This window comes from Pongo abelii, chromosome 17, assembly GCF_028885655.2.
Source record: "Pongo abelii isolate AG06213 chromosome 17, NHGRI_mPonAbe1-v2.0_pri, whole genome shotgun sequence".
NCBI lineage: Eukaryota > Metazoa > Chordata > Mammalia > Primates > Hominidae > Pongo > Pongo abelii.
The window spans coordinates 22,699,255-22,771,343 of NC_072002.2; the positions used below are offsets into that span (position 1 = coordinate 22,699,255).

The following is a 72,089-nucleotide window of genomic DNA, read 5'->3' on the forward strand; positions in this document are numbered from 1 at the left end:
AAAAACCCTAGAAGAAAACCTAGGCAATACCATTCAGGACATAGGCATGGACAAGGACTTCATGACTAAAACACCAAAAGCAAGGCAACAAAAGCCAAAATTGACAAATGGGATCTAATTAAACTAAAGAGCTTCTGCACAGCAAAAGAAATCACCATCAGAATGAACAGACAACCTACAGAATGGGAGAAAATTTTTGCAATCTACTCATCTGACAAAGGGCTAATATCCAGAATCTACAAAGAACTCAAACAAATTTACAAGAAAAAAACAAACAACCCCATCAAAAAGTGGGCGAAGGATATGAACAGACACTTCTTAAAAGAAGACATTTATGCAGCCAAAAAACACATGAAAAAATGCTCATCATCACTGGCCATCAGAGAAATGCATATCAAAACCACAGTGAGATACCATCTCACGCCACTTAGAATGGCGATCATTAAAAAGTCAGGAAACAACAGGTGCTGGAGAGGATGTGGAGAAATAGGAACACTTTTATACTGTTGGTGGGACTGTGAACTAGTTCAACCATTGTGGAAGTCAGTGTGGCGATTCCTCAGGGATCTAGAACTAGAAATACCATTTGACCCAGCCATCCCATTACTGGGTATATACCCAAAGGATTATAAATCATGCTGCTATAAAGACACATGCACACGTATGTTTATTGCGGCACTATTCACAATAGCAAAGACTTGGAACAAACCCAAATGTCCAACAATGATAGACTGGATTAAGAAAATGTGGCACATATACACCAGAGAATACTATGCAGCCATAAAAAAGGATGAATTCATGTCCTTTGTAGGGACATGGATGAAGTTGGAAACCATCATTCTCAGCAAACTATCGCGAGGACAAAAAACCAAACACCGCATGTTCTCACTCATAGGTGGGAATTGAACAATGAGAACACTTGGACACAGGAAGGGGAACATCACACACTGGGGCCTGTTGTGGGGTGGGGGTAGGGGGGAGGGATAGCATTAGGAAATATACCTAATGTAAATGACGAGTTAATGGGTGCAGCACACCAACATGGCGCATGTATACATATGTAACAAACCTGCACATTGTGCACATGTATCCTAAAACTTAAAGTATAATAATAAAAAAAAAGGAAAAACAGATGAGAAAGGCAGGGACTATAGTTATGTCAACAGGGACAAACACTGCAGTTTTAGTCAAATACGTGCCATCTTGGTAGTAGATTTTGACAGGTAAATTCTAAATTATTTTCTTCTTGATAAGTAAATGTGATGCTTAATGACATGGCAGCTGTTAGTATCTTACGCCATTTATTAAAGGTCTACTAAATCCTTTCAAGGCATGTGAACCAGTGCTCCTGAGGAAAGCAGTGACATACATGCTTTCTCCTGATGTCTCCAAGTATGTAAAATTCATTAAAGCTATTCCTGAACAATATAAAGGAAGTTCCCTCAGTAAGATAAATCTTCCCAATCTTTTGCCCAGGAGAGAATGTGGATTACAGAAAAATAGTGGGTGTGAGTAAAGTGGGAAATTATTTGGGTAATGAGAATATATTTTTTTCTTTGGGGCAAGAAAGCAAATCATGAAAACAAGACTGGAATACAGAAATATGGTACTAATATATATGGTAAATTCTTGAGAAAAGAGGCTGATAAAACAAAATTTTAAAACACAGAAACAATAAAGAATACAAGATTTAGAACAAAGTTTATGAAAAAAGTGTAAAAAAAACCCATTCTTGTTCAGAATATATAAAGAACTCTTACAAATCAACAACAAAAAGGCAATCAATTAAAACATGGTCAAAGGATAACGACCAGGTTTTTCATCTAAGAACATAGACAATGGCCAGTAACCACATGAAAGGATGGTCAAAATCAAAGGGAAAGGCAAATCAAAACCACAATGAGGTACCACTTCACACCACTAGAATGCCTATAATAAAAAAGATGAAAAATAAATACTGGAAAAGATGTGGACAAATTGGAACCCTCATACACTGCTGGTGGAAATGTAAAATTGTACAGCTGTGTTGAATAACAGCCTGACAGTTCCTTGAGATTAAACACAGTTACCATTTGACCTCGATTCCCACTTGAGTATTTACCAAGAGGAACATATGTCCACATATGTGTCCACAGTACATTATTCGTAACAGTTAAAACCTGGAAACAATCCAAATGTCCATCAACTGTTAAATAAAATGTGGTATTTCTCTGCAATAGAAAATTAATTGCAAATAAGAGGAAATAAACTACTGATACATGCTGTACGATATAGATGAGCCTTGAAAACATTATGCTAAGTGAAATAACCCAGACACAAAAAGCCGATGTTTTATGATTTCACTTATATAACATACCCAGCATAGGTAAATTCATAGAGACAGAAAGTAGAATACAGGTTACTAGGGATGAAGGAAGGATTATGGGAAGATATTTAATGGGTACAGAGTTTCTATTAGGGATGGTGAAAAAATTCTAGAAATGGATAATACTGATTGTTGTATGACATTGTGAATGTATTTAATGCCACTGAACTATGGAGTTAAAAATTGTTAAAATGCTAAATTTTATGTTATGTATATTTCACCAGAACTTTCAAAAAGAATTGACAAAGTTTAGAGCATTTTAAACAGAATACAAGATTTGAACTAAAAAATTCAAGAAAAAACTACATTTAAAAATTATTTTAAATTAAATATCAACTTAACCTTCTCCCCCAAATCAATTAATCTTATAATTATATTAACAACATAAAAACCATATGATTATGTATTAGATGCAGAAAAAGCATTTGAGAAAACTGAACATTTTTCATTAAAGAAAAAATCTCAGCAAACTGGAGATAAAAGAGAATTTCCTCGACATGTCAAAGGGCATCTTTAAAAAACCTAATGCTAACATTCTATGTAATGATGAAAGACTGAATACTTTCCCCTAAGATCGAGAAGGCATGTCAGCTCTTACCACTTCTATTCAACACTGTACTGCAAATTCGAGCCACTGTAATCACTTTTTAAAAGGGAGTTGGGAGAGGGAAGAAAGGAAGGAAGGAAGGAAGAAAAAAAGGAAGAAAGAAGGGAGGAAGGAAGAAATGGAGGAAAACAAAAGGCATCTAGACTGAAAAGAAATAGGTAAAACTATCTTTATTCACAGACATAATCATCTATGTGGAAAACCAAGTGAAACCAATTATGTTACTGGCACCAATGATCAATATATAAAACATAACAATTATGTTACTGGCACCAATGATCAATATCCTGATTGCAGGATACATGATCAATATATAAAAATCAATTGTAATTCTATATGTTAGAAATAAACTGCTAGGAATTGAAATTTTAAAAATAATACTATTTATAACAGCATTAAAATATAAAATTCTTGGGAATATATCTGACACTATGCAAAATATCTGTACGATGATAACTAAAAAGTATCATTTGAGAAAAATCAAAGAAGATCTAAGAAAATACCTTATTCACGAGTTGAGAGACTCATCATTGTTAAGATGTTCATTCTTTCTCATGACATAACGCAATCACAGTCCAAATCCAAGCAGGTATTTTGTAGAAATTGACAATTGACTTTAAGACTTTCATGGCATGTAGATGACACAGAAATGCTCAGTAACTCTGAAAAAAACAAAAGAATAAATTTAGAGGAAAAATAAACCCAGTTTGAAGAATTATTACAAAGCTACAAAAATCGTAACAGTGTGATTTTGGCATAAAGATAAAGAGATCAATAGAACAGAACAGAGTCCAGAAACCAAGTATACATAAAACACATATACACACACACACGTGCGTGCACACACACACACACACACTCTCTCTCTCTCTCTTAAAATGACTGGTCAAGTGACTGCTTATGAACTGTAACTGCTTGATACATGAGTCTAGCATCTCTTGGCCTTAAATCACTACCATAACCTTGAGAAGTTGATGATACCTTTGTTTTCTGAGAACAGTTTCAGTGGGCAAGCTGACAGTTCCATAGAGAGGAAACAAGTGTAGAGCCAGAAAAAAAGGGGATACATACAGACTTCTTAAGACTTTTTTTAAAGCTATGGAAGATGATAAACTAATGAGGCATAAATACACTTTTCGTTATGTTTACGTTTTCACATCTTTCAGTAATGTGTATAAGAAAACGTATTTAATGTGGTATTTGTTAACCAAGCAACCCATTCACTATTTATATTTATTTCAGAAATCCATGATTTAAATTTAATTCATAATTTTTGGCAACATACCTTCATCTACTTCTGCAGTTATGTTTCCTTGTATACCTGCTGCATCTGAAACAGTCAAATATTATTAATAATGTTTAAGTTAAACAAGAGACATTATCATGTAGCCCTATAGTATGTCAAGGAGGGTTGATCAACACTAACTTGAAAATCTGAAATCCAAAATGCTGTACAATTTGAAACTTTTTGAGCACACGCATGATACCACAACGGGAAAGGTCCACACCTGACCTCATGTGACAGGCTGTGGTGGAAACAGTTAAAACTTTGTTACATGCAAAACATTTTTGTAAAACACTGTACAGGCCAGATGTGACGACTCACGCCTGTAACCCCAGCACTTTGGGAGGCTGAGGCAAGTGGGTCGCCTGAGGTCAGGAGTTCAAGACCAGCCTGGCCAACATGGTGAAACCATCTCTACTAAAAATACAAAAATTAGCCTGGTGTGGCTGCACGCACCCGTAGTCCCAGCTACTTTGGAGGCTGGGGCAGGAGGATTGCTTGAACCTGGGAGGCAGAGGTTGCAGTGAGCTGAGATCACACCACTTCACTCCAGTCTGGGCGACAGATCAAGACTCTGTGCCCCACTGCACCCCCCAACCTCGGGCAAAAAAAAAAAAAAAGTAAAACATTGTGTAGAATTATCTTCAGGCTATATGCATAAGGTATATATGAAACACAAATGTATTTCATGTTTACTCTTGGGTACCATCCCTAAGGTATTTCATTAGGTGTATACAAATATTCCAAAATCTGAAAAAATCCACTTTTGGTCCTCCCAAACATTTTGGACAAGGGATATTCTAGAAAAATAAAATTCCTTTTCAGTGTGACAGAAAATAAGAGATTGACTTATTGAACTTGAACTTACCAAAATTTTCTGAAGCTGCTCAATTTTGTCCACTCGGTTTTTCATTCTAATTTTTAACATGGCATTTCCTATTTTAAGCCTAAAATATATATTTTAAAATAATTATTCTCAGACATAATTTTTTTTAAATCATATAAATTCTGAACAAACACCTGAAGGAATAATTATATAAATTCTGAGACATTTGAAAAGTAGAAAACTGAGAAACTGTTGTTATTTTTCTACCTTTGTTTTGTGGATGACGTGTAAAATTAAAAATAATGTGGAAAATTTATGCATTTCAAAATAGCCTAAAGCTGAAATTTTTCCTTGGCTTCACATAGACATCCTTATTATCTTAACGGATGCAATTCTCCTACTACACTACTCATTTGCTTTATAAATACTCAAGATATTTTGTATGTTGCTTTAAATTGTACTTTTGCATGTGGTCTGGCATCTCCTCAGCACATCTTAGAGTCTCTGTGTGTTGATCCCGCATTTCTTGCAACTAAAACAAAGAATTAAAAACAACCTTTAGGTGTGGAAATAACCCAAATGCCCATCAATAGGTGAATGAATGAACAAAATATGGTTATATATAAAATACTGTTTTTAGACTATCACAATCTATTTTATTAAAAAATGATAATCTAGGACAAATCGACCTATTACCTTTTTTTTTTTGAGACAGAGTCTCGCTCTGTCACCCAGGCTGGAGTGCAGTGGCACCATCTCGGCTCACTGCAAGCTCCGCCTCCCGGGTTCACACCATTCTGCCTCAGCCTCCCGAGTAGCTGGGACTACAGGCGCCTGCCACCACGCCTGGCTAATTTTTTGTGTTTTTAGTAGAGACGGGGTTTCACCGTGTTAGCCAGGATGATCTCGATCTCCTGACCTCATGATCCGCCCATCTCGGCCTCCCAAAGTGTTGGGATTACAGGCGTGAGCCACCGCGCCCGGCCCCTATTACCTGTTTTTTAACTAAATTTTACTGGAATGCAGCCACACCCCTTCAGTCTGCATGCTGTTTACGGCTACTTTTGTGCTGTAACTGTAGTGTTGAGTTGTTGCAACAGGGATCTTATGGCTCACAAAGTCTCAAATAATACTACTTGGCCCTTTACAGAAAAGTTTACTGCCTATGCTCTAGGATTAAAACACAATATTTTTCTTTTTTAATTTATATTTTATCAGATACTCAAATTTACAAAATTGGTAAAATGGGGAAACATAGGAAATTATAGTAAGCATTTATATTTTTCAATTCCAAACACCACTATATCAACTATAATTTCATTTCTTTTTTGTCTGTATGCATTTAATTTTTGTTGTAGCAAGAAAACTTGCACTTTTTTTTTTTACTTTTTTTTTTGAGACGGAGTCTTGCTCTATGGCCCAGGCTGGAGTGCAATGGCACGATCTCGGCTCACTGCAACCTCCGCCTCCCGGGTTCAAGGGATTCTCCTGTCTCAGCCTCCTGAGTAGCTTGGGATTACAGGCGCCCGCCAACACACCCGGCTAATTTTTGTATTTTTAGTAGAGATGGGGTTTCACCATGTTGGTCAGGCTGGTCTCGAACTCCTGACCTCGTGATCCACCCGCCTCGGCCTCCCAAAGTGCTGGGATTACAGGCGTGAGCCATTGCGCCCGGCCGCACTTTTTTTTTTAAGACGGAGTCTTGCTCAGCCACCCAGGCTGGAGTGCAGTGGCACCATCTTGGCTCACTGCAACCTCCACCCCCGAGGTTCAAGCGATTCTCCTGCCTCAGCCTCCTGAGTAGCTGGGACTACAGGCGTGCACCACCACCATGCCCAGCTAATTTTTGTATCTTTTTTAGTACAGATGGGGTTTCACCATGTTGGCCAGGATGGTCTCAAACTCCTGACCTCAGGTGATCCACCCGCTTCAGCCTCCCAAAGTGCTTGGATTACAGGCGTGAGCCACCGCGCCCGACCCATTTTTAACATTTAAAACTAAGCATCATCTTTCCTTTCCAGGGAAACCACAAGAAAATTTTAAAATAAACAGAAAAATAATTAAAATAGATAGATTATCCTATTGAGTGGCAGGGCTCGTGTCATCATTAGGAGAGAATTTATTTAAAAGTGTCATCTTAAAATGCAGAGATGTCCATTGACATGCCAAAGGAGAAGCCACGTTGTCAAAATGCCCACTTGACCCACCCAAACATCTCAAACCTACCCTTTGCTGACCTTCTATAACCCCATTTGTAAAGTTTTTTGTTTTTGTTTTAAACAAGAGAAAGTAGACACATACATGTTGGCAAATGCTAACTGTCCATAGTCACATGACTATGACTATAGCCCGATATAAAGTCAGAGTAAGGATTTTCCTCAAAATACTAATTTATTCTGCAGAATGGCCTTTCTGTACCAGTTAACCAGAAACCCATGAAATAAGTAAGCACAAGTCTTTATTCGCACAGAAAAGTAGAGATTAAAAAAAGAAAATTTTCTGAAACATTCCATTAGACATTATCCTCTGAATTAATCTGGCTTGTCTCCACGTGCCAATGAAAGAAATCACTAAAAATATACTGTAAAAAGAAAAAAGAATTCTCTAATCTTCTGTGAGAAATGATGTGTAATTCTCAACTTTCATAAGGGGAAATAATGTAAGAAAAATATTTATAATTATAAAACATGGCAGAGATTGAGAAATGGGTGTATTATAAAGATAATCAAATTTTAATAAAATTAATTATAATGAAAATACAAAAGAAAGCTCTCCACTGAAACTAGTGTCCTGAAACACTTGATATTATTTAACCAGCTACAGAGTAACTGTTGACATGCTAAGTTTCATACATACTTGACTTCTGATCTGGCCTAATTTCTTCTTTGAACTTCGCGTCTCATCTTCTAAATTAACACGACTTTGTGATGAAATCTCTAGCATAGCTTCTGACAGCAATTGTTTGTTCAGGGCATCATCCACTTCTCGTTGAAGCTGTCTCACAACTACCTGGTAAGATGTTATTTTTGTTACTGATTTTACATATCACCTTATTATTAAATTTTGTTAATAATATTTAACTCTAATATATACACTTTGAAAAATACCACCACACACTGATTCTTCTTCTCCTCCTCATGTGAACACACTCCTGTTTATTACTGAATCCAGTTAAGGATAAAGAAGGTGTTATCTTTGTCCCAAACTGGTGCTGTGTTACTCATACAACACATTCAGCGCACTGATGAATGTGCAATGCTTAAAAACCTTCTGAGGTCTCAAAAAATACAGGTATGTGGGTGGGACTGGTGGCAGTGAATTTTACACTGCAATGTTTTCCCTCTTTTTTATAAGCAGCAGCTCAAAGCAACCTCAGAGTTCCTCACATATTCAGTCACCAGCTCAAATCCTTCCAATAGATTTCCATCTCAGAAGAAAACTAACATTCCAATGGCCTTAGAGGCTCTAGTTAACCTGGCTTCCACTTCCCTCACTGACCCCAGCTGCTATGTCTCTCTTCCCTACTCCCACCGTTCCTACCACCCCTCATTAGTCTAAAATGAGGATCCAATGTGAAACTAACAAATCACAGACAGCTAAGCTGATCTTTGTACTGGACAACCTTATATCCAAATGAGAGTCATTGAGCCTTGAAATAAAAATTATGACCATATTTTTGACTGAAAAATTGAAAGTAAGTTATAAATGCCAGAGGGAAGATTAAATCAAATATGGTTGGGCTAACATTTACCACATTTTCCCCATATTATAATGTAAGAAAGATGTCTTTAAAGAATGGAACGGTTGTATCAATATATAATTTGAGACTGACTTATTTTCAGATTTAAGTCAAATTGACGTGAATAAAAATAAAATTATACCAACGAAGATACTTTAAAAGCTATTGAGGAAGAATAATTATAAAATAGGAAATACACTTTAGTTCATCTGGGAAATCTGGAATTAACTGTCAAAGTATTCTAATTAATTGAATCTATTTCAAAATAACACTTTAGGTATGAATATTTCTTTGTATCTGCTTTATCATAATCCTAAAATGTGGCAACATACAGACATTAAAATTATTTCAGCAGTGTAAGACTACATTATAAATGTTAGTCTATATTAACATTTTGTAACTGAAACGTTTAAAATTTCCTAAGTGTCACATTGTCTTTACTCAAAGGAAAGCATCTCCTAGCTCTAACTTTTATTTGCTGGAAACAAATTCCGTTCTAAGGTGATATAGCAGAACTGTTTATCATGTATATATTTTGATATTCAACTAGATTCAGTGTTTAGCCATAACCAAATATACTTTAAATTTTACTTCAGGAAGTTTGAAAAATACTTATTTTTCTTGATACTTACTTCTCTTTCTTCTTTCTCTTTTTCATATTGGCATTGTCTTTCTTTTAAAAGAGTGCATTCCTTCATCAACACCTTATTGTTCTCTTCTAGCTTTCTACACTCAGCTTGAAGTTTTTCTATAGTATCTTCACATTTGACTTGGATATTAATTATTGTTTTTTCCTGATTGTCAGCTTTCTTGTGAGCATCATTACATTGCTGTTGATACAACAGATTTTGGCTTTGTAGTTGAAATAGTCCATCTTCTACAGATTGCTGCTTTCTCACGTATTTTTCCAAAATAGGTTGGTCATTTTGGTACATGTGTTCAATGTCCTTCAATCGACACTGTGTTCGGCTTAGGACTCCTTGCATGTGTTCTATATCCAACGTCTTTTCTTTGAGAGCCTCTCTTTCATAACGGAGCTCAGTTTCTAGGCCACTGGATGTACTCTCAGCTTCAGAAAGTTGCTGAGAAAGAATCTGAATGTGAGAATTAGTATTTTCTTGTAAATGACACCATTCATTCACTGTGCTCTGGAAACCAAGCTGTAGGTCTCTTTTTGATGACTGACATTGATCATGATCACATAGGGCTGCAGCCAGTCTACAACGGTATGATTCCATTTCTGTTTCCAGTCTTGGTGTGCTTTGTTTTTCCTTCTCTAGCTCAAAATTGAGCTTTGTATTCTCATCCATCAGAACATTAAGCTCTTTACTATACCGGGTTATCGTTTTTGTTAATGTTTCCTCATTCAACTTTAGAGTCTTTTCAAGGTCTTCATTGTTTTCCTTTATAATTTCAATATCTTTGAAATATTTATTTTCAGTTTCCTGGTTCTGATGTTTTATTGTGTCTATTTCCAGCCTGAGTCTGGCAATTTCATCCCGCATCAAGTGATTTTCCTGCCACGGGTCTCTTTCTTTTTCATGAGTATGAGAATTCTAAATAAAACAAAGAAAACTTTCAACTAGCAACCAATAAAATGACATATTATGATTTCTTCTGAAACTAAATAAGTAATAACCTGTACATTTATACAATGAAAGAGTTGCTATCTGGATATCCAACTGGAAAAAAAAAGTTGAATCAAAACCTCAAACCTTTTAGAGCATAAATTCTCAAAAGTTCAAAAACGTATTTGAAGACAATGAATCTATGAAAGCAAAAAAAAAAAGAAACCACTAGAAATTCTTTAAGAATCTGATTTTTTTTAAAAAAAGGCTTTTACTGAATTTCAACAAACCCAAAAACATAAATGATTAATAACTATGATTACATTTAGAAACTGGGTTTACACACTAACATCTAACCTTTACTTTCCCTATAGTAAGAGCCTTAGCTCTGCAGATATCTGGACAGATAAAATTTTCCAAATTCCTTAAGTTTCTTTTTCCTGTGAATATTTTATAGATAATTCTACTTTTCTTACATTTTTAGAGTCAGTTTTAACAATGACATGTATTGATAAATGACAGATCTAGGCATTGTACTAAGCACTTTTGTATGCATACATCAATAAATTCATTTAGTTATCACAATTCTGCAGGGAAAGGTTAAAAATAGAAGCAAGCTGCTGGATTTTTCCTAGGTCCTCTAACTCTGCTTCTAGTGCTCCTCCACCAGATCACAGTTACTTCCATGGGGGTAGATATACAAATACAATAGAAACCTTTTCTTTCAAAACACCAAAGAAGATAAAATTTATAAAGCTCTTCTTAGGAAATCTTGAGATTATATACTATTATGATAACTTTTATTTCCTTTTCACAATGTTTGAAACCATAATTAATGCAAAATAGGGAAAACTACACTGAACTATGTAACTAGGAACAAATTACTTACCAACAAAATATCACTAAGTATATATATTATGGGATATCATTGTTTTCCAAAGGTCTTTGAGCTGAAATAAAATATAACTTTGAGGCCAAGATTTATAATAAATAATTGTAGCTATAAGTATCATTTATTTTTAAGATGAAATAAAATTTGTGGTTTGCTTTAGAACTAAGTCAAAGGGATATTCTAAGTAATATTAATTAAATAAAATTAGAAATGTAAAATTTTACCAAACATTAATTTACCTGATTTGAGTTACTTCTTACAGTCTTCAATGCCACTTCCAATGATTTGAGAGTCAGTTTAAGTTGTTTTTTCACTTCAGTTTGTGTCCTATACTGCTCTTCCATTATTTTTAACTCTTCTGTATCCTTTTCATACAACTCTTCAGCCTTTATTCTTTCTTCTTCTTGTTGTTGTAAGATGAATCTGTAGTTAAATATACTTATCTTAAAATCCTTTAAAAACAAAACACTCATATGCTGGTTTATTATCCTAATAAAGTGCCCATGTTCTTGAATATTTTTTCTTTCTAGTTTTCATGTTAATTTCTCACTTCGATGTCTTCCAAAGAAGACATATAAACTGAAAGGTAGTAAGGAATGAACATCCTGCTAATTGATTAGCTTCTGTTACTAGTAATTCTAGTAAATATTATGGAAAAGGATGTTGAAAATTATTAGGTAAAGTTACAAGTTAAAAATTACCTTTTCTTCACACAGTAATAATTACTCCTCAGTCAGGATGAATCATTTAGAGTTAGCTAATTTAAAAAAAAGTTATTTTTTATAAACAAGTTGATACCTTCACCAGAAATAAATTTTCATCTTCATAAAATACTGCAGGTATCCCTAAAGATGATTTACATTGTAAGATAGCACCTTCAGATGCCTTCTTGCAATGTGTATCTCCAGATGACAATAATCCAAGACTAAGCTAAGGAATCTAAGATGTTACCCCATACCTTTTATGTTTCTTTTTCTGCTAACACTTTTGACTTATTCTGTTGATTACTATGTATTTTACAAACAATTTTAAAATCCATTCTCAAACAAGACAAGATCTAATATCTAAACAATAAAGAATAATATCTGCCTTCTGCATAGAAGTTTGAATTAATTTAAACTCTGTAGCAGAGACAGATGTTCACTAAGCTAATCAGTAATCACTTTCCATTTTACTTTTCATTCGCTGCATATTAAGAGTAAAATTGGGCCAGGCGCGGTTGCTCACACTGTAATCCCAGAACTTTGGGAGGCCAAAGCCAGCAGATAACTTGTGGTCAGGAGTTTGAGACCAGTCTGGCCAAAATGGCAAAGCCTCATCTCTACTTAAAAAAAAAAGAAATTAGAAAGGCATGGTGACGTGTGCCTGTAATCCCAGCTACTTGGGAGGCTGAGGCACAAGAATCGCTTGAAGCCGGAAGCAGAGGCTGCAGTGAGCCGAGATTTCGCTGCTGCACTCCAACCTGGGTGACAGCGCAAGACTGTCTCGAAAGGACAAAAAAAAAAACTGGTTAATTTTAAAAATAATTACTCTGGGTGGAGAAAAGTATACATTTCATACTCAAATTATAAATTATAAACTTTCGTAAGAACAACTTAGTAATAGTAATCAAAGATCTCTTTTAAAAAGCTCCTATACTCTAATCAGATAGCTCTATTTTGAAAAATTTATCCGAAGTAAAGAAATAGAAATGTAGAAAACTATGGATATGTAAGATGTTTCTTACAGCATTAATACAAAAAATTAAAAACCCCAATTTCAATTTATTAAATAATGAAATTTCCATAGGGTGGAATTCTATATAGCCATTAAAATAATGATTTAAAGGAATATGTAATTAATTATTAGAGAAGTATTCACAATTAACTTGTGATTTTTTATCCAAAAATTTCACATTCCACAATTTTAAGAGGTTTTCTTCTCTATTAAACCCTACAAGGTAAGTCAGCTATTACAAAAATTATCCTACATATCCTTAGTATAAATAGTTCAAATATTTCTTTAAAACTAGAATGTGATACCTCAAATTACAGAGCTTTTTTTTCCTTTCAAGATTCTGATGCTCTAACTGTGATTTGGTTTTGTTTGTTTCAGATAGTACCTTTTGTAGTATGCTAATATTATTTTTCATTTTTTGAAATTTTACTTTAAGTTGTTCACAGTAACATTTTTTATCCTCTATTGATCCTTCACATGCAGCTGTTGCATTCTTGATTTTCAATAGGCTAACAAAATCTGTAAGCGGGAGAAGACAAAACAGAGATAAAATACATGAGTAGGTTTTTAAATATAAAGGACTATGCATTTCAACATGGCACTCATTCATACACTGAATGAATATGTACATATTAAGTGCTTGCAATGTGGAAAATATTTTAGAAAGCTCTTCAGATAAAACAGAAAACACATCTGATCTTGTTTAGCTTCAAGTGTAGTAAAGAACACAGACAAAAATGTGACAATTACAAATTCAGAGAGATGCTATAAGAACACATAGTTGTCTTAGTCACGTAAGAGAATCTGACCTATACTTGGCTCAGGGGAGATTTCCCTGAGGAAGAGAAGGATACACTGAGAAATAAAAAATGAGAAGGAAGCGGTTGAGCAAAGGAGGAAGCAAAGCACTCTGGCTAGTCTGCTGCACGTGCTGGAGCTCTGCGGCAATCTGCTTACAGCCAAGAGGGAGCAACGGGTGCTGATTTTCCTCCTTACCTGAAACAACCAAAAACAACACAGACAAAATATATTCAACAATGATTTTCAACACAGTGGACTTCAGATAATGAAGATGGTCATCACTAAAAGACAGGAAACAAATGTAGGCCTTTTTGTTGACAGAGCTTCTTTTGTTGACAGAGCTCCCAGGCCATGACAAAGCGAGAAAATCTGACATAGATTCCCTGAGCTGGGGCGGTGACCCTAAGAATCCGGTAAAACAAAAGCAGAGAGAAATCACATGACAGAACACTGGAGAGGAGAAAGCAGCAGAGGAAACAAACCCTGGAGATCTGCAGAGGTCCCCTCTGAAGTATTTAGTGGAATAATGAAAAAAATGGATGTGTGCTAGGAAACTTCCTAAGACCAAGGGGTGGCGAGCGGTGGGGGGACACGCTAGAGAAAGATGAGGAGAAACCAAGCCTGTTGTTCACAAAGCGCCCAGAAGAGGGTCCAATCCCAAGAGCCAGGCCCAAAACACTCATACTTCACAGGACAATAAATAATCCGAAAACTCTTGCCTCAGGAGTGGCAAATTACTCAAAATCTAAAAGCAAGAACAAAAAGAATTCTGTTTATAAGTAAATCACTGTACCCCAAACAAAGCTCAAGACAATAAGTGGAGGCATGAAAGGTATTTCTTTAAAAATCAAACCACACTTGCAGAAATGTAAATTACAATGTCAGAGGTAAAAACTACAGTGGAGGAAAAGAAACACAGATCACAATTGTAAATCTGTCATGATGAACTATGAGAAACCTTCAAGCAACTAATATATAAATCCCCAAATAGAAAGGAACAAAGACAGAAAAGAAAATTGAAAAATAATTGGCCAAAAACATTCTAAACTTGGCAAAATCCATATTCCCACAGATTCAGGAAGGAACTGTCTGGGACAAAATAATTAAATAAAAGTGTACCATTCTCATTTTCTTATACCATCTATGATGTGGTATGACATTACTTGAAGGTAGACTATGATAGGTTAAAATTACATACTATAAATCCTAAATAAACCATTGAGATAGCAAAGAGTTATATATAAAAAACCAAAAAAGAAATATGAAATTAAATCATAGAAAATAGCTGATTAATCTAAACGAAAGCAGAAAAAGAAGGGGAACAAATAATAGCGAGACTAACAGCAATCAAACAGCACAATGACAGACAAACTTAACTATATTGAATATCACATTATAAATGAAACTGGTCTACAAGCCTCAATTAAAAAGCAGACTGACAGATTCGATAAGAAAGCAATACCCAATTACATGCTGTCTATAAGAAATGTACATTAAATGTAAAGACATAAATCGGCTGCAAGAATAGAAAAAGGTATGTGCTAATACTTGACAGAAGACTACTGAGAAGAAATGGTTCAATTAATATCAACGTAGATTTCATAGCAAAACAATTTCCAGCAATAAATAAGGTCATGTCACAATGATACAAGTTTCAGTTAATCAAGAAGATATAATAGTCCTAAATGTTTATGCCCCTAATAACATGAATAAATTCAAAATACATGAGGCCAGAGTAGACAGAACTATAAAAAGAAATAGACAATTTCTAGGTAATCTGAGGTTTCAATACCCTTTACTCAGGAAGTGATAGAACAAGGAGGCAGAAAATTAGCAAGAATAGAGCAGACTTAAACAACACCATGCCTTTCTTTTTTTTATTTTTTATTTTATTTTATTTATTATTATTATTATTATTATTATTATACTTTAAGTTTTAGGGTACATGTGCACAAGGTGCAGGTTAGTTACATATGTATACATGTTCCATGCTGGTGTGCTGCACCCATTAACTCGTCATTTAGCATTAGGTATATCTCCTAATGTTATCCCTCCCCCTTACCCCCACCCCACAACAGTCCCCAGAGTGTGATGTTCCCCTTCCTGTGTCCATGTGTTCTCATTGTTCAATTCCCACCTATGAGTGAGAACATGCGGTGTTTGGTTTTTTGTCCTTGTGATAGTTTACTGAGAATGATGATTTCCAATTTCATCCATGTTCCTACAAAGGACATGAACTCATCATTTTTTATGGCCGCATAGTATTCCATGGTGTATATGTGCCACATTTTCTTAATCCAGTCTATCATTGTTGGACATTTGGGTTTGTTCCAAGTCTTTGCTATTGTGAATAGTGCCGCAATAAACATACGTGTGCATGTGTCTTTATAGCAGCATGATTTATAGTCCTTTGGGTATACACCCAGTAATGGGATGGCTGGGTCAAATGGTATTTCTAGTTCTAGATCCCTGAGGAATCGCCACACAAAGTACCTATGGAACACTTACCAAAATAGACAATATTTTAGGCCATACAATAAATCTCATTAAAAAGATTAAGTAAAAAGAATGTAAGCCATACAAAGTACATATCCTAACCACAAATCAATGATATTAGAAACCAATAACAAAAATAATGCTAAGAAATACTCAAATACATGAAAACCAAGAAACACACATCTAAATAACCCTGGTTCAAAGAGATGATGAAAAAAGAAAATATTTTGAACTGAATAAAAATGAAAAAATAACATATCGGGGTTGGTAGAATGCAGCAAGAGCTGCACTTAAATACAAATTTTAGCACTAAATGTCAATATTAGAAGAGTCTCAAATCAATAACCCTGACTTCTACCTTAAGAAAATGAAAATAAATAAATAAATAAATAATAGAATAAAATCAGAGAATTAAACCCAAAGCAAGCAGAAGGATAAAAAACAAAACCACCTGCTGTGGTCTGAATGTTTGTGTTCTCAAAAGTTTATATGCTGAAACCTAATCAACAAGGGCGGATTTTTAGAGGTAGTCATATCATGAGAGCCAAGCCCTCATGAATGGGATTAGTGTTCTTACACAACACACCCCAGAGAGCTCCTCCGCCCCTTCTGCCATGTGAGGACACAGAGAAAAAGAACACATCTATGATCCGGGAAGGTTCCTTACCACACAGCAAATTTGACAGCACCTTGACCTTGGACTCTGCAGACTCCAGAACTGTAAGAAATCATTTTCTCCTGTTTAGAAGCTACCCAGTCTATGGTATTTTGTTATACTATTGGTTTCAGAACAACAACAAAAAAAGGAAGATCAGCAACACCAAACACTTTGGGAGACTGATAAATGTGAGAAATCTCTATTTACCCTGGCTGATCAGGAAGAAGAGAAGATACAAATTACTCATTTCAGAAATGAGTAAATGTCACATGATTACAGACCGTACAGATACAAACAAAAAAACAAGGTGACATTATAATTTTTATGTGTAAACATAACAAAATAGATAAAATTAACAAATTCCTTAAAAGGGGAAATTACTAAACCTTAACCAAGAAGCAATAAATAACCTGAATTGCCCTAAATATAAAAAATAAACTTCAGTCATAGCTGAGGACCGTCCTAGCAAAAGAAATTCAAACTCAGCTAGCTATGGCAGTGAACTCCACTAAACATTTTCAGAAGAAATAATACAACTCAACACTAACTCTCCAAAAAGAAACAAAAAAGAGTACACCCCAATTCACTCTTTAATGTTAGCATTACCCTGAACCAAAACCAGACAATGATATTACCAATAAAAACTCCCTCATGAGCATGAATGTAAAAATTGAACCAATCTGTGAAACAACCAAGACATCCTCCGATACGTGAATGAATACACTGTGGTTAAACAGCCAAACAATGGCATATTACTCCATGCTAAAAAGATATGACAAATCAAACCATGAAAATACATGAAGGAACCATACATGCATATTACCAAGTCAAACAAGCCAACCTAAAAAGGTTACTTTCTTTTTTTTTTTTTTTTTTTTTTTTTTTTTTTAAGACAGAGCCTTACTCTGTCTCCCAGACTGGAGTGCGATGACGCAAGCTTGGCTCACTGCAACCTCTGCCTCCCAGCTTCAAGCGACTCTCCTGCTTCAGCCTCCTGAGTAACTGGGATTAGAGGCGCCCGCCACCACACCCGGCTACTTTTTGTATTTTTAGTAGAGACAGGGTTTCGCCATGTTGGCCAGGCTGGTCTTGAACTCCTGACCTCAGGTGATCCACCCATCTTGGCCTCCCAAAAGTGCTGGGATTACAGGCGTGAGCCACCGTGCCCGGCCTAAAAAGGCTACTTTCTGTATGATTCCAACTATATGACTTTCTGGAAAATGTAAAACTATGGATATGGTAAAAACATCAGTGGCTGCCAGAGGATGAGGGACACCAGGAAAGGATACACAGGCAGAGTACTGAGGATTTTTAGGGAGGTGAAAACAATGTATATGACACACATACATGTCAGTGTACCTTAAGACCAAACCCATACGATGTACAGCACCAGTGTACAATGCACACTACGGGCTGCAGGTGATTCTGATGTGCCAATGTAGGCTCATCCATTATAGCAACTGCACCACTATGGGGAGAGCTACTGATAAGGACGGAGGCTACATATGTGTGCAGGTAGAAGGTATTTGAAAAATCTCTGTACCTTCCTCACAATTTTGCTGTGAACATAAAACTGGTCTGATAAATAAAGTCTTTATAATAAACCAATAAAGACTTTATCATAACTTCTTTAGCAAATTGAATCCAACAGTATAATAAAAGGACAGTACATCACAAACAAATGGGGTTTTTTCCCAGGACTGCAGGGTTGGCTTAACATTCAAACATCGTTGTTATTTGCCAGATTAACGGAAAACAGTAGATCCACAGAATCATCTCGACAGATACAGGCATTTGATACAATTAAACACTCATTTCTGATTTTGTAAAAATGAAAAAGTCTTAGCAAAATAAGAATCCAGGGACCTTCTTCAGCATGATAAAGAACATCTATGATGAACCTACAGCTAACATGTATGATGGTGAAAAACTGAATATGTTCTCCAGAAGATGAAGAACAACACAGGAATGTCTGCTTTCACTGCTTTTATGCAGCATTGTTCTGAAGATTCTAGCTAGTGCAGTCAAGCAAGAAAAAGAAATAAAAGTCATCCCAGTTGAAAAAATAAATGAAACCGTCTTTGTACACAACCATGACCACACAATAGGTTTGGGTAAACTCTAACCTGTGGGCCAGCTTCTTGTCTTCGTCAATGAGCACAGCTGTGTTCATTAATTATACAGGTTGTCTATGGCTGCTCTCATATTACAATGGCAGAGTCTATCAGCTACAACAGAGACCCCTTTTGCCACAAGTCTTTAATAAGAGGGTACTTTGAAAAAGAAAAGGTTCGAAAATCTTTGGTCTATGTAGAAAATCTGATCAAATCTACCAAGAATTAATAAGTGAGTATTATTAGTACCAGGACTAATAAGTGAGTTCAGTAAGATTGAAGTATGCAAAACCAACATACAAAAATCAACTGTATTTCCATACACTCGTGATAAACAGACTAAATTTTTAAGCATATGATTTACAACTACATCAAAAACTGAAACAGATAAATCTGATAAACTACAGAAAGACATACACTAAAAACTACAAAATATTACTGAGAAAATTAAATATGACATATAAATGCAGACATCCATTTTTTTTAAAGAGTACAAGGATTCATTATTGTTAAGAAGTCCATTCTCCATAAATTAATCTATAAATGCAACACAATTCTAACCTAATGTCCAACAAGCCAGCACTTGCTGGACATTTTTAAATGACGAGGTGATTCTAAATTTTTTTAAATTGACAAGCTGATTCTAAAGTTCATGTGGAAATGCAAAATCTAGCATAAGCAAAACACAACAAAGAACAGAAAAATCAACTTCAACAATTATTATACATCAACAGTAACCAAAACAGTTGGCCACTGGTACAGGATGAATATCCCTTATTAAAAATGCTTGGGACCAGAAGTGTTTCAGGTTTTGGATTTTGGAATACTTGCATCTACATAATGAGATATCTTGGCGATAGGACCCAAGTCTAAACACAAAATACTATTTCACAAAGACAGATGGTAATTAAAAAAATTCTTTTAATAATTTTGTACATGAAACAAAGTTTGGGTATATGAGGTGAACATGTTTAGTCATTAGGATCATGCATATTAACCACACCCATAAGAATGGCTACAAATAAATACCGCAATACTTAGTGTGACAACACAGTAACCGCAACTGTCCTGTTGTGCTGATCAGATGGAAATGGTACACTTTTTTTGAAAACAATTTGGCAGCTTTTTCTAAAAAGGGAACATAAAGCAGCATAGGACACTTTTGTGGATTATGGATAACTATCTTGATTATGGTGACACTTTCACACGTGTATGTATCTGTCAAAACTTATCAAACTATACACTTTACATATGTGAACTTTAACATGTATCAGTTATACCTCACTGAAGCTAATGACTGTAGGAGCAAACACCTGGGGCACTGGCTGTGACACACAGAGAAACAAGGGTATGAAATGAAGCAGTATAAAGCTAGAGCATTGTCATCTTTACCTTATAGCAATGACAAGTGGCAGTTGGGTGTTAAGCAAGCAGGTAACATGATCAGATGTGAATTTTAAAAATGTATATAATTATGATTGCAGAATAGACCATGGCTTTGGAAGGTGGGGCAGTAGGGAAAAGAGTTGTAAGGTTATCACAGTATTCCAGGTACAAGATAATGACAACCTGACCCTGGGTAAAGGCATAGAAGAGAAGCAGAGTCAACAAATAGATTGGGAGTGTCATTCACACTGAGAAAGGTACAGTGGAATGATCACAGCTCTTTGGCTAAGAGTCTACAAGATAGAGTAGGTCTCATTCTATGTTCACAAGAAGCATATTTCCGAGATGAACATCCCTATTAACACATCAGTGTTCTATGGTACAGTGCTAAGCAATATGTGCATAAATTACTATAGGATAGGGAAAGAGTCTTATATTTATGCATTGGTCCTACCTTTACACTCCTTTTCACTTTGTTCAATGAGTAACATAAAATTCTTATCATCAGAGTTAGGCAACTCATCATCCTCTGAGGTTTTTTCAGATGACCCAGTTATGTCATTAAGATCATCCCTGAAATATATTTGGCTTTTAACCTATAAAATAAATAACACTGCTTCAAAACGCCCTCAACATATTTATAGCATATACTAAATATACACCAGCGGGAATTATTCATCTTTTTACATGAGCAAAAACACAGGTACTTCTTAAAATAACTGACTTTGGTTAAAAGGGTGCTTTTATGAATGGTTACCACTGCTTTATCAAAGTCAATGTCTTTACAGCAAAAGATTTTCTGTTTTTTACCGTGATCTTTTTTAAGGTATGTTCAACAGCATTCTTGACAATTTACTTTTATAATACCTTGCTCTTTTCATTAGAGGTTTTCCTTGCAAGCCTAAAAAAAAAAAAACAAAAAATTCCAATCAGGCAAATAGTAAATATGTAAAATACAAAGAATACCTAAAACTTTTTTATATAAAACCTCTGTGTTTGTAGTTTCTCTCTCTTATTTATAATGTTTACAGGTAATGCTTTTACAGGTGATGCAAAATACAATTTTTTTTTTACAAGGGGAAAAACTATAAATGGAAAGGGTAGCACTACAGGACAAATGAAATATACTAATATCAAAAAATTAAGTTTAAATCAAGCTTTCTGATCATCAAAGACAGAAAAAAACATGTTATTTGCAGTATTTGATGGAAAAATATGTATCCTGGGGTTTTCTCTCATCGCCCTTTTCAATACAAACAAAGTTTTACTGGTACTAAGACCTATTTGATAAATATTACTTACGTAACCAAATCCCTTTTTTAATGATAACATTAGCTAGGCTTTTCGGGACATACTGTCCAAGTACTGTGCACTATTCTAAACACTGTACACGTATTTAAGTCATTTAAATCCTCCCAGCAATTCTGTAAAGTAGGTAACATACTAGATATTTTATAAAGAAAGAAACTAGGCACAGAAAGGCCACATAACTTGCCCAAACACATAAAACTGTTCAATAGCAGACTAAGCATTCAAACCCAAGAACTCTGGCTCCAAAACATGTGTTTCACAATATGCTATGAAAGTAATATTTACTTTCAAGTAATATGATAGCAGATGAATTCATATTATCTTTCCATTTCTGAATATAAGTAATAATTTCTGAATCTTGCAATATTTTAAAAATAAGATTTTAACCTTGGCATTTTTTTTAAGTTCAGTGGTACAACTGCAGGTTTGTTATGTATGTAAACGTGTGTCACGGGGGTTTGTTGCAGATTATTTCATCACACACGTATAAAGCCTAGTACTCATTATTCTTCCTGATGCTTTCCCTCCACTCATCCTCCACTCTCCACCTTCCAAAAGGTGCCAGTGTGTTTTGCTCCTATCAATGTGTCTATGTGTTCTCACCATTTGGCTCCCATTTTTGAGAGAGAACATGTGGTATTTGGTTTTCTTTTACTGTGTTAAATTGCTAAGGATAATGGCCACCAGCTCCATCCATGTTCCAGCAAATGACATGATCTCATTTTTTATGGCTACCTAATATTTCCTGGTATATATGTACCACATTTTCTATATCCAGTCTATGAGCGATAGGCATTTACTTTGATTCCAGGTCTTTGCTATTGTGAATAGTACTGCAACGAACATATGCATGTGTCTTTATAACAGAATAATTTATATTCCTTTGGGTATATACCCAGTAATAAGATTGCTAGGTTGAATGGTACTTCTGTCTTTGAGGAAATGCCACACTGTTTTCCACAATGGCTGAACTAATAATATACAGTCCCACCAACAGCGTATACGCATTCCTTTTTCTGTACAACCTCACCAGCATCTGTTATTTTTGTACTTTTTTTTTTGAGATGGAGTCTCAGTCTGTCACCCAGGCTGGAGTGCAGTAGCATGATCTTGGCTCACTGCAACCTCCGCCTCCCAGGTGCAGGCAATTCTCCTGCCTTAGCCTCCTCTGTAGCAGGGATTATAGGTGAGTGCCACCACGTCAGGTTAATTTTTGTATTTTTAGTAGAGACGATGTTTCACCATATTGGTCAGGCTGGTCTCAAACTCCTGACCTCGTGATTCATCTGCCTCGGCCTCCCAAAGTGGTGGGATTACAGGCGTGAGCCACCATGCCCAGCCTGGACTTTTTAATAATAGCCATTCTTACTGGTGTTACATGGCATGTTAATAGGGGTTATGATTTGCATTTCTCTAACGATTAGTGAAGTTGAGCTTTTTTTCCATGTTTGTTGATCTTGTGTATGTCTTCTTTTGAAAAGTATCTGTTCTTGGCCTGGAGCAGCGGCTGACATCTGTAATCCCAGCACTTTGGGAGGCCAAGGTGGGCAGATTACCTGAGGTCAGGAGTTCGAGACCAGCCTGACCAACATGGCAAAAACCCATCTCTGCTAAAAATACAAAAATTAGCAGGGTGTGGTAGGGCATGCCTGTAGTCCCAGTTACTCGGCAGGCTGAGGCATGAGAATCACTTAGCCTGGGATGGGGAGGTTGCAGTGAGCGGAGATCACGGCACAGCACTCCAGCCTGGGAGACAAAGCCAGACAAAAGAAAAAGAAAAAAAGAAAAGTATCTGTTCATGTCGTTTGCCCACTTTTTATGGGGTTTTCTCTTGTATTTAAGTTTCTTACAGATGTTAGATATCAAACCTTTGCCAGATGCATAGTTTGCAAAAACGTCTTCCCTTGTGGAGGTCGTCTGTTCAGTTTGATGACAGTTTCTTTTGCTGTGCAGAAGCTCCTTAGTTTAATTAGATTCCATTTGTCAATTTTTGCTTTTGTTGCAATTGCTTTGGCATCTTCATAATGAAATCTTTGCCGGTGCCTATGTCCAGAATGGTATTGCCTAGATTGTCTTCCTGGGTTTTTATAGTTTTTGGTTTTACAGTTAAATCTTTAATCCATCTTGAGGTAATTTTTGTTTATGGTGTAAGGAAAGGGTGAAGTTTCAATCCTCTGCATATGGCTAGCCAGTTATCCCAGCACCATTTATTAAATACGGTCCTGTCTTTGTTGCTTTTTGTCAGGTTTGTTGAAGATCAGAGAGTTGCAGGCATGTGTTCATATTTCTATTCTGTTCAACTGGTCCATGTGTCTGTTTTTGAACCAGTGCCATGTTGTTTGGTTTCTGTAACTCTGTAGTATAGTTTGAAGTCAGGTAGTGTGATTCCTCCAGCTTTGTTCTTTTTGCTGAGGACTGCCTTGGCTATTCACACCCTTTTCTGGTTCCCTATGAATTTTAAAATAGTTTCTTGTAGTTCTGTAAAGAATGTCAATGGTAGTTTAATAGGAAGAGCATTGAGTCTACGAAATGCTTTGGGCAGTATGACTTTTTTTTTTTTTTTTTTTTTTTTGAGATGGAGTCTTGCTGTTGTCGGTCTGGGCTGAAGTGCAATGGCATGATCTCTGCTCACTGCAACCTCCGCCCCTGGGTTCCAGCAACTCTCTTGCCTCAGCCTCCCGAGTAACTGAGATTACAGGTGACTGCCACCACGCCCGGCAGATTTTTGTATTTTTAGTAGAGGTGGGGTTTCACCATGTTGGCCAGGCTGGTCTCAAACTCTATGTCTGAGCAGTGTTTTGTAGTTCTCCTTGTAGAGATCTTTCCCCTCTCTACTTAGCTGTATTCCTAGGTTTTTATGTTGTTGTTTTGATGGCAATTGTGAGTAAGAGTTCGTTCTTGGTTTGGCTCTTCACTATTGTTGGTCTATGGGAATGGTACTAATTTTTGCACATTGATTTTGTATCCTGAGACTTTCCTCAAGTTCTGTCAGCTTAAGTAGATTTTGGGCTCACACTATGTGGTTTTCTAGGTATAGGATCACGTCATCTTCAAACTAAGATAGTTTGACTTCCTCTCTTCCTATTTGGATGCCTATTATTTCTTTCTCTCGATGGATTACCCTGGCCAGAACTTACAATACTATGTTGAAAAGAAGCGATGAGAGAGGGTATCCTTGTCTAGTGCCACTTTTCAAGGGGACCGCTTCCAGCTTTTGCTCATTCAGTATGACATTTGCTATGGGTTTGTCATATATGGCTCTTATTATTTTGAGGTATGTTCCTTCAATAACTAGTTGAGAGTTTTTAACATAAATGTTGAATTTCATCAAAAGACATTTCTGAATCTATTGAGATGTGATTATCTCAATAATAAACAGAATAATTCTGTTTATTTGATTAATTACATTAATTGATTTTTTTTTTTTTTTTTGAGACGGAGTCTCGCTCTATCACCAAGGCTGGAGTGCAGTGGTGCAATCTTGGCTCACTGAAACCTCTGCCTCCCGGGTTCAAGCGATTCTCCTGCCTCAGCCTCCTGAGTAGCTGAGACTTCAGGTGTGCGCCACCACGTACAGCTAATTTTTTGTATTTTTAGTAGAGACAGGGTTTCATCATGTTAGTCAGGATGGTCTCAATCTCCTGACCTCATGATCCGTCCACCTCAGCCTCCCAAAGTGCTGGGATTACAGGCATGAGCCACTGTGCCTGGCCTATTGATTTGCACATGTTGAAACAACCTTGCATCACGGGGATGAAGCTAAATGCTCACATCAAAAAGAAAGATCTTAAGTTAACAACCTAATGTCACAACTAAAACAACTAGAAAGGCAGGAGGAAAATCTAGGTGAGTGACTGACATTCTGAAAGCCAAGTGAACAAAGTGATATGGTGGAGAAAGTTCTCCATGGGGTCAAATATTGCTGATAGGTTAAATAAAATGAGATTACAGTGAAAAAATGACAAGCTTGAGAATAACAATTTTGGAGGAGCGGTGAGAGTGAAAATTACGGCAGTGAGTTCAAGAGTGAATGGAAGGGAAGTTGAGTCAATGAGTACAGATGGTTCAATTTCAAGGATATCATACCTAAGTGGCATTATCGTGGATGACCTAATTTTCTTCTTGTTCAGCTGTATTTCCCAATCCTTTTATAATGATTAATTAGCTAGTATGTTTTAACACCTTAAGCATTTTAAAAATTATACACATATGGCATTTTTATAAGCCAGACCACGGTATAAATGAATAAAGCCATAAAATTATAGAACTAGAAGTCCCCTTGAGCATTTCTAGATTATATAAAAGTGATTATCATTTTGCTCATGCTTATAAAGACCACAGAAAGACTAATGATTTCAAGGACAGTATTTCTTACTTGAGAAAACTCACCCAACTCTGAGACATTTTATACTCATCAAATACACAAAGCAATTAGTCATACTAAAATACTCAATTCTGTTAACAGGAATAAAAAGCGACAATGCAAAAATATCTTATTTTGTAAACTTAATTTTTGTAATTTGTACAATATGAAGTCACTATTGAAAAATATTGTGTGGTGCATACTTTTCAAAGGAAGAGTAATGACATGCATTGAGAGTGCCTCTAAACAGGAAATACACTGCATTGGCAGCACCTTGGTTTTAAGCACACAGGTCAGCAAATTAATAGTGTGTGCCAAATTCAGCCTACTACCTGTTTGTGTTTTTCTTTTTTTTGTAACAGTGAAACCTATTCTTTTACTGAACGACAACAAAACCTATTCATTTATTGAATGACAGTAATTCATTTATCGAGTGACAGAGTGACACCTATTCATTTATTGTCTATGGAAGATGTTGGACTACAACAACACAGACCCTCTGGTCCATAAAGCCTAAAATTGTTACTATCTGGTTCTTTACATAAAAAGTTGGCCAACTCCTGGCTTGGTAGATCAAAGGTCCTTTGATATACTTCAATAACGTTTAGCAATATTGTAAATATTTATATAAAATATGGATCCCCATGTGCAATCCCTTGGCAATATTCAGATTATTATAAAGGTCCAATATTTGAGCACTTTTGCATTGAGAAAAACAATTTTATAACTAACGATTATGTTGGTAACAAAGTGAAGTGCCAAAGTAGCATGTAGCTTCCTTTTCTAACTCAGTAAACACTATAAGCATTAAGATCATACAGTATTGTATTCCGACAAAATTTGCTTAAGAGAACTGGTACTTGCAGAGTGGGGTACTGCTATAAAGATAACCTGAAAATGTGGAAGAGACTGCAACTGGGTAACGTACAGAGGTTAGAACAGTTTTGAGGGCTCAGAAGATGACAGGAAGATGGAAAAGTTGGGAATTTCCTAGCGACTTGCTGAATGGTTTTGACCAAAATGCTGATAGTGATACGGACAATGAGGTCCAGGCTGACATGGTCTCGGATGAAGATGAGGAAGTTATTGATAACTAAAGTAAAGGTCACTCATACTATACTCTAGCAAAGAGACTGGTGGCATTTTGCCCCTGCCCTAGAGATCTGTAGAACTTTAAACTTGAGAGAGATGATTTAAGTATCTGGCAAAAGAGATTTCTAAGCAGAAAAGCATTCAAGATGTAACCTAGCTTATTCTGAAAAGCATTCATGTGGTCACAAAGATGGTTTGGAATTGGAACTTATGTTTAAAGGGAAAGCAACCACAAATGTTTGGAAACTTTGACGCCTGACTATGTGGTAGAAGAGAAAAACCTGTTTTCTGGGGGAGAAATTCAAGCCTCCTGCAGAAACTTTCATAAGTAACAAGGAGCTGAGTATAGCCAAGACAATGGGGAAAATGTCTCCAGGGCACGTCAAAAATCTTCCCAGAAGTCCCTCCCATCACAGGCGCAGAGGCCTTAGAGGAAAAAATGGTTTCTTGAGTTGGGAACAGGGCCCTGCTGCTCTGTGCAGACCTGGGACATGGCACCCTGCATCCCAGCTGGTCCAGCTCCAGCCATGATAAAAAGGGCCAAGGCAGAGCTCAGGCTGTTGCTTCAGAGAGTGAATACTCCATACCTTGGCAGCATCCACGTGGTGTTGGGCCTACAGGTGCACAGAACACAAGAGGTGAGGTTTGGGAACCTTTGCCTAGATTTCAGAGGATGTATGGAAATGCCTACATGTCCAAGCAAAAGTCTGCTGCAGGGGCAGAGCCCTCATGAAGAACCTCTGCTAGGGCAGTGCAAAAGGGAAATGTGGAGTTGGAGCCCCCACAAAGAGTTGCCAATGGGGCACTGCTTTGAAGAGCTGTGAGAAGACAGCGACCATCTTCCAGACCCCAAAAAGCTAGATCCACTGATAGCTCATACTGTGCACCTGGAAAAGCTGCAGGCACTCAACATCAGACCATGAAAGCAGCCACAAGGGCTGAACCCTGCAGAGCCACAGAGGCAGAGCTGCCCAAGGCCATGGGAGCCCACATTTCGCATCAGTGTGCCCTGGATGTGAGGCATGGAGTAAAAGGAGATGATTTAGGAGCTTTAAGATTTAATGACTGCCAAGTAGAGTTTCAGACTTGCATGGGGCCCATGGCACCTTTGTTTTGACTAATTTCTCCCATTTGGAATGGGAACATTTACCCAATGCATGTACCCCCACTGTATCTTAGAACTAACTAATTTTTGATTTCACAGGCTCACATCCTTGTCTCGGATGAGACATTGAACTTGGACTTTTGGGTGAATGCTTGACTGAGTTAAGACGTTGGGGGCACTGTTGGGAAGGCAGTATTGGTTTTGAAATGTGAAAAGGACATGAGATTTGAAAGGGGCCAGGGGTGGAATAATATGGTTTGGTGCTGTGTCCCCACCAAAATCTCATCTCAAATCGTAATCCCTCCCTGTCAGAAGAGAGACCTGGTGGGAGGTGACTTGATCATGGAGGCTGTTTCCCCCATGCTGTTCTTGTGATAGTGAGTGAGTTCTCACAAGAGCTAATGTTTTTAAAGTGTGGTACTTCCTTGCTCTCACTCTCTCCTACTGCCTTGTGAAGAAGGTGCTTGCTTCTCCTTTGCCTTCTGCCATGATTGTATATTTCCTGAGGCTTCCCCAGCCAGGAGGAACTGTGAGTCAATTAAACTTTTATTTATAAATTACCCAGTGTCAGGTAGTGTCTTTATAGCAGTATGAAAATAGATTAATACAAGATGTGTTATCAAACCAAATGCTTTAAAGATACTTTACTGGTGAAATAATCACTACACTATAAATGCAACTTCATTTTTATAAGAGGGTTGCATAGTACATTATTTAATGGGTATGACTATTTCCTTTAATATACTTTTACACAATCTCAAACATTTTGATATGACAATGCTATAATGAAAGTTCTTACCATATATATGTATGCATGCAACAATTTCATATAAAGAAATAACTATATACACACACACATATATATGTTGGCCTATTGCACGTTATATATACGATATACAAGGTATCTTGTATATCATATATATAATAAATATATAATTAATGACCTTAAACTGCTTGTGTGTATGTGTAAACTCATGTTTTCCTGTAGAATCTAGTCCCAGAAGTAAAGCTGTCAGGTTAACGAAATGACATATTTAAAATTTTGATGCATGCTACTGACTACCCTTCAATAAAGATTTACCAATTTCATTTAGCAACAGTGTATGAGAGCATGTCTTTCTTCACATTTGTCTAGTTATTTTTTAAATAAAACATCAATATGATTGGAAAGACTGTATCTCCTTGCTTGTTAATTTGCATTTTATGATTACCAGGCAAGGCAGAATATTCCTCATGAAAGTATAAAATTTGTTAATCGTACATATTAACCTAAATTAGAATTCATTTTATAGTACAATTAACAATGATCTGCTGTTAAATCGCTACAGGATTACCTATCAAACTTGTCATTCTCCTTCCTGGGAAATTGATGACTATCAGGTTTTCTGTTCTTTATTTTGTGAATTAATTCATCAACATCATCATTATAACTGTCACTGTCATCAGCATGTACGTTTCTTGACACTTCCATTTTCTTATTTCTGCATTTCTTCATTTTTTCTTCAACCTTCAATGAAAGTTTCATACTTAGAATAATTGTCATTATTTTATCCAATAGAAAGCACTTTTCTGTGTTCATTCATCACTTGACTCAGTCTGTCATATTAGTCATGACATGATAAAATACCTTGTGCTTACTTTTTCATTATATATAATTATATGTTGTATTATAATTTTTATTGAAATTCATATAAAGTCTGATTTATTTCTGTTTGAGCGAATAAAATTTTCAAAACTTTCAAAATGGGCCCATTCCAAATTTGTGCTTTTATTCCCATTGCTGTCTAATATACATTTTCACCCCCTGGTGCCCTTGTGACGAGCAGAAATAGAGAAATAAAAAGACAAAGCCATCAAATCTGTCCTCTTCTATCTTTACCTCCTGGAGTTTACACTAAAAGGCCAGATTTAGACGATGTGACATTGTGGGGCTTCAAGAATAGAAAGGAAGCTTTCCCGTTTCTGCGGTAAGCTGTCTTTTCCCACTGTCTTTTATTTTACTTTTTCCCGTTGGATCCTAGGATATCGAAAATGTGAAGGTGCTTGCTGAAGTACAAGAACCAAAATTTGACACCACAAAAGAAGCGGAGTGAAACTGCTGAGATGCTACTTTAGAGTTCCGGAAAATGAGATGCTTCCCAAATTTCACATTCAGTAACCATGACATTTTATAGCTGGAGGATATACAGTGTAAGCAATTATCTACTTTGGCCCCATTATCAAAAAAGATTAAATGATTCATCTAAAGTGCCTGGCATTTTCTAGCATTTTATTGCACAAAACCTGATAATACTGTTTCATAATGCTGAATCAGATAAATTACCGATAAATTCATCAAATTAATCAAAAGAATTAAAAGTGTAACTCTGGGAAAGTAACGTAATGCCTCAGAAGGGGCTGAGAGGCCTCATCTACTTTTACTTTTTAAGGTGAACGTCACCAGATTTTTATCTATCTTTAAAACTCGACGTACCGAAATCAGGTTTCTACTTTGGAGTCAAATACTAAATTTTTGGCTGACAATCCATGGTACTGACATAATAAAGTTATACATGCTAAAACTTATGCTCTATTAAACAAAATCACATTAAGATCTGCTTTGACAGAAACATGTGTAAGTTGTGATTAAAAAATAGATGGAGATATCTATATACATTTGTTTTCAAACATACTTAAGGTTGTCATGATGAAATTATAAGCCTTAACATTGAGTTAAATGGATCAACTTGCACACCTGAAAGCATAACATACAGCTTCCTTTGCCCATGAATATTTGTTTCAACTCTCAAGGACAGATACATTTTTATAGCACTTCTCAGTCATTGCTTCTTTCCCATTGATTTCCCACTTTAAGTAAGTGCAATTCATCTTTAAGTCAATAGGGAAAAATTAAACCCTAGAGCTTATTAAATTTTTAAGCAATTTCCTATAGGCTAACCCTAGTTTACAAGTGTCTATATCCATGATAAAGGAATAGATTAGTTTTTTCCCAGTCCCTATTGCCACTTGTAAAATGGACAGACAGACTTGGGTTGATTAAGTAATGAAGATTATAGAATGTTTTCCTGAACTCCTATCATTTAAATTGAGAAATAATCTATTTCTACACACAATTATGTATATAGATGACCCGATTTTATATAAGTGCTTTTCATAAGTAAAAAAATTAGAATGCACCAAATACTTGGTCAAGAGAAAAAAAGCAAGTAGCAGCAAGTGACCCTATAAATCTTTCTGAACTTTTCTTTTTTCTTTCTAAGAAGAGCTGTGAGAAGAGAGCAACCATCTTCCAGACCCCAAAAAGGTAGATCCACCGACAGCTCATACTGTGCACCTGGAAAAGCTGCAGGCACTCAACATCAGACCATGAAAGCAGCCACAAGGGCTGGAACTCTAGTTGTAATATGCGTGCCTCATTCTTAAGTCTTTGTATATTGTGCTGTAGCTATTCTTCTAGATGTACTTGTGATGCTCTGTCACTGTGTGGTGGAGAAGAATGAACATTTTCTAATCCAAGTTCTATTCTTTTATAGTTATTTGTACTGTAATTACGATATAATGGTTTCTGGAACAAGTCCTGTATTGGTTTTGTATTCTTATTAAGTGTCTGTAACAACAGAAACACTATGGTTTTTTTTTCTCACATACTTAATTTCTCTGGAGCAGGTAAGCCACAAATCTAAAAGGTTTGTTGGATCACTAAACTGAGGCACACTTCTGATGTCCAATTTGCAATTAATGTTATGTTGGTGATTTTTTCATCATGTACCTATAACACTCTTGGTCTTCTTTTATTTCAACGGTAACTACTTCTGAGTTCCTTGCTTTTGTACTTTTTGTGTCATTATAAAATTCTCCTGGTCTATGTTAAAAGCATGTTCTGTGTCTGGTTTGTTACTATTTTCACAGTATACTTTATTTTCATTTAAATAAAAATCAGAAGATGACTGGCAAGCAAATTCTGGAAACCAAGAGTATAAATGAGATCAAAAGACATTTATGAGGCTGCACTATTTTTAAACAGGAAATATTAGGAATACATATTAGATGACCACTCCAGATACAACTTTTCCTGACAATCAGGTGCATTATTTGTCAAATTTGAGGGCATTTTCTTTGAGTTTGCTATTCCTGTAGAGTTATCATGGAGTGGCTCTTCCTAAAAACAAGGCAGCAGTTTTGTATTCTTCACAAATTTCACCCTAATTCTGCTTTAATTCAATTTTGATGAGTTTTAAAGTTTTTTTCCACCTGATTTGTCTTGTTTGATCCACATTTTCCTCATACTTTTGCACATAAGGGAATCTTGTATATACAGATATATGCTATTACAATACTTGTTCATTTCTGTTTGTTGAGACATTTTTTGCAGATGTGAAAGTGGTAGATTATGAGTTTTGTTTGTCAGATGTCTTTTCTGTCAGGGTATATGTTTTAAGGATAACTTTGTCTTTAAATAATGAAGTATGAAAAAATGAAAATTTAACTGTTATATTTCTTAATCTATGTTTACCTAATCCCAAATTACTGTCTTGTAACCAAAAAGTGAAAAATAGTTTGCATAAGCCTAAAATATAAGAAAAACAGAAACTATCAAACTTTACTTTGACAGTGTTTGGAGTAACATTAATTCATTGTGTGATAGATTTACCGAAAATGAAAATAAGAGATTTTTAGTAGTACAAAGCCATCTTCACTTAGCAAGATTTTACCTCACTGCACTGGAAATAATGATACCCAATAGTGCACATTTGAGTGTTTTTTCCAAAGATTACTAACTGGTGAGTAGGCAAACTTTAAATTATTAGGAGTCAAAATCAACACCAATCAAAAGAAAAGCAAATTCTTACATTTTAATTCAAATTATATACCGTAATATGATAGTGTTATATAGCTATATAAACTAGAGGCTTAAATCAAGTTCTAATAAATTTTCAGGTCCACAAATGACAGTTGATTTTAAAAATTTAACAATATTTGCAGATTTCCTATGATGAAATAAATTGGGAACATTTTTGCTCGAACCCAAACACCAAAAGTGCCATTTTGCAAGGTCTGATTCTCTTGATAGGTAGAGTTGGGTTGATTTTATGACCCCATTCTGCCCTGAACATAGATATTGAAATTAGTAAGAGATCACAATGGAGAATACGTTTTTAATATTGGTATTAGTCACCAGTAATATAAAACTGCAAATTTTGGACCACTGGCAATGATTACTTCTTTAACAAGAATCCAACTCAGCATAATTTTTATTGCTTAAAATTATAATTCAATATTTGATATTACCTTCTTTATTATATTAGGTTATAAAAATGGAACAGCAAACAATACTCAGGAACTTTTTGCCTCAGTTCCGAGGTTAATATTAGCTGTAAATCACTGTAGATTCTTAGAACGCTTTAAGTTTTATAAACAGTTAAAATGTTATTAAAATTAACTATTAAATTATATTCAATTGATTCTAAAAGGCTAGTCCAAAAGTAATTTCATTTGGATTATGCTACATTACCAAAGAAAACCAGAAATTTGAAATTAAATTTTTACATACCTGGGGCTGGCTACTTTCACATCCTTCAAGCCTTTCTTGCTCTCCCTCTGATGTCATTTCTAAGTCTTGTTCTGCTCACAAATCCATATATTTAGTTAAAATGAACTACTTAGAATAATTAGATAAAAACTTTAGTCTTTATAAAAATAGAAAATAACATACATTTTTCTTCTATAAATTGAGAATTTTAATGAAGCTTAATCTTTAGCAATATATCTACTTCTTAAGAATTACTTCTAGTTCTCCAAAACTTCAACAAACTACTTGGCAAGACACAAAATGTCACCAGATTCAAGCCATAGACCAACATCTCAAAGATTCACTCACAAATGAATCCACCCAATATAAATGAACAAAACCATCAGAAAAACAAAATTTGAAAATCCAGTATTAACAGATAAACTAACACTATATATTGTTCTTTGCTTCCTAATATTACCTTTATAATAACACACTAAATCTGCTTCTCATTATGAGTAACTTCCAATATGACTGTTACTGCTTATACCTTCATCCATATACACCCTGTTCATTATATCTGAAATGTTTTCCTCTACTATTCTGACAAATTTCATTTTTCAACAGCTGTGTAAACTCTTCTTTGATTCTGGCTCTTTCAGCCCAGATAAACAGTTTTATACAATACAGGTTTCATAAAACATGCAGTTAAGGTTTCAAAAGTGAGTTTATGTTTTGACTGACTATAACTAATATAGAAAGTGGGGGTTGGTGGATGTCCTTGAGTTTTCAGGAATGAGATGGCGGTTCTCTGGAGACTGAGTACCCTTTGCGGTGCCCAAGGAGGCCAAACTCTGTTGCTGCGAACCCCAGTGGTCAGACCTGCTCATATCTCAGCATTACTTCAGAACCGACCTACCCCAGAATGGTGTGGAGTGCAGTACATTGGCTTGTCACCGAGCCACCATTCTGGTTCCCAGGTTGCGTCTCTCCACTGGACTAGTGAGAGGGTTGTCAGTGTTTTGCTCCTGGGCCTGCTTCCAGCTGCTTATTTGAATCCTTGGCTCTGTGATGGACTCTACTCCTGGCTGCAACCCTCACTCTTCATAGTTACTGGGGCCTTGAACAAGTTGTTACTATGTTCATGCGGATGACTTGCAGAAAGCTCCCAAGGCAGAGCTTCTGGCACTTTCAGCTTTAACCTTTGCTGGGCTTTGCTATTTCAACTATCACGATGTGGGCATCTGCAAAGCTGTTGCCATGCTGTGGAAGCTCTGACCTTTCTGACTTAATACTTTGAAGAACTGATGTATGCCTCTTTGCCTCTGCTTTGTCATGCCATTCAACTCACAATAAGGAAGAAATAACAGGGTAAATCCATTGGTGGACAGCCTTCTTCTCTTAATCACAAGATTGTTTTCCAAATTTAATATTTGAGGAAAAGGTTTGAGAGGAATTATGACTAAGAAATCTTGACACTGAGTTTTGCATTGCGGTGAGTTAATGGGGTTGCCTCGCAGCTTCTCATTAAGAGTCACAGTATAACTAAACATGATACGAGCTTTTGCCTTTTATCAATCTCTTAAAGAGAATTCAGCTTTATTACTATTAATATATGATCAAACTTCTGTTTTTGCCCTGGGAATAATGGACAAAGGGAAATACTGTTAATTCATGAATAAAAACGTTGCAGAGTGTTCAGTTTTTGAAACCTTCCCTCTCTATTCAGTAGATACCACCAACTGATGGTTACATATACTAGGGAAATTTTAAAATTAGGAAATGCTGATATCTCACACTATGAATTTCTAAATCTTAGGAAGAAAAGCTTGGAGTGCTTCTGAATACATAGAAGTTCCATTTAACGGCAAGGTTCCCCTGTAGACATATCATCAACATATTACAAATTCTAAACTGAGACTCAATTCTCAAAAGTGTTTTACTTGTTCTGAAACAATCTGTCCATGAATATGAAACTGTAAGTAATACATTGTTATTTTCCCACTATGGGAATCTCTAATGTGAAAATGTATTCTATGAATTGTTTTTAAATAAAATGTTGTATAATTTTAAAAAAAAAGAAAAGTACACATATTCCAAAATGAACCTAACGGCTTGCAAAAAAAAAGTGTTTTTCAGTAAGAATAGCAAATCATGATCCTGAGGGGATAAATGTCAAAGCTTATGGGAGAGTGCTGTGGCATATCTTTAATGCAACACATCATACTTAAATATACCATTATCCTACATGTATTTTTAAGTTGTGGGGCTATGTGGCAGAGCATGTGTCCTACCTCGAAGAGGCAGCCCCTGGTCTGTTCTGGTAATGGTTGCTGTACTTTTACTACAATGTGCTGAGCCTAGAGTTGGGCTATTCGATTATTTTTATAATAATCTTTTAGCTAATGGTAACAGAGTGTCTTCTAACAAAATTGATGTTATCATGACAATTAACTAGCAGATAGAACAAATCTCACCCTAACGAAGTAAATATATCTCATTTTATTTCCACTTGGGGGGAATTAAGTCAATACTAGTGAGACATTCTTGGTATGAGAATATGTAACATGGCCTGTGCTTCTCAATAAGGAATTTGTTTTCTGACTTCTCTACACAGTAGGTATCTTTAAAAAATAACATCCTGTTAGTATTGGTACAGTTCTTATTGATGTTTATTCATGGTACCAGAAAGGTCTCATTGAAATTCTTATTTTAAAGACAGTTACTTTTTGAGTGACACAAATCACTATGTCAGAGTTGATCTCTCAACAACACAGGTTTGAACTGCAAGGGTCCATTATCTGCAGACTTTCTTCTGCCTTTGCCACCTGAGATGGCAAGATCAATCTCCCTCTACCTCCTCCTCAGCCTAGTCAACTTGAAGACTCTGAGGATGAAGAGCTTTATGATGATCCACTTTCCACTGAATAAAAATATATTTTCTTCATTGAGTTTCTTTGTAAGTTTCTTTTCCTCTAGCTTACTTTATTGTAGTAACAATACAGTATATAATACATATAATATGTCTTAATTAACTGTATAATCAATAAGGTTTCTAGTCAACAGTAAGCCATGAGTAGTTAAGTTTTAGGGGGGAGTCCAAAGTTATACACAGATTTCAAACTGAATGGGGGACTGGTACCCCTAAATCCCACACTGCTCAAGGCTCAGCTGTAATATGTATTTACTAAATGCAAAGCATTTACTTTATAAATTAAAATATCCAATTTTATAACAAGTCCAATTCATCATATGGTGACTATAAAGAAAACATACCACATACTAACTTAATGTTTTTTCTTATTTACACAAAAATATCATCTAGAATTTCAGAAACTACGATAATGAATTTTTTTCAGATAATACTGCTTGAGATTATAAATTGCCTACAAGTAACTTTTTAAATAATTCTGAAATCTAGATTACTAAGAAAGTAATTAAAAAATATACATTCAATTTACAGTGGCTTTTTTAAACTGCTGTTTTGTGATCAAAACTTCCTTCCTCTTACTTTTTTATCTATGACAGGACCATCGAGAGGAATTCACTATCAGAAGTCATACCTGGATCACTATTTTGAAGACTTTTACGTCTCTTGTTTGCTTTATATTCAGAAATTAGTCCACGAATGCTATGTATCAAAATGCAGTAAATACAATTACTATTTTAATACTGATAAGAAAAACTTTACCAAATACATTAAATTCTTAAGAGTGTATCAAACAATATCAGAACTTTAATTACACACTTTTAGTTTGTAAGCTCTACAAAACTCTTATTAAGCTTCTAATTAAAGAAAAAAAGTATTTATGAAGTGAGGACAGTATAACTCAGTAAATTAACTCATGTAAAGTTGACATAATGGAAAATGATCTGACTCATAATAGGACCAACGGGTATTTGTTCTTGATCAAGTCGCTTCTCTTAGGCTCAATGTCTTCTTCTAAAGAATGAAGGTTTTACTACCTTATTCACTAGGTTATTATAAACGTTTAATGAAACCACATTTTAATGTGCTAAGAGAAGATAGTAGAGCAATGGAATAATTTGTTCTTGAACTTTTTTGCTGAAATTATTTTGGAATCCCAAATGAAACCCAATGTGTATTTTCCCATATGTTCTAATATTAAAATGTTATGATCTTTTGAAAATGTTAAGTCCTAATTTTGCTTGTTACTTGTTCTATTATTTGTAGCTTATGATTCAGGACATCTCAACTATTTCACAGTTTGTAACTAAATTGATAAATAGATTGTCTCATTAAAATAGATAACATGATTATCCATTGTTACTTATGTCATCAATCACACCAAAGGAAGAAAGCTAACAGACGTCAAGACCTGGCTTGGACTACTACTATTTTTCCTCTATAGACTCTAACTCGGAACCAGTAGATCTTTGTTAGAATGATGCTTCCCCTCCACAGTCATCTCCTACTGACATGGAAGACAAAAACCCTCATATTTTTGAAGTGTCATGAAGGAGACGTAAGTGGTTATTTTCTCATTTCTGAGATATATACTAACAATATATTTGCACACAACACACCACGAGTTACTCAGCTCCATTCTCATTTCATAGATTACCTTACCCCAACGTTTTTGTAATGAAAATGTGTAATTTCATTATTGGCTAGCACCTGTTTTGCTTTGACTCACACTGTTTTCTGGGAACTTGTCAGCAAACTAGTCAAATGGCCTTCTTCTAACTGTGTAAAATATGGACTGCTTCACAGATTAGTGTGTCAAGCTTATGCAGGGGCCATGCTAATTTTCTCTGTATTGGTCCAACTTTAGCATATGTGCCGTGAAGCAAGCACAAAGCCCTACTTTTATAAATGATGCTGATCAGTCATGGATGAAGCTTGGCTCTGTTCACTCCAACTCACCTACTTAAGACTGAGATAATTCTGACTAACGTCTTCCTATGAGGTAATATTTGAAGATATTTTAAAAACTTCAGGTAGAGAAGCAAGTGGGCTGGGAGATTTTTATTATTATAGAAAACAGATCACTCGAGGGGCCAACCACAAGTTGGTGCCCACTGCGGATAACATGGGACCTTCCTCTATCTAATAAAAGCTGCTACATAAGATACAAATGGGCCTGGGGTAAAAATCTGGTAACAAAGAAGAAAAAACTTTGGTATCTTCCTGCAACACTATCTGAACGTCTCTAACAGCTTAGAACTATCCCAACTAGTATTTGCTAGAGAGAAGACAAACAAGGGACTCACAGAATAACTTACCACGAAGGTCTAGGATTCCAGGCTAAGATGTGGGCTCCACATGAGGTTTTGAGTATAGGGGGAAGGGTCAATTTGCTCACTATGTGTGTGGGTAAAGCTAGGATGTCCAGCAGCCAGAGCAGGGTACTAGTGCTCTGGAAACAACGGCTGGGCATATAAGCATATTTAGGTGAACTGTAAGTTGTGACTTGGAAGCCCATGTATAGATTACTATAAAGACTGAGGATCTGAATCAGAAGGGGCATCCTGGTGGCAAAGGTCAATCTTTACCAGACTGCAGGAGCAGTTTCAATGGCAAAAAGCAGTAACAGATTCCATAGACAGAACAGAATAATTAGAATGCCCTTTCCTCCCGCCACCGCCCCCGACTGACTTGTAAAACATGATTGTCTTCTTCAGACTTAGGGAACCTCTTAGGTTCTTGAAAAATTCAAGGTGGAGGGTATAGGAGATAGCTCCCAGGAGATAGTCCAACATTTTCTGATACACTGGACATTTCAAGACTCATAAGTAATTATAAAAATCATTTTATCCCATGCGTACGGGTTATACTTGGAATGAAATGGAAAACATTAGGATCCCTAAGCATAAAAGTCTGAAGAGTCTTGAGTTAAAGAGTCCTAGACTCATTGCTACTTCTAACTTGTCTAGTCTTATGCTTGATTTCTGGCTGATGAAGTGGACTAACTCACTGCCACTCCAAAACTACCTGAACCAAACTATGAAATCTCACGCGATGTATAAGATGCAATGGTTACAATTACTTTAAATCTCAATGTAGTGTTCACTAGCCTTTTAAACACTTACGCTTGAAACTTAGAAGCAGCAGCGTAGTCTTCTGCAGTCCATCCAGATATATCTTGGCAAAAGACGTCAATATTGTGCTGAAGAAGCTGGTAGACTACACTTGTTGATCCGTTACGAGCAGCAAGTATGAGGGCTGTTCTAAAATAAGAGAGATAATTTCATGCTTAAGAACTTTAGCAAAGTTATGTTAAAAGCTAAATTTATAAACTTTACCAATTTAATATGCCTGTCCATGTAGAATTAACCAATTATATGTACTAATAAACACAAACATCTTGGGTGCTCAAGGGTTCATCTTTGTAAATTGCCACCAAAGCCAAACAGAAGGAACAACAAGGAAGCCTCTTGTCCCACTGGGAAATGACACAGCAGAAGTTGCTAAAATAAAGTCCTTTGATGGGCAGAATACTATGCTCAGGTCACTTATCTAAAGTAGCTAAAAATTTAAGTGAAAAATTATCCATTTCTTCCCTAGTCTGATATAATATATTGTAATTCAAAATGAGCATGGGGTCAATAACAGCTATCTGCAGATTTAAAACAATAATAATAATGCTAATAATAACCACAGTAGTTTCAGTTAATAATGCTGATAATCATATGCGAGGCACTGGATTAAATGCCATATATACATATATTACTTACACACAACCAGCCTTGAAGGATATATTATTATCCTCTTTTTTCATAAAAGAAAACATAGCTGGTGATAAGTAATGTTCTCAAGGTCACACATCTAGCAAGCAGAAAAGCTAAGAATTAAACCCAGTCTTGTGTGAATCTACAGCCTATCTCTTTTTTCTCATTGTCACCCATGGCTTGTAGTCATTAAAAGAAAAGTTTACCCAGTTGAAGCTATCCTTTTTCCCTCTGCCCATACTAATTAAAAATAACATCAAAATACACTAGAAGTAAAAAGAAGAAAAAACCCAATGAACCCACAGTATCTGGCAATAGCAATTAATAGTCACTTAGGAATAACCTAACATTAATATTCTTGAAAGAAAGCAACCTGAAGCAGAGTCATCCGAAAGACAAAATGATTTTCAACTCTAATTTATCTTTAACATAGTATTTTTAAAGGAAAAGCATGTAAGAAGCAGAGATTGAAACTACTATAAAAGAGTTAAGCAATTTCAATATTGAGTCACAAAGTAAACTAAAAGTTGAAGTCTACACTTTTAAAACAAGTAAAACCAATATGAAATCCCTTTAGTTAATATAAGACCATATGACTCAAAGTATCACCTCATCCATCAACAAACATCAGTCAATATAATAAGAGAAGACAAATCCTGCAATACACTATTTTTTATGTTGCCCAGTCCAAATAATTGTTTTTCTACCTGATGACTTGTGTTGGTATTTCTCTCTATCCCAATAATAATAAGTTAATCTTATCAATTTAATATTTCTGACAAGTGACTGTTACCACTCTAGAACACGACTCAGGTTTAAAAATGAACAAAAAAAGAACTATTGTACCTTCCAAAATTATCTATTGCAGTTAAATCTGGTTTTTTCTTCAACAAAAATGCCACCATTTCCTCTTTTTTCCTATTTACAGCGAGTAAAAGTGATGTATGTCCACCCTGCAAAACAGCAAAAACAATTTATAATTCACAAAATTACACACTTCCCAACTGAACTGAAAACCTTATATTAAGATCCTATAAACTTAAACATGAAGCAGAAAGTAAATAAAAAGCAATCCCTTCCTTCTCACTCCACTGTACTTGCCCACATGCTGCTCCTTCCCTTTCAGATAACCCTCGTGGGGTGTCTGGAACGCACAGTAGCAGACTGGAGCACATATGCCTCACATAAAGGGATAACCGCTGCACAGCATACTCAACAGTGATATGAGCTCAAGGGAATCCAGATGTGATCCTTTAAGAGAAGCCTGAAATCTAGACATGTGTATGAGTTTCCTAAATTTTACATGTTGGCACAACTTATGGAGGTAAACTAAACTAAATCTATGGGACACATTTAGACTACAGACCTCGTGTTTTCATATTTGTTATGAATGTGTTTTTAAATAGTTGTATGTAAAGCAAATATTTGCATGTAATATATTTCCTTCTAGTTTCAGATGTTTTACTAAAAAAAATCATATGTCAACGGTAAAACAAATATACTTGAAATACTTTGAAAAGAACATTGGTTGATCATACCTGGCTTCTTGCTTCAATATCTGCACCATATGCAAGCAGTTTTCCTGCCATTGATATATTCTCATTATCAATGGCATAGTGCAGAGCCGTGTTGCCATACATATCTCTAACATTTGGGTCGGCGCCATGTTCCAGCAGGATGGATGCACAAACTGCTTCTTGACATTGTACAGCCTGTCAGTATTAGACCAAGAAATAGACTGTAAATTCTAGGAAATCTTCCACAGGATTCACCAACTAGTTATATTTCAGTGAGGTGAATTAATTTTATTCTGTGAATTTAAATTAAATCCATCCCATGCTGAAAGAGTTGGCTACCATATACCTTGATCAGAGCTGTCCTGTTTTCACTGTCAGTGAGGTTAAGCCGGCATTTTCTGGCCACCAAGTCAGCTACCACTCCCGGACGGCCATGGGCACACGCCAAATGTAGAGCAGTCCTATGAGAATGAGAGGTCGTTTTCGGCAATTGTAGTGCACAGTCCCAAAACATACAACGACACATGTAATTGTAAACATCAAATAGTATGTTATCCCTCTGCCTTCAGAACAAATAGTTACTTTTCTTGTGAAAAAAGGCAAGGTTTCCACATCCCAGGTGCTGCTGAGCCTGCCAGGGTAGAAAGCCCAGTGCCCTTGGTGACAACACTCACCCCACCCCCACCCCCACCCTTGCATCGTACCCACATCCTACCCAACTCTATCCCCCACCAGTTCCCTCACTCCATCCAACCCCCACCCCATCCAACCCTCACTCCACTCGACTCCCCACCACAGTCCCTCACCCAACTCTACCCCCCACGACAGTCCCCCATCCCACCCACCCCCACACCAGTCCTGCACTCCATCCAATCCCCACCCAACTCCACTTCCCACCAGTCCCCCAACCAACTCTACCCCCACCACAGTCCCCCCAACATCCAATGCCCCCAGCCATTCCCAACCACAGTCCCCCACCCCATCCCACCCCCCACCAGTCCTCCACCCCATCCAACCCCCACCCAACTCCACTTCCTAACAGTCCCCCACTGAACTCTACCCCCACCACAGTCCCCCACCCCATCCCACCCCCCACCAGTCCTCCACCCCATCCAACCCTCACTCCACTCCCCACCACAGTCCCCCACCCCATCCCACCCCCCACCAGTCCTCCACCCCATCCAACCCCCACCCAACTCCACTTCCTAACACAGTCCCCCACCCCATCCCACTCCCACCAGTCCTCCACCCAACTCTACCCCCACCACAGTCCCCCCAACATCCAACGCCCCCAGCCACTCCCCACCACAGTCCCCCACCCCACCCACCCCCACACCAGTCCTGCACTCCATCCAACCCCCACCCAACTCCACTTCCCACCAGTCCCCCACTCAACTCTACCCCCACCACAGTCCCCCACCCCACCCCACTCCTTACCAGTCCTCCACCCCATCCAACCCTCACTCCACTCCCCACCACAGTCCCTCACCCAACTCTACCCCCAACCACAGTCCCCCACCCCACCCCCACACCAGTCCTCCACCCCATCCAACCCCCACCCAACTCCACTTCCCACCAACACCCCCACCCAACTCTACCCCCACCACAGTCCCCCATCACATCCAACAACCCCTGCCCCAGCTAGTCCCCACCAGTCCCCCACCCCACCCATGCCTTCACCCCGCACTGTATCTCCCCCACCCCGAAACCAGGAACAGGGGCTTCTCCCATATCCCCAGGCCTCCTTCCGCAGCCCCCAGCCCCGGCTTCCTGTTCCCCTTACCTGTTCTTCTTGTCCCTGTCATTCACGTCATTCAGCCCGAGCAAGATGCTCTCCAGCAGCTTGTTCACATCACCGGCGATGGCAGCTTTGTGGATCATGCCCAGATCCTTCTGCCGGACTCGGTACCCGGAATTTGAGAAGCCATCCTTGTCACGATTCTTCCTCCAGGTAGCCATGCGTCTCCTACAGGCCGCCAGGAACGACCCCCTGACCCCCATCCTGAAGCCACAGATCTTCTCCCAGGCTGAGGAACCGGCTTCAAGACACCTCAGCTCCCACTCGCTTTCTGCCGCTCTGGAGCACAGCACCAGCACGTAACCAGGTCCAGCCGCAACCTCCGTCAGAGACACTCCAGTCTCCAGCCGCCCGGAGGAGCACCTAGCCCAGCAGAGCCTTTAGGCAACAGCGCGCATGCGCACCTCAGCCGGCCCACGAGGCCATCCGCGGAGAAGAGCGCCACCTGCTGGCGGAACCCCCAACCCGAACCGTTAGGAACCAGGGCGCATGCACACCTCAGCCGGCCCACGAGGCCATCCGCGGAGACTCCCGCGGGCTCCACCTGCTGGCGGCACCCCCGACCCGAACCGTTAGGCACCAGGGCACATGCGCACTTCAGCCGGTCCATTTTATGTATAAAATGCTGATATGCGACAAATATTTCTTACTTCCTATGTTTTCAGTAAAACTTTAACATTAGTAACAACTTAAAATTTTAACATATAATTCTGTATATAAAATGTGCCAAATATGTAATTTTTTATATATTTTGTTTATATAAATATATATGATGTGTTTTAATGAGACAAAATAAAGAAAGCACACAAATGTGTCCTTGTGTCCTTTATCAAGAGAAAACCTTTCTCTAACCAGAAGTTTTTTTTTTTTCTGGTAATAGAGTACCTTTGTAGTTATCTTTGCCGCAAGGATGAACTCTCAAGCAAAACAGTTATTTATGACAAGTATACCGTTCACTGCAAACCCACAATAATGATAATTTCAAAGAATTTTTAGTATTTAGAGAATATTTAGTATTTAGAGAAATTTGGAATTTTTAGTATTCCAAAAGCATTTGCATAAACGCTTGAAATTTTTCAAAATGGAAAAAGTTTTTTCTCTCTAGTACTACAGGATTGTTGTAAAATATGTTATAAAGATATAGAAAATGTAAATGTTCCTCCATAATTCCACCCTCCTGGATCTAATACCGTTAACATCTTGGTATGTATCCTTTTAGATTTTACAAATGTCCATATAAACATGTAGAAGAATCTTTTACATAAATAAGGCCATATTATATACATAGTTATATAACTGCTTCTTTTTCCCTTACTTAGAAATGTATTTGAAGCTCTTTCTCTGACAATGTATAAGCAGTCATCATTCTATCAGATCCTTATAAATGTCTGCCTGGCACACTATCTTATGAATATTTATAATTTAATCAATTCCCAATTGATGGACTTTTCGGTTATTTTCCATTTTTTATTATTATAAACAATAATTAAGACCATAATTTTCTTAAGCCAGAGGGCACTGACTCAAATATTTAAGCATAGACATAGCAGTTCATTTATAATGTAATTAAGACAAACCCACTAAGATTCAGAGATATATGTTTTAAAATAGCTTTTTAATAGCCTGAGCGCTAGTATTTTATGAAAGTATACCTTGTAGGCTTCCCTTAGGTTAAATTTCTGTTGAATGGAAAAAAAAAACTCACAAAATATAAAATTGTACTTATGCACATAGGCAAGGTCTGGAAAGTAACATGGAACACTTATACAAGCAGGTTTGTTAAGTGTGAGATTACAGGTACATTTTCTTATGTTATTACTATATGTGTTTTACACAATAAACTTACATTCTTTCTCATTTATACTGACTTTCAATATATTTCAAAATCCAAATTTTTCATAATGTAGCCATCAACCATTTTCCTGCTTAAAAGTGAGCCTCACAACACTGCTGCACCTCTAATACTTTAACAATATGCATTTGTTGAAATGTTCTCTAAGCTAAGGACTTGTAAAAGTAGTGACATTTCAAAGCCTCCTCAAAACAATCTCAATTTATTTCAGTATTTTAGTTCAGAGAAACAATGAAAAACCTGAGTTTTCCACACGTTGGAAACTACACATAAATTCCTGTAAATTTAATAGACAGGAGACTAGTCATCATGATACTCTATTAAAGAAAACTTTACTCAACTTACTTCCAGGTTATTAGGCACACTGGGGTAACTACCCATAAATGGGACATGTTGGCCAGGACTGTGAATGGGGCTCTACTGTGGCACCCTTCCTCTAAAGAGCTGTCATAACCATGAAAACCTTATAAGCCAAAACAAAACAAAACGAAACAAAAAACCTCACCGTTCCCACAGACCCTTACCAGACCTGAAGTCCAGCCTTCCTAGCTCAGCCCATTTACAAGTTCATTACGTAACTTCTCTGTGCCGGGACCCTGTGCTAGGTGCTGAGGATATAACAGTACTAGGAAAAGTGCCTGCCTTCATTGAACTTATTTGCAGGAATGGATTAGAGATTTTTTTCCCCCAAAACAGAGATCACCATGTGTTATGCCAGCATCACCTATCATCATTCATCTGCCTACTCCATTTTTACAATTAGAAAAATTCTCTAACATACGTTAGATACCAAGGTTTGTTAGAAAAATAAAATAAGGCCTGTAATCCCAGTACTTTAGGCAGCTGAGACAGGAGAATTGCTTGAGGCTAGGAGTTCAAGACCAGCCTGGGCAACATAGTGAGACCCTGGGTGTGGTGAGAAGCACTTGTAGTCCCAGCTACTTGGGAGGCTGAGGCAGGAGGATTACTGGAATCCAAGAGTTGGAGGCTGCAGTGAACTATGATGGCACCACTGCACTCTAGCCTGGGCGACAGAGAAAAACCCTTTCTAAGAAAATAAAAAATAAAACAAAATAAGACAATATATACTATAATTATTTAGCCTTTTAGTATGATCTTCACCTGAATTTTCATAAATTTTAAAATAAAAGGAATAAAGTTCTCTTTACATATATTTACATACACATATACTCCTAAATCTTACCCCTTATTATTCCTGGTTATTAAACCAATGTGTTAAATACAAAACTGAACTTCAAAGACCATTTTAAATTACAAGTGTAACTTCAAAAACAAACACAAATTAAATGGCCTTTCTTGTGCTAGAAGAAGCATTTTAAAAAGGGAATCTTGGCATTTCATAACTACATCAACTTTACAATATTGATCTGACAAAGTGACACTGGACAAAGGTTCTCTTTCAGCTTCAAAAGATGAAAAGCTCGTCCTGTCAGTTGATAATAGTTGCTGAGAATAAAACAATCCACTATAGGTTGGTGCAAAAGTAATTGCAGTTTTTGCAATTAAAAGTAATGTCAAAAACCGCAACTGCTTTTGCACCAAACTAATAGCTACTACCTAGCCCCTCGTCCTGTTATCACCAAAAAAACTAGATGGTCCCTAATGGACAGGAAGAGACTCTTGGCTACAGTAAATCAAAAAGGTACTACTCCCTGTTATTGAAATAAACACTCTTAAGATGAACAGTGATATGACCGAATGTAACAGCAAGTAGATTTTTTTTAATCCTTCATAAAATGTTGCAATTTCAAGGACAGCTGCTATCATATTCATGTATCAGTTATCACCATCAAAAAGTTTTCAGTTGCCCTGTTTCTCTACAGAAAATTTTTATCTCCCTCCTATTACAAGTTTAGGAGGAGATAATGAGAAGTTAAAAGGAAGGGGTAATGACGTGCAAAGAGGTGAATATGAGGCTAGTTGTCAATGTTGAAAGAATATATCATAACACTTCTGAATATCTAAGCTGGAAGGAAATGAGGACTGGAGTGGGATTCAATTAATAGCCCACAGGGGATATTATAATCTACTTGTTTAATTATATGAACTGTGCCCTATGCGTGGCCTATTGCCAAACACAATCTCTCTCTTCCTTGGAACTAATTAAATGAGAAAGGATATAGGAAAGTCATGGAAACAAAAGAATAGAACTGCCAAACTGTACTAGCTTCATAAAGTATGGTGCCTGCAGTCTCAGATATACTTATGTTTAAATATAGATATATTTAAAAGGCTACAGCAATATCTACCCTCTCCCTACAGCCTAGTCCAGTGAGGGGTTTTCCCTCCTCTCAAAGTCCAGCTCCAGGCTTCTTGTTCTACTTCAGGTACCTGATTATCTAGGTTCAGTTTTGAAGTAGTTGACTATGTTTGAAGTGGTAGATGATTTTTCTAGTAATTATTCTTAGCTGCCTGATTATTTTAAAGTTAATAATGTGTAAGACCTCAAGAGGGCTTTAAAAACAAACCAAAACTACCTGGTTGAAACGACTGCTCAAACAATAAACTTTCAGTTAAATGTTCCTTTATTCTTTTTTCCTCTTCTTCCTTTTGTTGTTCTTTTGCAGATGGGAGAAGAGTAGCAACAACCTCTTTTCTTCCCAAAGCCTTCCTTTGGCTTTGCTTGGCAATTTAGAGATGGAATTTGTCTATTACACCATAGTGACAGGATTGAAAATCTCTACAATGAATCACACTTTGAACTTTAAGGCAAACTCATAGGGATTATACAGTGTCAACACCTGCTTATGTGTTGACTGATCATCTGCATAAAATACAAACTCCGAGGGTAACACGAAAATAGGAAGATTTCCTTCCACTAACTCTGCTTGTCTTTTTTGTTGATGCATTGGCACTGAATCCCCCCTCCCTTGCTGCAGTTTCTGTTTTTATAGTCTCAAATCTATTTTGCACTTTTCTTAGATTCAGTTAAAAACTCCAAAGCATTTTGGCAATCTTGGCAACACCGGCTTCCTTGGAAAGCAGCTGAGACTGCTCCTCAGCTCCTTTGTCAGCATCTCTAGGCTGCACTGCCTGCTGGGATACTGGAGGACTCAAAATGCCTCTAATCAGAAGATTATTTAAAGGTTGTTTCAAAATACGAATTTAGAAAAAGACTAGAAACAAGATAGGAAAGAATGTGTGGCAGTATCTCCTAAAGCTTAACAAATGTAAACACATGACCCATCAATTTGATTACTAAATGTAACACCCCGAGGAAAATCCTTCTTACATCATCAAAACACATTCTATATTTTACACGTTTTTACCCATCATCACTATTCCTAATATTTCCAGAAGGAAAACCACTCAGGTGGACTTTTGCCATGGAATATTTGAATTGTTTGATAGTTTGATAGTCACATGATGGAATTCTATCACCAATGCTAATCAATGATCCAAAAAATTATGCAGAAATACAGATGTTTCAAACAACATACACAGTTTAACATATATATACAAACATTCATGCTTTCTTATTTCATGTAAATAAGGTACAAAACAGCTGAAAGTACAGGTGATCTATGCTGTTAAAAGTCAGTTTAGAGGTTACTCATGGAGGTAGTACCTGGGAGGGGCACAGGAGTCATCTGCCCTTCTTTCTCTTGCCTAATTGCTTTGGCTAAAACTATGTTGAATAAAAGTGTTATGTGCTATGTAGAATGAAAGTTGAGACTGGCATCCTTGCCTTGTTTCTAATCTTAGAGGAAAAATTTTACTTTATACCACTGACTATATGATATGCAAACTTTTCATATATGGTCCTCAATATGTTGAGGTAATTTTCTTCTTTTTTTTCTTTTTCTTTTGAGACTGAGTCTCGCTCTGTTGCCCAGGCTGGAGTGCAGTGGTGCGATCTCTGCTCACTGCAAGCTCCGCCTTCTGGGTTCCCGCCATTCTCCTGCCTCAGCCTCCCGAGTAGCTGGGACTACAGGCATGTGCCACCACGCCTGGCTAATTTTTTTGTATTTTTAGTAGAGATGGGGTTTCACCGTGTTAGCCAGGATGCTCTCAATCTCCTGCCCTCGTGATCTGCCCGCCTCGGCCTCCCAAAGTGCTGGGATTACAGGTGTGAGCCACTGCGCCCGGCTGAGGTAATTTTCTTCTAGTCCTAGTTTTTCAGAGTTTTTGTCTTGAAAGGATGTTGAATTTTACCAAATGATTTTCTGCATCTGTTGAGATGATCATGTCCTTTCTATTCTCTATTCCTTTAATGTTATGTATAACATGTATTCATTTCTACATGTTGAATCATTCTTGCATCTCAGCATTCCCACTTGGTTACGATGTAATATTTTTAATATGTTTGTTACATTTGGTTTTGTAGCATTTTGTTGAGGACTTTTGCCTCTATGTTCTTCAGGGATATTGACCTGTAGTGTCCTTTTCTTGTGGTGTCTTTGGCTTCAGTATCAGGGTAATGCTGACCTCAAAATTAGTTTTGAATTGCTTCCTGCTATTCAATTTCTTCGAAGTCAGTGAATGAGTGGTGGCTGAATGTGAAAGCTAGGACGTTACTGTGCACTACTGTAGTCTTTATTAAACACTGTACACTTAGGCTGCACTAAGTATATTTTTATTTTTCTTTCTTCAATAATAAATTCACCTTAGCTTACTGTTCCTTTTTGACTTTATAAACTTAATGTTTCTTTCCTTTTTTTTTTTGAAAGAGAGTCTCACTCTGTCGCCCAGGCTGGAGTGCAGTGGCACGGTCTCGACTCACTGCAACCTCCACCTCCTGGGTTCAAGTGATTCTCCTGCCTCAAACTCCCGAGTAGTTGGGACTACAGGCGCTCGCCACCATGCCCAGCTAATTTTTTTATTTTTAGTAGAGACAGGGTTTCACCATGTTGGTCAGGCTGGTCTCGAACTCCTGACCTCATGATCCACCTGCCTCAGCCTCCCGAAGTGCTGGGATTACAGGCATGAGCCACCATGCCCAGCTGACATATTGAAAGTTCTGAAGGAAAAAACCTTTAACCCTAGAATAATGTATCTGGCGAAAACATCCTTCAAACATGAAGGAGAAATAAAGATGCTCCTAGACAAACAAAAGCTGAGGGATGTCATCAACACCAGACCTGCCCTACAAGAAATGCAAAAGGGAGTACATCAATTAGAAAGAAAAGGACACTAGGGAGCAATAAGTCATCACTTGAAGGGATAAAAGTCACTGGTAATAATAAGCACACAGAAAAACAGAATATTATAACACTATAACTGTGGTGTCTATAATATTCTTAAATAGGAAGACTAAAGCATGAAGCTTTCAAAAATAGTAACTACAACTTTTCAAGACATAGACAGTACAATAAGTTATAAATAAAAGCAACAGGCCAGGCATGGTGGCTCACGCCTGTAATCCCAGCACTTTGGGAGGCTGAGGCAGGCAGATCACCTGAGGTCAGGAGCTCAAGACCAGCCTGGCCAACATGGCAAAACCCCTTCTCTAATAAAAATACAAAAATTAGCCAGGTGTGGTGAGGCACACCTGTAATCCCAGCTACTTGGGAGGCTGAGGCAGAAGAATCACTTGAACCCAGGAGGCAGTGGTTGCAGTGAGCTGAGATTGTGCCACCGCACTCCAGCCTGGGTGACAGAGCGAGACTCCAACTGAAGAAAAAAAAAAAAAAAAAGGGTAAAAAGCAGGAGGACAAAGTGTAAGTGGACAGTCTTCATTAGTCTTTTTGCTTGTTGGTTTATGCAAGCAGTGTTAAGTTGTTATCAGCTTAAAATAAGGTTATAAAATAGTATCTGCAAGCCTCATGGTAACCTCAAATCAAAAAACATGCAAAGGATAAACAAAAAGTGAAAAGCAAAAAAATTAAGTCATATTAGAGAAAATTACTTTCACTAAAAGGAAGAGGAAGGAAAAAAAGGAAGAGAAGGCCACAAAGCAACTGAAAAACAAACAAGATAGTAAGAGTAAGCCCTTACTTATCAGTAACAATGAATGTAAATGGACTGAACTCACCAATCAAAAGACATATGTGGCAGAATGGATAAAAAAAAAAGAAGACTCATTTATCTGTTGCCTACAAGAAACGCACTTCACCTCCAAAGACACACACAGTCTGAAAATAAGGTGATGGAAAAGATTACCTGCCAATGGAAACCAAAAAAAAAAAAAAAAGAGCAGAAATAACTATACTTATGTCAGACAAAATAAACTTTAAAAAAACTATTAGAAGAGACAAAGAATGCCACTATATAATGACAAAGGGGTCAATTTAGCAAGAAGACATAACGATTGTAAATACATATGCACTCAACACTGAAGCACCCAGATATATAAAGAAAATATTATTAGAGTTAGAGAGCTAGAACTCCACATAAATAATACCTGGACATGTCAATGACCCACTTTCAGCACTGAACAGATCTTCCACACAGGAAATTAAGAAACAATGAACTTAATCTGAATTATAGACCAAAAGGATCTAATACATATTTACAGAGTATTTCACCCTGTAAGAGCTGCAGAATACACATTATTTTCCTCAGCACATGGGCCATTCTCAAGTACAGACCATATGTTAGGTCACGTCTTAAAACATTAAGAAAATGAAATTTGAAAACGTACAAGACTATCAACAAAAAACAAGCAGATACATATACAAATAGTCACCCCCTAAATTTTGTGAGTGAGATAATACTGCCACTCCCGCCTGGCTCAGGTGCCAGCAGGAGGAAGGCGCCCTCCAGATTCTGCAGAAGGGGGAGGACTCTTCCTCGCCCTGGCTGTGCCTCCACCACTGCCACAGAGGTCTGAGATAAAGCACCCGCAGCTTCCTACCCACCCAAGGCCAGGCTGGGCTGGCCCTGCAGAGCTCCTACTCCCCCTTCCCAGCCCCCAGACTTGCTACTGCTGCCATCACTAATGCAATGCCAATATAACCACAGCTGCTGTCGCCCTCAATGCATTGGTCCTCCCCACAAGGCTCCTACCACCTGGTCACCACCGGAGCCTGGCCACTGCTGCAGCCCTGCTCCCGCCCTGGCCGCAGCCAGCCACCCTCCTACCGCAACCGCCCTCCTACCGCTACAGATTGTTGCAGTCTCTGTCGCTGCCACCAACCAGCAGCAAGGTGAGCCGCGGTGTCGCAGGATCCGGCCTCCAGCGTGCCACAGGGGGCTCCTCCTCCTCCTGGCATGGAATAGCTGGGCAGGCAAAGCCAGAGAAGCCTATAAGAGGATGCACAGGGTGGTGGTGTTAGAGCCTCACCTTGTTATGCCAGCCACTGGGTGGCAGGGGCTGGTTTCAGTTAAGGCACTCACAGCCACCCTCCAAAGTCTAGCCTCTCCTTTTGCTCCAAGCTGGCCAGGAACTGGGGCCTGAGGTAGGTGCTGGAGACACCACAGTGCCAGGCTCCCCACTCCACAGGAACTGCTGGGCCCACCCGGGCTGCACTCCTCAGGGAACAGGAGCAGCAGACCCAGCCAGCCCTCCACACCCAACTGCCAGTTCCCGTTCCTGACGCCTCCACTCACAGGACACTGTCCCCCGTGATGTCCACTACTCCATACCTGGGGGTCACAGTCTCTGCGCCACAGACCCAGAGTGCAGGCGCCCAGGAAATGCGGCGGATGTGGGGGCCCTACCGTGCTCAGGATTCCTGTGAAACAGCTGTGCGCCCACTGTGCTCCAGCAAAGGTGGGGTAAGGGCAGGGCCAAACTCAGGGCAGGGCAGGGTAGAGCAGGCCCAGGGTAACACAGGGTGAAGGCAGGACAGGGTCAACCAGGGCAGGTTTATGGCAAAGGGCAAGGCCAGAGCTGGGAGCAGGGTAGGTGTAGGGCCAGGGCAGGGCCAAGACAGTGGCAGCTCCAGGGCAGGGCTAGGGTTAGGACCATAGTTATGTCCAAGGCCAGTGCCATGGAAAGGGCAAGGGCCGGGGGAGGGCCAGGGTCATCTAAGGACCAGGGACAAAACTAGGCCCAGAGCAGGGCCAGGATGGGTACCCGGCAGGGCCAGGATCTCAGACAGGGCCATGGCAGGGCCAGGGCCATATTCAGGTCTGTGCTATGGCTGGTCCAAGACAGGGCCAAGCCAAAGCTAGGGTGAGGGTTAAGGTAAAGCCAGAGCAGGGTCAAAGCTAAGGTAGGGCCAAAGCAGGGCCAGGACAGGCAGGGCAAGGCAGGGCAGGGGCAGGGAACAGCCAGGGCAGGACCAGGGCCATGGCCATGGCAGCGGCAGGAACAGGTTCAGGGCAGGGGCAGAACAACAGCAAAGACAGTGCAGATTAATGGCACAGCCAGGTCCACGACAGGGTCAGGGCAGGCTCTGGACCATGGCAAAACCAGAGACAGGGCTGGGGTAGGACAGTGGCAGGGCCAGAGTCAGGGCAACAGACAGGGCAGTGCAAGGCCAGGGCAGGGCCAGGCATTTCAAAGTCGGGACAGGGTAAGGGCCAGGGCAGAACCAGGGTAAGGTCTCAAGCAGGGTAGGGCTAGGGCCAGGATAAGGTCTCAAGCACAGAAGGGCTAGGGCCAGGACAGGTCCAGAGCAGGGCCATGGAAGGGCCAAAACAGGGGAAGGGCCAGGGCCGGGGCCAGGGAAGGGCCTGAGAAGGGTAGGGTCAGGGCCAGGGTCAGGGTAGGGACAGGGCCAGGGATATGGCAGGACCAGGGCAAAGCCAAACCCAGGGCTGAGCCATGGTATGGTATGGCCAGTGCAGGACAGGACCACAGCCAGTCCATAGAGAGGGCAGGGCTGATGTCAAGGCAGGGCCAGGCTAATGCCAGGGCTAAGGCAGTGTCAGGGCACGTCCAAGGTGGGGCCAGGGCCAGAGCTGAGCCAGGGAACGGCCAAGGCAATGGCACGGCCGGGTCAGTGCCAGGAGAAGACAGAACAAGGCAAGGCGATGGTAGGGGGAGGGGAGGGAAAGCACAAGGCAGGGCCAGGACACCTTCAAGCCCAGTTAAGGGTCAGGGCCAGAACTATGGGAGGACAAAGACCAGGGCCAGGTCCAGAGCAGGGCCTAGCCAAGGCTAGGATGAGGGCCAAGGTAGGGCCAGGGCAGGGCCAAGCCAGAGTAGGGCAACGGCAGGCCCAGGGCAGGGTGACACAGCCAGAGCACGGCAGGGCAGGGTGGTGCCAAGACCAGGGCAGACCGGTGCCAGCTCAGGGCCGGGGAAAGACCAGGGATAGGGCAGAGCCAGAAAAGCATTTGGATCAGGGCCGGGACCAAGGCAGAGCAGGGCCAGGGCCATGGCAAAGTCAGGGCAGGTCCTTGGCAGGGCCAGGGCAGTGGCAGGGATGGGGCCTGGATAAGGGCAGGGCCTGGGCCCGGGCTGGGCCAAGACTAGGCCAGAGCCAGGCCCTAGTGAGGGCAGGGCAAAAGCCAAGGCAGGGTCAGGGAAGGTCCAGGGAGGGGCAAGCGCCAGGCAGGGCCAAAGCACAACCAGGGCAGGGTAAGGCAGGGCAATGGCACCATTGGTCCATGACAGGGTGAGGTCAGTGCCAGGAGAGGGCAAAACAGGCAAGGCCATGGTGGGGCCAGGGCAGGAATGGGCCAAGGCAGGGCCAGGACATGACCAAGGCCAGGTCAGGGCCAGAACAGGACCAGGACAATGACTATTGGCAGGACCAGGATCAGGACAAGGGGCAAGGCCAGAGCCAAGGCAGGGTCAGCGCAGGTTCAGGAAGGTCCAGGGCAGAGGCAGGGCCAGGGCCTGGGCCACAGAACGGCCAGTGCAAGGGCAGGACCATGGCAGGGCCGGGACAGGCCAGGTAATGGTAGAGCAGCTCCAGGGCAGGGGCAGGGCAGGGCCAGGCTGAAGGCCTAGGCCATGCCCAGAGCAGGGCCAAGGAAGAGGCAGGGCCATGGCATAGCAAGGCCAGGGAAGCACAGGGACAGGAAAGGTCAGGGCAGGTAGGAGCCAGAAAAGAACCAGGGCCAAGGAAGTGCCGGGTCCAGGACAGGGCCAGACCCAGGTCAGGACCAAGGCCAAGTCAGGGTCAGGGCTATGGCAGGACCAGTGGCAGGGTAAGGGCCATGGCAGGAGCAGTGGCAGGCCATGGGCATGGCCAAATCAGGGCCAGGGCCAAGGCAGAGCCCTTACATGGGCAGCCTTGGGCAGGGCAGGGCCAGGGTAGTGCAGTGCCCAGTCAGGGCTGGGCCAGGGCAGGACCAGAACCGGGGCAGGGTCAGGGTGAGGACAGAACCAGGGCAGGGCAGAGTCATGGCCAGGGAAAAACCAGGGGCAGGGTCACAGCCAGGGACATGACAAGACCAAGGCCAGGGCCAGGACAGTGCCAGAAGCATGGCAGAACCAGGGCCAGGGCAGGGATATGGCACGGCAAGGGCTTGGGACAAGGCAGGGTCAGGGCCAGGGCCGTGGCAGGACCAGGGCCAGTGGAGGGCCAGGGTAAGGCTAGGATAGCACAGGGCCAAGACATGGCAGAGACACTGCAGAGCAAGGACCGGGTCAGGGGATGGCAGGTAAGGACAGGGAAGTCCAGGGCCAGAGTCAGGTCCGGAACATGGATAGGGCAGAAACAGAAATATGGCAGGATCAGAAAGGTGCCAGGGCAAGGGCAAGGCCAGAGACGGACCAGGGAAAAAGAATGGCCAGGGAGGGCCCAGAACAAGGCCATGCCAAAGACAGGGCCAGGGCAGGGCAAGGCCAGGGTAGGGCAGGGCCACGGTAGGGTGAGGGTAGGGCCAGGGCAAGGCCGGGGCCAGGGCAGGACTAGGATAGCACAGGGCCAAGGCAGGGCCAGAGTACGGCAGGTCCAAGGAGGGGCCAGAACAACGTCAGGGCCAGGGCAGAACCAGGACCAGGACAAGGCAAAGCCAAGGCCAGGGCAGGGCAAGGGCAGGGCAAGGTCAGGGCCAGGGCAAGGCAGGACTAGGGTAGCATAGGACATGGCCAAAAACAGGGCAGGGCCGTAACAGGGGCAGGACAAGAACCAGGCCCCAGGTAAGCCTAGGATGAGGGCCAAGGTAGGGCCAGGGCTAGGTCAAAGCTAGGGTAGGGCCAAAGCAGGGCCGGGGCAGTCAGGGCAGGGCCAGGGAAGCATAAGGCCATGGCAGGACAGAGCAAGGACATTGCCAAGACCAGGGCAGGGCCAGAAAACGGCCAGGGCAGGGACAGGGCCACGGCCATGACAGAGGCAGGACCAGGTTCGGGGCAGGAGCGAAACACGGGAAAGGACAGTGCAGGTTCATGGCACAACCAGGGTCCAGAACAGGGTCAGGGCAGGGCCAAGGAAGGGTCTGGGCCATGGCAAGACCAGTGATAGGGCTGGGGCTAGAACAGTGACAGGGCCAGAATCAGGGGAAGGGCCGAGCAGTGCAAGGCAAGGGTAGGGCCAGGCATTTCAGGGTCAGGGCCAGGGCAGAACCAGGGCAAGGTTTCAAGCAGGGAAGGGCCAGGGCCAGGACAGGGCCAGGGGCTGGGTTAAGACCAGGGCACCGCCAGAACAGGGGAAGGGCAAGAGCAGGGTAAGGGTCAAGGCCAAGGCCAAGGCCAAGGTAGGGACAGGGCCAGAAATGTGGCAGGATCACGGGCAAGGCCAAAGCCAGGGCTGAGCCAGGGCAGGGCATGGTATGGCCAGTACAGGACAGGACCAGAGCTGGTCCATAGACAGGGCAGAGCCAACGCCAAGGCAGGGCTAGACTAGTGACAGGGCTGAGGCAGTGTCAGGGTATGTCCAGGGCAGAGCCAGGGCCAGAACCGAGCCAGGGCACGGCCAAGGCAGGGTAGGGGAGGTCAATGGCATGGCTGGGTAAGTGCTGGGACAGGGCAGAACAGGGGAAGGTGATGGTAGGGGCAGGACAGGGGCAGGCACAGGCCAAGGGAGGGCCAGGACACCTCCAAGTCAAGTTCAGGGCAAGGGCTATGGCAGGAGAAAGGCCAGGGCCAGGGCCAGGACCAGGTCTGGGCTAGGGCCAGATCCAGAGCAGGGCCTAGCCAGGGCTAGGGTGAAGGCCAAGTTGGGGCCAGGGCAGGGTCAAAGCCAGAATAGGGCAAGGGTAGGGCCAGGGCAGGGTGGTGTGACAAGACCAGGGGCAGAGCAGTGCCAGCTTAGGGCCGAGGAAAGGCCAGGGCCAGGGAAGAGCCAGGAAAGGGTCTGGGTCAGGGCCAGGACCACAGCAGAGCAGGGACAGAGCTGTGGGAGAGTCAGGGCAGGTCCTTGGCAGGGCCAGGTTCCAGGCCAGGGCCAGGGCAGCCGCAGGGGCATGGCCTGGATAAGGGCAGGGCCAGGGATATGGCAGGACTAAGCGCAGGGTCAGGGCTCGGACTGGGCCACGACAGGGTCAGAGCCAGGCCACAGTGAGGGCAGGGCAAAAGCCAAGGCAGGGTCAAGGCAGGTCCAGGGAGGGGACAGCGCCAGGCAGGGCCAGGGCACAACCAGGGTAAGGCAGGGAAGCAGCACCACTGGGCCATGACAGGGCAAGGTCAGCGTCAGGAGAGGGCAGAACAGGCAGGGCCATGGTGGGGCCAGGGCAGGAACAGGAAAAGGCAGGGCCAGGACAAATCAGGACCAGGACATGACCAAGGCCATGTCAGGGCCATAACAAGACCAGGACCATGACCACTGGCAGGACCAGGGCCATGGCAGGACCAGGGTCAGGACAAGGGGCAGGGCCAGAGCCAAGGCAGGGTCAGCGCAGGTTCAGGGAAGGTCCAGGGCAGCGGCAGGGCCAGGGCAGGGCAAGGCCATTGCAGGGCAGGGCCAGGGTAGGGTAAGGGTACGGCCAGGGCAAGGTCAGGGCCAGGGTGAGGTCAGGGCCAGGGCGAGCTCAAGGCCAGGGCCAGGGCAGAACTAGGATAGCACAGGGCCAAGGCAGGGCCAGGGCAGGGCAGGGCCAAGGAGGGGCCAGGGCCAAGGCATGGCCAGTGTGGGGTCTGGGCATTGTCAGGGACAGGGCAAGGCCAGCGTAGGAAAAGGTCAGGGTAGGACAAACCCACGGTAGGGCCAAGCAAGGGCAAGGCCAGGGCAGGAAAAGACCAGGGTAGGACAAGGCCAGGGGTAGGGCAAGGCCAGGGTAGGGCCAGGGCCAGATCAGGGTCAGGGCAGGGTAGAGCTAGGGTAACATAGGGCATGGCCAAAAGCAGGGCAACAAGGGCAGGACTAGAAACAGGGCACAGGCAAGCCTAGGGTGAGGGCCAAAGTAGGGCAAGGGCTGGGTCAAAGCTAGGGTAGGGCCAGGACAGGGCCAAGACCAGGGCAGGGCCAGGGAACAGCCAGGGCCAGGGCCAGGGAACAGCCAGGGCAGGGTCAGGGCCAGGACAAGGGTGTGGCCAGGGCGAGGAATATGGTAGGACCAGGGCTGGGCCCAGGCTGGGACACACAGGGCAGATCATGGCCTGTGCAAGGCAGGGCCAGAGCCAGGCCATGGAGAGGGAAAGGCCAACATCAAGGCAGGGTCAGGGTAGGTCCAGGGTCAAGGCAGGGCCATGGCAGTACCAGGGCAGAGTAGGGCATGGGAATGGCAGGACTGGGCCATGGCAGCACCTGGTCAACTCCGGGAAGGGCCAGGGCAGGGGCAGGGCCTGGATAACAGTAGGGCCAGGGCCCGAGATATGGCACGACCAGGACAGAGTCAGGCCATAATGAGGGCAGGGCAAAAGCCAAGGCAGGGTCAGGGCAGGTTCAGGGAAGGGCCAGCACCAGGCAGGGCCAGGGCACAGCCAGGGAAGGGTAAGGCAGGGCAATGGTACCACTGGGCCATGGCAGGGTGACGTCATTGCTGGGAGAGGGCAGAACAGGCAGGGCCATGGCAGGGCCAGGGCAGGGACGGGCCAAGGCATGGCTGGGACAAATCAGGGTCAGGACACGTCCAAGTCCAGGTCAGGGACAGAACAGGACCAGGACCATGACCACTGGCAGCACCAGGGCCATGGCAGGACCAGGGTCAGGAGAAGGGGCAGGGCCAGTGCCAAGGCCAGGCCAGCACACGTTCAGGGAAGCCCCAGGGCAGAGGCAGGGCCAGGGCCTGAACCAGGTAAGGGCCAGTGCAAGGGCAGGGACAGGGCAGGGACATGGTAGCACAGGGCCAAGACAGGACCAGGGTGGGGCCAGGGAAGGGCAGGGCCGGGACAGGCCAGATAACTGTAGGGCAAGGCCAGGGCAGTGCAGGGCAGGGCAAGGTCCACGGCAGGGGCAGGGCAGGACCAGGCCGAATGACAATGCACCAGCCCTCCCTACAAGGCTCCTACCACCCGGTCACCGCTGCAGGCCTGCCCCTACCCCGGCCGCAGCCGCTGCCTGCCCTCCTTCCACTCTGGCGTGCTGCAGTGTCTGTCACTGCCACGAACTCACAGCGAGGCGAGCCACGGTGTCCCAGGCTCCATCCTCCAGCATATGGCAGGTGTCTCCTCCTCTCCCTGGCATGGAGCAGGTGGGCAGGCAAAGCCAGAAAAGCCTACAGGAAGATGCAAGGCGTGGTAGCGTCAGAGCTTCACCTTGTCATGCCGGCCACTGGGTGGCAGGGATCGGTTTCAGTGAAGGGACTCACACCCACCCTCCAAAGTCCAGCCTCTCCTTTTGGCCCAAGCTGTCCAGGAACTGGGGCCTAGGGTGGGTGCTGGAGACACCACAGCACCCGGCTCCCCACTCCACAGGAACTGCTGAGCCCACACGGGCTGCACTCCTGGGGGAGCAGGAATAGCAGAAACTCAGACCCAGCCAACCCTCCGCACCCAGGTGCCAATTCCCATTCCAGATGCCTCCACACACAGGACACTGTCCCCCATGGTGGCTGCTACTCCATATCTGGGGGTGCCATGCAGTCTCTGCGGCATAGACCCAGAGTGCAAGGGCCCAGGAACCACGGCAGGTGTGGGGGCTCTTCCATGCTCAGGATTCCCATGGAAACACTGTATACCTGCCATGCTCTAGTATGAGCAAGAGGCGATCGTCCTCTGGAGTGTGGAGTCCACGGAGAGAAGAACTGCTCCTTCTTTGGATGCCACCACTGTCGCTGCCACCTCTGCCGACTGCCACCAGCAGTGCAGCCCCCGATAGCACCCAACTTGCCCTCCTCCAAGGCTAGTCCTGCCCTCAATAGCGCCCCCAACCTGCACCCCCCCAATGCTGCCAGCAGTGTAGTACCTGATAGTGCCCCTAACCTGTCCTCCATAGGCATTGCAGCCCCAGAGAGTGCTGATAATGCACTCCCTGCCATGGGCAACGCAGCCCCATATAGTGCTACCAACCAGTACCCCCAACGCAGGCAGTGACACCCTGGATAGCCCCCCCAAACCACCCCCCCCAGTGAAAACTACAGCCAAGGATAGCACCTGTCCTACCACTCTGGTCGGGCTGCAGTCTCTGTCGCCACCAACACCAACTGCAGTGAGGCGAGCCGCTGCGCTGCAGGCTCTAGCCTCCAGCAGCCGGGTATGCAGCAGCTCTCACTGATAGCCACCTCCTACCACTTCAAACACGCTGCTGTCTCCGTGGCCATCTTCTTTGACTACATCAAGAAGAAGAGGAATTTTGGAAACCATACAATCATATTGAAGTTAAATAATACGCTCCTGAATCACTAGTGAATCAACGAAGAGACTAAGATGGAAATTGAAAAAAATTTCTTCGAACAAAAGGTAATGGAAACACAGTATATCAAAACTTATGATGCACAGAAAGCAGTACAAAGGCAGAAATTTATAGCTGTAAGTGCCTACCATCCAAACAGAAGAAAAACTTCAAATGAACAATACATCTTAAAGAACAAGTAAAGAACAAACTAAACCCAAAATAAAACAAGAAATAATAAAGATCATAGAAGAAATAAAGTTGAAACGAAAAAAATACACAAGATTAAACAAATGTTGGTTTTCTGGAAAGTTAAACAAAATTGACAAACTTTTAATCAGACTAAGAAAAAAGAGAAGATTCAAATAAAATCAAGAGACTAAAAAAGGAGATATTACAACTGACACTTCAGAAATTCAAAGGATCATAACTGGCTATTATGTCAATAAATTGGAAAGCCTAGTAGAAATGGACAAATTCCTAGACACATACAACCTACCTAGGTTGAACCGTGAAAACATCCAAGACCAGAACAGATCAGTAACAAGTAATGACATTGAAGCCATCAGAAAAAGTCTCCCAGTAAAGAAAAGCCCAGGAACTGATGTCTTCACTGCTGATGGCTTCACACCACACATTTACAGACCTAGTACCAATTCTACTCACACTATTTTAAAAACAGGACAGAATACTTCCAAAACTTATTCTATGAGACCATTATTACCCTGATATCAAATTGAGACAAAGACATCAAACAAGGAGACTACAGGTCAGTATCTCTAATATTGGTGCAGAAATCCTCAACAAAATGCCAGCAAATCAAATTCAACAATATATTAAAAAGATAATTCATCATGATCAAGTGGGATGTATCCCTGGGATGCAAGGGCCATTCAACACAATCAGTGTGATACACCATATCAACCGAATAAAGGACAAAAACCGTATGATCGTGTCAATTGAAACTGAAAAAACATCTGATGAAGCATCCCTTCATGCTATATATCCTCAAAAAACCAGCTACAGAAGAAACATACCTCACCATAATAAAAACCACATGAGAGAGACCCACAGCTAGTATCACATGGAATGGGGATATATGGAAGGCCCTTCCTCTAAGATCTGGAATATGATAAGGATGCCCACTGTCACCACTGTTATTTAACATAGTACTGGAAATCCTAGTTAAAGCAAAATCCTAGCTAAAGCACACACAAACGACTCCCCCCCCGCACCGTGAGCACTGCAGCACCCCATAGCGCCCTCAACCCGAAACCCCCCACCCGCCCTCGTGGGCAGTGCAGCCCCAGATAGCACCCTTAACCCACCTCATGGCTGCCGGCAATACAGTCCGGGATAGCGCCCCCCCAACCTGCTCCCCACCAAAGGCAGTGCAGCCCCGGATAGGGCCCCCAACCCACCCCCCCGGTACAGGCAGCACAGCCCCAGGTAGCGCACCCAACCAGCCACCCAAGGCGGCCAGTGACACCCAAGATAGGGCCCCCAACCCGCCTCAGGCCGCAGGCAGTACAGCCCTGGATAGCGCACCTACCCTGTCACCTTTCTATGCTCTGGCCACCTGCAGCGTCCGTCCCTGCCACCAACTGCAGCAAGGCGAGCCAGCGAAGCCAGCCACGTCCCACATGCGGCAGGGGGAACCTCCTACCCTAAGTTAGGAACAGAGCAGCTGCAAATGCAGATGCAAACACGGCTGGAATGGCGCGATCCTGCCCCTTAGCATGGTTTAGACACTGAGTTTATGAATTACATGTTTTGATTGGATGAGAGGAAAACCGCTAGGCCTACTCTGATTGGACTTTATCTTCACGATTGGATTGGTTAACCTAAGACTTGCTCTCATCCAATCAGAACATGAAAATAAAGTCCAATCAGAGTAGGCCTAGCGGTTTTTTTCTCATCCAATCAGAATATGAAGTCCAGAAACCTCGTTTGCATAACCTCAGTAATATAACCTATGCTAAGGGGGGAGTCGTGCTATTGTGGGCTCTTCTGCATCAACCTGTCTGGCAGCTCAGTTTGTAGCTTAGGGAAGATGGAAGCGGAGTCCCCTGCTACACGCTTGCGGCTGGAAGCTGGAGGCTGGAGCCTGTGGCACCAGGGCTGGCCTCTGCATGGTGTGTGACAGTGATGGAGCCTGCAGAGCAGATGGAGTATAGGAGGTGGCTGGAAGCGAGAGCTGCTTCTGTGCCTGGCTGCAGGAAGGAAGGAGAAGGCACCTACCACAGGCTGGAGGCTAGAGCCTACGGGACTGCGGCTGGCCTCGCTGGCTCACCGCACTGGCTCGCCTCGCTGAAGTTGGACACTGCAGCCGGCCAGAGTGTAGAAAGGCGTTGGGGTAGGTGCACAATCTGGGGCTACACTGCCCACGGCTGGGATCTGGTTGGGGTGTTATTCTTGGTGGCACCACTTTAGGTGTGCTAGGGTGTTACTCTGGGCGTCATTACTTTAGGTGTGCTATCCCGGGCTGCACTGTTCACCGCGGGTGGGGGGCCGCTATCTGGGGCTGCAATGCCTGAGGCAGGGGAGAGGTTACAGGCAGTATTGGGTGCTACACTGCCGGTTGCGGGGGAGTGGGGCGTGCAGGGAGGTGCTTGGAGGCGGGAGGTTCGGGCGCTTTCGAGGGCCAGACTTCCAATGATAGAGGGTGGGTTGGGTGCACTATTGGGAGCTACACTGCCCGCAACAGGGGGCAGGTTGGGGCCGCTATTGTGGTTATACTGCTGGTGCTGTGGGGGTGAGAGGACTGACTGGTCGGGGCGCTGACTGGAGCGGCTTCATTGCCCACAGTGGGTTGGGGGTGTTATCCGGGGCTGCACTGCCCATGGCGGGGGGCTTGTTGGGCGCGCTATCTGGGGCTACAATGCCTGCGGCGGGGGATAGGTTAGGGGCAGTATCGGGTGCTACACTGCCGGTGGGAGGGGGGGCGGAGGAGCGGGGAGTCCAGGGAGGTGTTTGGAGCGGGGGATTCGGGTGCTATCAGGGGCCAGACTGCCGATGATAGAGGGCGGGTTCGGTGCACTATTAGGGGCTACACTGTCCGCGGCAAGGGGCTGGTTTGGGGGCGATACCCTGCGGGGGCCAGGCAGGGTGGTGGAGTGGGTTGTGGGCACCTTCGGGGGCTGCACTGCGGTCAGTAGGGGCGAGTTAAGGGCGCTATCAGCTGCTGCACTGCCTGTGGCGGGGCTCAGGTTTGGTGCATTATCAGGGACTACACTGCTGGCAGCGGCATATGGGTTAGGGGCACTGTCAGGGGCCCTGCCTGCGGCCGCACTGCCTGTGGCGGAGTGCGGGTTGGGTGTGCTATCCAGGGCGTCATTCCCCGCAGCGGGGGATGGTTGGGGGTGTTATCCGTTATCTGGGGCTGTACTGCCCGTCGTGGGGAGCAGGTTGGGGGCCTTAAGAATCCGTGGCTGAACTATTCACGGTCGGGAGCAGGTTGCCCCGCTCTCCGGGGCGTCACTGCCCGCGGTCTGGGGGTTGGTTGGGGGTCCAATCCGTGGCTGCATGGCTTACGGCAGGGGGCAGGTTGGGGGAGTTACCTGGTGCTGCAACGTCCGAGGCCGGGACGGGTTAGGAGCGTTATTGGCTGTTACACTGCAGTGGCGAAGCGGGGGTGTTAAGGGCGCTATCCCTGGGCCAATAGTGGGGCCGTGGGTTAAGGGTGCTGTCAGGGGCTGCCCTGCCCGTGGCGGCAGAGGTTGCAGCAACAGCAGTGGCCTCCAAAGTAGGAGCCTTCCTCCTTTCCCCGGACTCCAGACTCCAGAGGGCGACCTCCTCCTGCTCCTGCTGGAGCGCAACGAGCACACGGCATTTCCGCGTGAATCCTGAAGACGGCAAGGCCCTCTGGTTCCGGGGCCCGCGTCCTCTCGCTCTGTGTTGCGGAGACCGCCTGGGACCCCCAGGCACGCTGGACACGGAGTAGCGGACACCATATGGGGACAGGGCCCTGTGGGTGGAGGCATCAGTATTGGGAACCCGCACTTGGGTGGGAGTGCTGGCTGGGTCTGAGTTCCTGCTGGCTCTGCTGCCCGAGGAGCGCAGCCCTGGTGGGCCTAGCGGTTCCTGTGGATTGGGGAGCCAGGCAATGTGGTGTTTCCAGGCCCCAGTTCCTGGCCAGCTTGGGCCGAAAGGAGAGGCTGGACTCTGGAGGGTGGATATGAGTGCCTACTGGCCCCTGCCACCCAGTGGCCAGCATGACAAGGTGAGGCTCTAACGCTACCACTCCCTGCATTTTTCCCTGGGTTTTTCTGGCTTTGCCTGCCAGCTGCTCCATGCCAGGTGGAGGAGGAGTTGCATGCTGGAGGCTGGAGCCTGCAGATGGCCTGGGGCTGCTGCTCGCCTCGCTGTGGTTGGTGGCGGCTACGGAGACCAGCGCGCCAGAGCGGTAGGAGGACGGCCGGCTGCAGCCATGGCAGGGGCACGGCTGCGGCGGTGGCCAGATGGTAGGAGCTTTGTAGGGTGGGCTAGTGCATTGAGGGCAACAGCAGCGATGGTTGTATTGACATCGGCGCTAGTGGTGGCAGCAGCAGCAAGTCCGGGGGCCAGGAAGGGGGGAGTAGGGGTGCTGCGGGGCCTGCCCAGCCAGGCCTTGGGTGTGTAGGAAGCTTCTGTCGTACTGGCTTAGGATAGACAAATACATTAATAAAACAAAATATTGTATATAAATTGATCCATATATGCAGTCAATCGATTTTTAAAAACATGACAAGAATATTGAATGAGGAAAGGACAGTCTTTTCAACAAATGGCACTAGAATGCTTGAAAATCAACATGTGAAGAAAAATGAGCCAGCTGACTTCTACCTCACATCACACATACACAAGTGTTTGAAATGAAACATAAACAAAACATACAAGCTAAAACTACAAAACCCAAGAAGAAAACTTTAAGGTAAAGTTTTCATGATATTGGAATATTCAAGGATTTATTAGCACACAGAAGGCACTACCCATATAATAATAAATTAATAAATTCATTTTTTACCTGACTCAAAAACTTTTGTTTTTCAAAATGACCAAGAAAAATAAGAAGTGAGCCACAGGCATTTGAAATACATTTATCTGACAAGAGACTTGACAAAAAATTCAACGTAACTCAATGAACATTTTGGAAAAAAAAATTCATGAATGATCAATAAACAAACTTTTAACATCTCAGTATCACTCCTCACCAGAGAAACCAAAATGAAATACTACTGCATACTCACTCGAGTGATTTAAATGACAGACAAAATTTCCCAACATCAGTTATTGCTGAGGTTGTGGAGCTCCTGAAACATTCATACCAATGTCGGCAGGGGTGTAAAATTGCACAACCACTTTCAATGATGTTATGCTACTTTTTAAAGAAGCTTAAACCATGTGCCTACCCTGTGACTCCTAGTAATTCCAACAAAAGTGATGAAAATATAAAGTTGTGTAAACAAATGTCACTTGCAGTTTTATTCATAATAGCCCAAACCTGAAAACAATCCAGATGCCCAACAGGTGAACATTCATTCACAAACAAGTGTGCAATGTCCATAAAATGAATACTAGTTCAGCAATAAAAAGGGATAAACTGTTTACACATGCATGAACATGGGAACAACGGACTTCATGTTGAGCAAGGAGGCAGACACAATAGTGCATGCTGTATAACCCCACTGATAGGAAATCTGACAACAGGCAATAGAAACCACGTCCATGGTTGTCTGGAGAAGGGTGGGAGCAGGACTGGCTGAGAAGGAGCACAAAGGAAGCTTCTGTGTTGTTGGAAGTGTTCTACGTCTTGACTGGGATGGTGGCTATGCAGGATATATTATACATTTTTCAACACTCATCATAATGCGTGCATAAAATCTGTACATCTTATCATTTGCAAATTACATCTCAATATAGTTACTTTATTTGAAACATTTCTATATTCAGCTGCTGTCACATGTGGTTGCTCTGTCTCCTACTGTCTTCTACTGATGGCGATGTTGCAGCACTCAAGACATAGCCAGGCACCCTAGGACTGTCAGTACCAGGCCTCTGAATATTCCAATATGTGTGCGATATTTTGTGTGTTTGTGTACACACACACACAGCGAGAGAGAGCTAGCAAGTGAGAGAGAGTGAGAGAGAGAGAGAGACTTACCTTAAAAAGAGGAATTGATTGAGGCATGTCGTGGGGGCTGACACGTCTGAAATATGCAGGGCAGCCTGGCAGGTTGGAGGCCCAGGGAGGAGTTGGTGCTGCAGTCTTGAGTCCAGGTCAGTCTGCAGGCAGAATTCCTTCTTCCTTGGGGCACCTGTTTTTTCTCGTAAGGCCTTCAGCTGATTAAATGAGACCCATCCTCATTACAGAGTGCTCTACTTTTATCGAAGCCTGCTGATTTGAATGTTAGTCATATCTAAAAACATACCTTCACAGAAACATCTAGACACTTAGAAGGTATAATGTTCACTATGCCTGTAGTCACCGTGTCTGTTCTGTTTCCTTATGACAGCTTTATGTATTCCTGCAAATTTAAAAGCAGAATGACCAGAAGACCTCCATGGTGACTATTTTTGGGGATGGTGGGCCATTACAGCATTCTCATCTGTGACCCTTCATTGGCTCTTAGCATTTATTTGGATGTGATTTTGGGGTCTTCATGCATTTTATGGTTATACATTTACGCATTGCAGTTGCTGAAGTGACATCGTGTAATACATTTTCTTTTGGTTCAGTTCCAGGTTAGGTGTGGTTTGATGAACTCCAAACATTAAATGAGACATCTCAAGGAACGATCTAGTTTGAGGTTGGTTTCAAGGTGTTCAGAATAGGTTTATGTCAAGCTCTAGAGCCATTCCTTCAGGATTGGCCTCACTGGGCAATGGGGTGATTAACATTGGGCCAGGGGCCAGTTCCCTGGGTCCAGATTGGTTGCTTTTATTAGATCAGTTACAGTAGAGTTTAGAGCTCTAAATGTATGAGGGAAGAACTTTCTATTTAAGAGGTATCTTGGACCAGACTTGGGCAGGCCTGCATCTTGGCTTAGGTGAAGATGTCATTCTTTGTGTTCTGCTGTGTCGTGTCCTCTGAGGAATCAGAGCACAAGGAGACTCACAATTTGATGTGTTCAGAGATATTCCGGGTACTTCTCCACATGTGGTCCCTGGACCAGCAGCATCAGCATCACCTGGTGGTTTGTTAGAAATGCAGATTCCTGGGCCCCAGTCCAGATCTTCTGAATCAGATACTCTAGGGATGGGGCCCAGCAATCTGTTTTAACAATCCAGGTGATTCTGATGCCCACTCATGTTTGAGAACCATTGTCCTAGGGAAGTGGCTAGATGCATCTTACCTGCTAATCATGTTACAGTTAATCAATATTTTTCTTAATTTTTTTTGTTTAACATTTGAGACCACCTTCCCCCATCCACACATATTTTATATGAATTGTCAGTATCATTTCTCTTTAAGCTGCTGAGCTTGTTATCCCCTATCTTAGTACTTGGTTATCTTACTCTGCAATCCGAGTATTTAACCTTTTGCCTCTTCTGCATTACCACAAAACCCAATTTCCTCTTAAAGACCAACTCAGTTTCTAACTTAATCCTGATGTGTTTACCGTTATTTCTGTCCTACATTGGGACTTCCCTTTATTGGACTCCAGAAGTGCTTAACACTTAGATATGCTTTTAGTGCAGGGCTTGCATAGCTAGATTTTCAAAAACATCTGTTAAATGATGTTCCTGGTGCTTAATGATGTCTCCATGCAAATGAATTTTTTCAATCATTAGTAACAAAATAATATTTTAAAGGGCCATATTCTTAGTTTACCTTTTGAGATAATGGGACATATTATTTTAAAGCATGTTCACATATAATTGAAAAGATGCACATTTAGGCCACGTTGCACTGTCAGTTTGGGGCTCATTGCCAGTAACAGTGTTCATTTTCATTAGTCAAATTTAACAGTTTAATACAGTAGGTTGTATTCACACCTGGGGCTGCATTCACTGTGGAAAAAAGGGTTGAGTCATGCTTGAATTTTATTACAGTCCTTGAAATATTGGTAATATCCTTTATTTTGTGTGTTACCCTTGAAATATTGGTAATATCCTTCATTTTGTGTGTTACCCTTCTGGTTTACAAGTGACATTTCTAGTCAACTAAATAACATCCCATTGGCAGATCATGCACATAAAACATCAAGCAAATGCACAGTTGGGTGTTTCTGAACATTTTCTTCTGAGATAGTAATTTCATACCTTGGATATCTAATAATTTAGATGATGATATTAATATATATCAGTGAATGTCTTTCTAGACTAATATTTTGTATGTATTTCTAGATAGAATTTAAAAAATATTTTCTTATGCTTTTCAGAACATAGGCATATGGCTAAAAAATAAAACAGTACAGACAGGAAGTAAAGTAAGAATTAAATTATCCACCGTATCCCCTCACACATACACTAAACCCCTAAACATTTTCCTAACCGTGTGACCACTGTGTACAGTTTCTCGTATGTCTACATAGGACAAAAAGACAGCTAAAAATTCCAAACCTTTTATGCACATATACACATACATACACACATCCCAAATGGGCTCACATTCTGCTCATTGTTCTGCTTCTTGCTTTTTTTTGCACTTAATTATGAATGTCTTGGAGATACAGGTCTTATTCTTTTCACTGCTGCATAGTATTTCATTTTATGAATGTACCATAATGTATTTTAACAGTGCCCTACTGTGAACATTTAGATTATTTTAATTTTTGTGGTTATACACCATGGTATATCCAATGTTCTTATTCATATATCCTTTTTATATGTGAATACTTTTGCAGTTCATTCATAGGTACTATCATAGCAGTGAAATTATTGTAGAAAAGGGTATGCTTGTTTAAATTTTGATAAACCACTCAATATCATCCTCCAAAGAGATCACCCTAGTTTATCCTCTCCCTAACAGCATCTGAGAGAGCGTCTCTTTTCCTTGGGATTTATTATATGTTTTACATCTTTGTTTCTACCGTATGGGTAAACCGCTGTTTATGATCTGATCCCTGTAGTGCTGCTGCAGACTTGAAGAGGGTTTTTCTCTGTCCCTTTATACTCCTTGATGTATTTTGTCTTTTCACAACTTCTAACACAAAGATAAGTGTCATTTTTGGTGCCCTTTGCTAGCTTTTTCTGCTCACCAGCTTGCTTTAGAATTGACTAGCAAAGTGTAGGCACATGGTGATTGGGGGAAAGTATTTTTTTTCAGGGTGATTTCATTGATGTCTAGTGTGTATGTGAGTGTTCTGGGCACAAAACCCCAAAATAATATACAGGCTGTGAAATTGCAAATTTCCTACATAAAAATGCAAGTTTCACAAAAAAAAGGAAATTTTGTTTGAATATACAAGAATGAAATATATAATCTCTGTGTATATAAAATATTTGATACTCAAAAAATGTTAATTCCCATTCTCCCTCTCCCTGTGAACCTCTTAACATCAATGGATCTTTATCTAAATAGTGAGTTATGAACTTTGAGAGATAGAAATGTGAGACATTTTTCATTCTCAGAAGGATCTTAGAGTATTGCCGAATAAAGGAAAACTAACTTATGTAGATTAATGGAGAACAACTAAGTACATATGTAGCACATTCATGCTCTAAGCTATGGTCACCCTTCAGAGAAAGGTAGAGTCATCGGGAGCTTGAGTCTGACCTTGAAGGATGAAGAGTATCTAAGATATTTATCTTGAATGCATTGTTATTCTGTTATAACAAACAGCTTTTAAATCCAACCTGGTAAATCTAATCTGAGAGAATATAACTGTTTTTTTTTTTTTTTGAGATGGAGTCTTGCTCTGTCACCAGGCTGGAGTGCAGTGGCACAATCTCAGCTCACTGCAACCTCCGTCTCCCAGGTTCAAGCGATTCTCCTGCCTCAGCCTCCCGAGTAGCTGGAACTACAGGTGTGCACCACCACGTCCAGCTAATTTTTTTTGTATTTTTAGTAGAGATGGGGTTTCACCATGTTGGCCAGCATGGTCTCGATCTCTTGACCTCGTGATCCGCCTGCCTCGGCCTCCCAAACTGCTGGGATCACAGGTGTGAGCTACCCTGCCTGGCCATATAACCTTTTAATATATTAACATCTAGATGCTCTTTAACCTTGAGAGGTAAGAAAGTTGAGAGGTCAGAGCGGGAATTATCTGGGCCCCTTAAGGAGGCAGCATGAGCAAAGGTATGGGGTTGGAAGAGAAGGTGACGTGTGTGATATATGGCAGGACCTTAATGACTTATCTGATTGGAGCAGATGTTGCAATTGGCAGTGTATAGGTGAGCACTGGATGGGGTTGGGGCATGGGTCAGGAGATTCAGGTTTTATTCTTTGGCTGTGCTGCTCATTAGCTGTGTGGCCAAAGACAAGTCACTTCACAGGGCTGGGCTCAGCTTCTTTGTCTGTAGAACAACAGTCTTAGATTGCAAGATCTTTATGGGTCTTTCCATTTCAGTAAGTATAAGGTTTGCTGTGCAATTAGACTGCAGGGTGACTGGGGTAGATCTGGCTGGTCACACTTGGTGAGGCTTGATAGCCAAGCTGAGAAAGTTGTACTTGAGGTGGTGGCCACTGGCCTTTAAAGAATGACATCAGGGGCCACGGTTGACCTCAACTTTTGTAGAGAGTAATGCAATCTTTCTGCAACATCCTTAAATAGATACTGAGAAAATGTTTGGGGTGAGTTTATTTTGGTTTCTATTTTTAAGTAATAGTTAATTCTTTACATTTTGTTGCCTCATAGAAGACTGATGCCAGTTTACGACAGCCAGTAAAATTCACTTACAGATGGTAAAAACCATAAGAAGGTGGTGTTTATAAGGCTATGTTATATTTTTTACTTTTTG

At 41.4% G+C, this 72,089-nt stretch overlaps 1 protein-coding gene, 1 long non-coding RNA gene, 1 other non-coding gene and 2 pseudogenes across 3 annotated transcripts; 1 reads left to right on the plus strand and 4 right to left on the minus strand.

The window, feature by feature from the left end:
- Positions 1-9,459: 9,459 nt before the first annotated feature.
- ANKRD62 (ankyrin repeat domain 62) lies at positions 9,460-44,204 on the minus strand (the record flags this gene model as incomplete). Its single annotated transcript, NM_001133186.2, is given in 12 exon segments — positions 9,460-10,378; positions 11,522-11,705; positions 13,304-13,517; positions 20,908-21,049; positions 21,310-21,354; positions 29,659-29,831; positions 33,876-33,946; positions 39,888-40,025; positions 41,373-41,479; positions 42,065-42,238; positions 42,390-42,504; positions 43,827-44,204. Coding segments are annotated over 6 exon segments (798 nt in total). The 3' UTR covers positions 9,460-10,378; positions 11,522-11,705; positions 13,304-13,517; positions 20,908-21,049; positions 21,310-21,354; positions 29,659-29,831; positions 33,876-33,900.
- On the plus strand, positions 34,597-35,197 carry LOC112131636 (succinate dehydrogenase [ubiquinone] cytochrome b small subunit, mitochondrial-like; annotated as a pseudogene).
- LOC112131637 (U6 spliceosomal RNA) lies at positions 38,547-38,652 on the minus strand. Its single transcript, XR_002913636.2, has one exon. It is a non-coding gene; the product is annotated as a U6 spliceosomal RNA (small nuclear RNA).
- Positions 44,205-48,159: 3,955 nt separating the features above from the next.
- Positions 48,160-48,563, minus strand: LOC112129969 (motile sperm domain-containing protein 1-like; annotated as a pseudogene).
- A 2,840-nt stretch (positions 48,564-51,403) lies between these two features.
- LOC129051657 (uncharacterized) lies at positions 51,404-62,922 on the minus strand. Its single transcript, XR_008516082.1, has 5 exons — positions 62,758-62,922; positions 60,977-61,143; positions 59,988-60,090; positions 52,755-52,899; positions 51,404-51,816 (listed from the first exon to the last, which is right to left on the minus strand). It is a non-coding gene; the product is annotated as an uncharacterized LOC129051657 (long non-coding RNA).
- Positions 62,923-72,089: the final 9,167 nt, after the last annotated feature.